This window comes from Myzus persicae, unplaced genomic scaffold (genome assembly GCF_001856785.1).
Source record: "Myzus persicae strain clone G006 unplaced genomic scaffold, MPER_G0061.0, whole genome shotgun sequence".
NCBI lineage: Eukaryota > Metazoa > Arthropoda > Insecta > Hemiptera > Aphididae > Myzus > Myzus persicae.
This window is the reverse complement of record NW_019103899.1, coordinates 51,318-123,406: the sequence shown is the minus strand read 5'-3', so window position 1 is coordinate 123,406 and position 72,089 is coordinate 51,318. Positions and strand designations below refer to the sequence as shown.

Genomic DNA, 72,089 nt, shown 5'->3' with positions numbered 1-72,089 from the left:
TGTGAAATAACAAATCCAATTACCTTGTATTGATGTGGATAATGTAGATCCTTGTTGTGGTGGTAACGTCTCTGGTGGGTGTGGATCGATGCTCGTTACTATTACTTTACGACTTATACAATACTACGTCCCTTTTTCTAAATACAGTGCGTTTACTCTTAGCCTTTGTGGTGGAATACAACCTTGTTGTTAATTTTAATAACACTTAGAAAACCTTAATGTAATGAATAGATTAGGATTAAGGAATGAGATTTCTAAGGCAGTGCAATAAATTTAAATAACAGATTTTTTTTGTGGCAGAATATGCTAATATTCATTCATACCTGGTGTTAGAATAAACGCAATAATTTAATTAACTTTGTAAGAGAAGAAAGATCAAATTAAAATGAAATTCGCGTTTTTCTTGAGACGAGTTGTGTGGACGTGATGTGCCCTGTTGATTGTGATGATGCACTGCGCCGACACAGTGCATCGTATATTGCTGCGGCTGGATCCGACGAGCATAAAGAGTAGAGCAAGAATGAGCCGTTCTTGTTGTTTGCGCGTTGTGTATATATAGGAGGTCGATTGTTTTTTCCCACTTAATTGTTGTCGTGCCACGTTACCATTGACTGGTTGCGTTCGCCACGTGAACCATGCATTCGAATGCCTTTGTTCTTGGATGTTGGTTTTTGCATTTGTCACATTATTTGCAAGGGTACGTTTTGCTAGAACATGTACTCCCGTGGTGTTGTCACTTTTCTTCTTTTACGTGACATTTTTAGTGATGATATTATAAACGAGTGTTGTATTATTATGTGTTCTGGTCGTAGGTACTTTTATTGAAGTAGAATTAAATGTCCGTCATTGTATATTTTGTGTATATTGTAATGTGCATTGATTCTTGTAAGTTGCCTTTTGATGAAGTTATATGTGGTATAGCTTATCGGCCGTATAATTGTTCATTGTACAACATTTAGCTATTTGGCATTTTATAGTTTGAGGTGATATTGTATTTTTGCTTGGGATTGTGTTGTGTACCTATTTCAGCTTATGCAGAAATTAATATTAAATTGAAGAGGTACTTGATATGATTTGATGGGCCTTTGAGTGAGCATGTGGAATGTTGATTACGTGTTGTTGTTCGATATCTTATTATTGATTAATTTTGTTTATGTGAAGACCGAAGGTGTTTACCAGAAGCGGCAATTGATATGATTTGATAGGCCTTTGAGTGAGTCATAATGTGTTGTTGTTGCTCGATATTTCATCATTGATTAATTTCATTTATGCCCAAATATGGGCTTGTTTTTTAATGAGCGTCTATCTGGGAATTTTAATGACTTCCTGTTGTTTTCACGGTTATACGATGATGTATTCGTTTAGAAATGTCGATTGCTTAATAATATTTAAAATAGTATATTTAATTACGTTTATTTTTATACACCAAAATATGTCTTCACCTAACATATTCATCCCATACGTTTATTAGAGTATAAATTATGAATTATAAATTATAAAGTAAATTATTTATATATTACAAGTATATACATACTATAATATAGTAAGTCTTAAATACATTTATTATCATACAATTTTTTTTGTTATGTGAAATATTTGTTACTTATCTTTTAAGTTGATAGTACAAAAGTACAACTCTTAACAAAAATGAAGAATGAAAGATGTACAAAAAAAATATTATGTAAGGATAAAAATTGATCAAGTAAAAAATTTTAAGATCTAAGATTATGCAATTTAAGCACAAGTTTTTTTATAAAAGCCTCTTATTAATTAGAACTTAATAAGAAACATAATTTTTGAAAAAATGTCTATACCATGGACAAATTAATACGCCTGTGGTCTATACAAATCTATTAACTATAATCAATAACTCGGTAGCAAGGTTGAAGGGAATTTCAAATAACTGTAAAAATAAAAATAAATATGTTTAAAAAAGGTGATACTGAAATGTAAATTATTTATTTATATAATAGAATGTTAATGCAATGACCAAGAAGTATGATAAGCTTAATACAGAAATAGTGTAACACTAATAAATATAATAGTTAGGTATAAAATAAATTAGTAATTTTTACAAATGTAAATACTGTAGTAACAGCTAACAAGAGTTTGGTAATAAACAGACACAATTAAATAATTTATGAGAAGTAACATATTTCCAGGTAAGCATTTGAGGTGTGGACAAAGATCATTTCAGATTCGCCAATCTAAGCATTTTATGTGATGTATGATTGTGGCTATAGGAAGTTGAGGGAGATAGAACATAAAAAGAAGTTTGATATCTTGTGTTGTGGATAGCAAATTAAAAAAAACACTCTAGTGAGAAGGGCAGGGGCAACTAATAAATTGTTGATTATTATTTTTGATTGTGTCTGACTGTTATCACAGTGTATTTTCTCGGATTTAAATTTATTATTTTAGTAAGTATTACATTAATTTTGGAAAAATAATTATTTTCATTTCATGATTTGTAAGTTAAACTACAGATGATAAAAAAATTAAATACATTTTAAATATTATAAAGATATGAAAAGAATGCATTACAAAATTTTGTATTTTCAGCACGTACCTAGTTAGTTATTTAAAAAAAGTCAAAAACTTAAAAAGTTCTGTAATTTAGTTGATTTGAATAAAACATGTTAAAAATAATTGTTTAATTAACTTGAATATGGACAGTTTGAAAACAAATACTTCTAATAAATTGTCATCTTATAGGAATTTGTATTGGTTACTTACGAAAAACATTGATTTTTGTCCGAGATCCTTAGGGTGTGACGGAAATGTTGGTAAATAGATACTGTATTCAGCAGCTGTTGATTTATTTTAGGAAGCTTCATTAAGTTGTTTAGGTCATAATTTTTAAAAATTGTGTTGGAGTTAAGTTGCCACATAAATTAGTTGTCGTAGTTACGAGTTGCTCAAAAAAAATTACTCGGGCATCCCTGGCTACCTCCGGATGTCTTAACGGACCCACAAATTGATTTCATCGATACATTTTTCAGTACATCCCATATTTTACACATATTCTACGATTCAACCTCGGATTCTACAGACCAGTTTCGTATTCAAACATTGAGTCATTGAGAACTGATTTTCTAGTTGTTATCAAAATTAGTGATGTTATCTCAATCCAAATACGCACAATCGAGGACTCGCTATTTTCAATTTTGTTACGCTAGCCGAGTGGACCGTGGTTAGTGGTTACGTGTTCATCAATTATGCGTACCGGAACTTCTCGACCAAACGTTACGAAACCGACGTTACGTTCCACCAGTCGAAAATCTCTGCCGTGTTGGTTTTTTTTTTTTTTTTCGTTTTGGCGTTATCATTGATTTTATATCTCCGCAGTTGTTGTAAACCGAAATTTATTTTTGTTTAGTAAATATAATAATATAAATAATGTAAGGTGTATATACTATTCATGTTTGACATGTATTGTAATGTTATAGTTGTATCTAATTTGTAATAACGAAATTTTACGCTAAGTGATAGGCATAAGAAAAAGTAATAAGTATGTATTTGTTTGTATTTATATTTATAATTTATCGGTAATATTAGGCTTGTGGCAATGGAGCATTTCAAATATTTCGCTATAGTGTGGTTGAATTGTTATAAATCTACACAATATCTATTACCTATTCTACTGACCTGCCTGTGAATGCCAATGCCCGAGTGCTGAGATTGTTACATGCTGTTGAAATATAAATTCAGTTTGGCCTTTTTCTTTTATTTTTTTCTATTTGTGTTGTATGAGTGTAATAGGGAATGTTTTGTTGCTGTTTGTCATTAGTTCCAAACAAATTCTATACATTGCTAGTCCATTTCATTGTTGTAAAGTATGAGTCTTAAATGGTAAAAATATATTATGGTCGAGCTATGTTATGTAGACTGTGTCATATTAGGGGTTTGATATATTGTGTGCAGACGAATGATTTTGTTTTTTTTTGTGTTTTATTAGCAGTACTTACCTACAATAATTTTATTATTAAATTGTGTTTTTTATCTTTACATTATTATTACTCATTACTATTTTTATTATTTTGTTTTTATTTTTTGTGTATGATTTAGTGAGTATTTGATTGAAATGAATCCTGATTAAACTTAGAGCTCTATCACGATCACATTATTATTATTATTTTCCACCAAAACTAGTGTCTTGAGGTTTGTGTCAAGTTTTATTCGATATTACCCAATTATATCAGATGTGTATTTATTAAAATATATTTTGTAATACTTAAAACTGTAGTAAATATTCAATATGAAAGAAATGCTTGGTGGATGCAGCGTTTGTTGTGATGATACGGGATGGACTGAAAACCCCTTGGTGTATTGTGATGGGCCTAATTGTAACGTTGCTGTACATCAAGGTAAGTTTGCTGTCATTAGCACAGTAGTTGTCACATTATTAAAAATTTAATTATTTTTTGATACCCTTAATGTCTTTTTGTATGACATTTTCAAATAACATAGATATTGTTTAATTTGTTAAAATCTTATAACAGCTTGTTATGGAATTCGGATTGTACCAAAAGGAGAATGGTTTTGCAGGAAATGTGAAGCGTTTAAAGAAAAATCTATTAAAGTGGTTCGTTGAAAAAATTAGACTCATTTTTAAACTCTCCTATTAGAATGTAAGAAAACTATGGCATTAATTTCAGAAATGTGAACTGTGTCCATCTAAAGATGGTGCTCTAAAACCTACTGAAAATGGGAACTGGGCTCATGTTGTATGTGCGTTGTATATACCAGAAGTTACATTTATGGATGTTACTACTATGGAACCAGTAAAATTGAGTGCAATACCCCGAGACCGATTTAACAGAGTAAATAATATTAATTTTCCACATTATCAATTATTTTGGTCTTAAAATAGGGCTTGAATTTATCTTTAATTAGTTCCATCTATTGAATATATTCAAAAATAATTTTTTTGATGTATTTGTAATTTTATGTTATTAGATGATAATTGATAATTAAATTATGATGGATATTTATATTTAATTATTAATACGATTAGAATATTTCTGCATGTTAATAGTAATGTCTTGTTTTTTTTTTTTATCAGCAATCAAAATTTTAATAAACTAAATTTATTTAATATGTGGGAAAAATCATTAAAACATTTTGATCTTGTATATTCATTAAATTGTATTAATTTTTATTCAATAATGGTGTATATGTCTATATTTATAAACTTCCCCTTTTTTAATTTCATAATACATTATATACCTAGTAAATATACTTTTTAAATTCCAAATTAAACATCAACAATAAATTATGATGTATACTTTGTTGTTAGAGCTTCATATTAGATATGAATATTAAAATACCAAAATTTAAAAAGTTTTGATTTTATCAGAATCAAAAATGACAACAAAATAAAATTAATTCTAGGTAACTTATTAACATTTAAAAGTCACAAGTTACTGTGTCTGATAAAAAAATAATATATATCTATTTTCATGTTGCTCGTTTGGTTCAGGTTTAAGATATCTTTGTATACTCAATGACAATTCAACATCAAAACGTTCAGTTTTGTAAGTTAAAAATGTATTAAAATACCATATTAGATTAAGTAAATAAAAATGAAAAATCGCAACAAACATGACATTTATAGTTTATATAGGTAACAAGTAAAACAATATTTATTAAAATTAGATAAAAGTAAAAAATTTGATTCAAAATCCTCAATATTTAATAAATTATATACTGCATTGTCTTAAAATGTATTTGTTCATAATATGATTTTGAAGTTAATGAAAATAATATTATTCATTTTTTAACTATAGATTTACTATTAATGAAACTAACAAACTAAAATAACTAATTTAAGTAAATTAGTGATTAGTAAATGCTTTATAGTAAAAAATAAAAATGATAGAAGATATAAATAGTAAATATAAATGCTTAAAAGCTTTATTAGATTATTGCTGTAGACAGTTTTTGCATGGCCCATAGCTTAAGATTCTTATTTATCTTATTTCTTTAGCTTATTTAATAGTTTTTTTATTAGTTTTTATTATGTTTTTAACATTCTTTATCTTCTGTTTCAAGCCCTTGTATATTAATTTGGAACATTGTGCTCACTACACGTAATATTATAATAATTAGCATGTTTGAATTTTGTTTTAAAACCACAAGTAAATATTATAATATTTTCAAGCTGTAATGTTGAAAGGTTAAACATATATAACTACATATCAGCATATAATTTTTATAAATATTTATAATATTGCGTTTGCTATTTTTGGTAATTAATTTATATTGTATTTTATTTTCAGTTGTGTTACATATGCGAAGAAAAAAATAAAGGACTAAAAGTAACAGTATCTGGTGCATGTATGTCATGTAACAAATCTGGGTGCAAATTAGGATTTCATGTAACATGTGCTCAAAGTGCTGGGTTACTGTGTGAAGAAGCTGGAAATTATTATGATAATGTTAAATATGTTGGTTATTGTAAACATCATTATTCTAAGTTGGTTAGTATTTATTATTTGTATTATACACATTTATTTAAAAATTATATATTCTTTAAGTAGTTGAAAATAATTGTCTTAAGTATTCATTACTAGGGAACGGATTTTATTGTAAGTACATTTTTTTATTAGATTGAGATATTTTTAACCTGATAAAAAAATATTAGATCATTCTAATTGAAGTAAACAAAAATTTATTTTTCATATTTTTACAATTTTTAACAATTTTTGATTTTTTATGGATTTTTGATGGTGGCAAACATTATCTGCTTTATCTAAACAGTATCCACATTTCTTATGTATTTAATATGCTGTTCATAAGTTTAATATTTAATTAAAGGCTAAAAGATTAGTAATTGTTGACAATGATCAAATACTCTACATTATTAAGATGGCATTTACATACTTGTTTACTGGCATGCCTCTATAATATAAGCTATCCATAAGTACCTATCTAGGTAACGCTTCTGTTTAATATTATGACTAGACTCTAGTTCAGGTGGATTTTGTGTTGTAACTGTTGTTTGTTTGTCACCTTACATCGAATTTGTGTCGTTTTTTTAAATAAATGTTGGTATATATCATATACAACTGTGTATACAACTGGAAATCTAAAATGTGCCCTTGTTAGATGGCTTATGCATTGTTGAAGAAGAACAAGATTTAAAATTTTTTTTTACATATTTTGATAAAAATAAGTACATAGTTTGACTTCTATTACAATAAAGTCCGTTTTCTATTCATTACGTAGTTACTGATGTTCATTTACTTTTTAGAAGAAAAGCAATAATATCAAACCTATTGCTCCTTACCGACCTCAAAATCAATCAGACAACTCGTCATCAGATCTTACACCTGAAAAACAGTCACCTCAAAACATTGATAATAATACAGATTCTCAAACTTCAAAACAAAAACGAAAGTTGACCATCATTAACAATATTGGTATGCATTGCATTTTTTTTTTCATGTGTCTTAATTAAACATATATGAAATATATTTAAATATGTCAATGAATTATTATCAAGATAAAAAAAAAGCTTAGTTAAATAGTCTTAATAAATTACCTATGTGGGTACTCTAACAGATTGACTTGCCTAGGGTTTTTTTTTACAGAGTTCCTTATTTTTACCACAAGACTCAAAAAAACAAAAAAAAACAAGTTAAGAGCCCATTTAATATGTTTCTCACAATTAGATAATTTCAACGACATCCCGTTTTGGATCTCAATAATTAGTATTTTCTTTAGGATTTAAAAAAATTGTGTTACTACTTTCAGTAGACGTTACAAGCTTGAAAATGTCATTATGAGTATTTTTTTTTTTTATCAATATTTGTTTAAATTATCAAACTTATATCATAGTAAATCTATGAAAAAGTCCTGAGGTGGTCAAGGTACCAATTTGAGTTCCTACCGGGAAAAAATTTGGGGACTCAATTTAGGATGTCACAGTAGTCAATCTTATTATGCAACTAATTTGACATATCATAGTCAACCTGTTTATGATTGTTCATTACTTCAAGATTCAATCTCTACAATATTTAAAATTAATAACATGAACCATGTTATTTTAATAATCTTAATATCTAGCTACATTATAGATTTACACATTTTCAAATTCTGATTTGTAAGAATTATTTTAACCACATTCATATTAAGTACAATTATTTAATACTAAGAATCAATTATTGTCAGAATCTCTAAAATTATACATCATTATTAGAAAATTTATTTACTCCTGTATATCATAGTTGTTATACTGGTATATGCATTTACTTCATCAACAATTAAATAATTCGATTTGTTAAAAATAATAAATATATTCACAGTTAAATATGTTACTTAGGCGATAAAATTGCTAACGAGAAAAAAATTAAGGACTCAACAATTCGGAACTCTCAAAGTGAAGATCTTAGAGTATCGGGACCACATATTGTGACTACTCATCCATCTGGAAATTTAGTTATTTCTATAGGAACAAAAGTGGAAATCACATCATCAAATAAGAAAAATTATTCTGACGATTCCGAAACTGATACTAAACATTCAGCCAAGTATCAGAAAACAAAGAATGCAATGAATATTCCTAAGTCTGAGGAAGATCAGAGTTCTAATGGCTTTAAAGTCACCGAAGAACCAAACTTGTATCGTGTGGAAAATAAGAGTACAATTATAAAATCAAGTGAGTTTAATATTTTGGAAAATATTTAAAATATATTAATGAATTGGATTTAATATCTTTTAAATTCAATAAATATTTAGTATTTTATAATGTGTATATGTTTAATTAAATTTTTTTTTTTTAGGTGGATCAGCAGTCAATTTGACCCAAATGCCAGAATCAAGTGCATTAAAAAAAGAAACCAGCGTAATTAGTTCTCCTTCTTCACATAGTAAACCAGTTCCCAAATCAGAAGCAACCGAAAAAAAAATGTAAATAACAATGATAACCTGTGTTTTAAAATAATTTTCACTCTTTTGTTCATTTAGATTTGAAAATAGCACCAATGCTGCTGCTCCTCATATGTTGGGAAATTCGTTGAATCCATCATCTAGTATGGCACAAAAAATGGCAGATACTTTAAATGAGGAAATAGAAACGCATAAAATGTTTAATAATGAATCAAATTTGTCTTCTAATGTACCTAAAAGTGTAATGTTGGGCCCTCAGTTGCAGCGACGAAATCAAAGGGCATCGCAAATTGTTCCTCAAGTTAGTTGAAATTCAAATTATATAACTCATATTATATTAACATTTGTTTTTTCATCTTAAACTATTACAGGAAACACAACAACCACAAGGGTCAGCTTCATCGTGGTCATCATTTACAAATGGTATTAATAATAATAGTCCTCAAGCTTTAGAAGATTTGCTGGAAAGACAGTGGGAACAAGGTGGAGCGTTTTTGATGGAACAAGCACAGCACTTTGATAGTATGGCGATTTGCATTATAACATATAATAATTAATTATTAAAACTGTTTTGTTAAAAAATTAGTTGCATCATTATTAACGTGCTTATATCAATTGAAGAGTGAAAATGTTAATTTGGAAGATGAACTAGCTAGTTATACAAGACGCCGTGATCACTTATTAGCCGTTAATGCGCGTCTTGCAATTCCACTCACACCTCAAAGTAATTTATATAAATCTATAACGTTATCCTTATTTTTAGCATAGATTATTTTCAGTAATACATTTGACTTACATGTATATTTTGCATTTAAGATAATAGGAACCGAGCACCAGCCCCTCCTACTACTAATAATCATACTGAAGCTCCGATTCATATTCAACCACCAAGATCAAGTTATCAGCCCAATCATGGAAACATTGACCCTTCATTGCAACATAGATATCAGAACCACATAGCTAATAGGTACTAATCACAGTTATAGATACATTGGTTGCACAGCGAGAGCTAAATGTTCTTACAAGTTAAATATATACATACACAAACAGTCGCTTCTTACTGTACTCCGTGTACGCTAAGTGCATGACTAGACATGCAGCCAAAACAACTCCCTTCACTGCACCGCTTGCCATTTTCACTGTTTTGACTTTTGAAAACGGGTAGTTCCAACTGTAAACAGTCCTGCCTATGTTCGCGCACTTATTTCTCTAATAATAGAACTCACTTCAAAGCGTTGTCAATTACGGTCACCAAATAGTTTAGGTTAGACCAGTAGTCCTCCAATAGCTTTCCGTTGTTGCAATCATAGTACTATGTCTGTACCAATAGTATTCGTTTAGTATATTAATATAATTTATGGTAATTATTTAACTGTAATTGATTTGGCTGAAATATATAAATAAATACAAGTATACTAGACATCAAATCTAACATGTTAACAGAATATATTTTAATTTTTCCTAAATTTATTTTACAGACATCCAGCTAATCATTTGTCAAATAATATGCCTTCCCATGTAGTCATCCGTGGAGGTGTTGTTCAAGAGCCAAGGTCTGACAACAGAAGACAAGTCAACCATAATATGGGTGCTTTAAACTCCAACACAATGTACCAAGCTGCTCCACAACAACCTCCTAACATAGCTGTAAGTTTACAAATTAGTTAAAACCAAATATTTAAACTTTTAAAGATATATGTTCTTAATCATAGCTAAAATTATTTTGTAGTTGCCACGTCATCAGATGGGTATGGATGGTCATCCAAAACATAGTTGAGAACAAGCTAATTGTTCGTGCACACAATGTACTTCACTTCTAGCTGATTACGTCTGGAAACGTCTTACTTGAAATTTAACTAAATATGTCTATTCTTCAGAAAAAATGTCTTTATTATTCTTAATGTATGTTTAAAACAGTTTTAAAATTCAGTTTAAGAATAATTGGGGAGGATGTATTTTTTTAATTTTAAATGGAAAATATCAATTGTCATCTTAAATAAGAAAAAATGAAAATGTTCACTTTTCACTCAACACAATGTATGTTAATTTAATACATATACTTAAGTCTTGAAATATTTACTATCAATATTATCAATTTGTAATGTGGTTAATAAGTTAAATTTATTTAAAATTTAAAATTTAGAGGCATTTAATATCTACCTTAAATACATATTATGTATTTTACAGATACTTTTGTCCAATAAATAAAATGGAATATACTATTATTCAATAATAACTATTTTAAAATGACCCATCTTTTAATTCTCATGATAAGTTAGTAAAAAAAATGATTTTGATTTCCTAGTTAATCAATTTTTTTAATTCAATTAATAGTTTTTATATTTAAAATCAAATTTTCATTTTTGTATCTTGTTTTTAAATTTGTTTCTTATTTTTCAACCTAATTAGTTAATATAATAATAAATTGTTAGGTAATATACAATGTTTCATTTGTTGTTGATTTTTATTTGTGCTGTAATGGTTGTACTTAAATTATGGCAATAAAATTTTTTTTTTAATGTGTTGCGTTGCGATCTCTTTTTATATTTTTTGATTATAACTCGTGGATGGAGACATTACAATTTTTCAATAATATTGTTTATTTTTAATTTCTAAATAATATAGTGTAGATGTTATATTATTATATATAAGACCATAAATTGTAATTAAACTTTTCATTTATTTGTATCTACACATTTGTTATAATAATTAGTTATTAATTAACCAAACTAATGATTCAACTAAAAAGAGTAAATACTATTTGTATCAAATAAATGTTAACAATTTGACCATTTTTGATGTATGAATTTCATACATGAAATAAATTTTATTTAGATTTTACATTCATTGAATTGTAACTTTTTTTAAATTAAGATGTTATGAAATGTATGAAGATTTTGATTATATTTTACATTTATTATTACATTTAAAAGTTTTTTTTAGAGCCCATGAACCTAATTCTCTGATTGGACAAGTGTTCCAATAGGTTTAATTTAAGTGTTAAATAAAACTTCCGTACTTAGTCTAGGTGTTATAATATACTTTGCTGTACTTAGCCATTTTTAATGCACATTTTATGTTACATTGTTTTTGTTATAATATGTTGTACACCTATTTAGATATTTAGATGTTAAAGACATTTTGATTTTTTGTTTTGTTTTTTTCTTTTCATATAATATGTAACTTATGCATTTGCTGTTTCACAATCTATTACACTAACAAATTAATATAATCTTGTTTTTGGCGATTAAAAATATTATAATAGTATAAAAACAGTAATTAAATCAACTGTGTATTATTCTATTATTCAATTTCTTGTTAAACTGTTGTTGGGGTATTGTATCATTAAGTTGATGGATTTTGACTTTTCTAAACCATATAAATTTTGTACTTTCTACTGTATTAAAATTTTCTATTATCAAAAAACAGGCCCCTGAACTCAATACAACAAAATCATTGTTATGATAATATGGGTGTAGTAAATGAATGTAAATTGTATTCATATTTAATATTGAAGGTATTTGTTCATACAAATTATAAATTTGTTCATGCTCAGTACTATGAACATACTAATATAGATCATAGGCATTATACATAATATTTAAGATTTTTTGTTACCGGGATTCAGTTTTTCAAGGATTTTGCACTACATACTTAATCATACTATTACAATTGCAAATATGAGATTTGAATATAATTTTTTCATATCATTTTCCTCAATGTGTGTTGAAGGTCATATGTTGCCTTGCATTCAACCTTGTACTTATTAGATATTAACTAGTAAGTAACAAATACTAATGTTTATTTATTTTTGATATCTGTTATGTCGAGTATGGTAGGCTATGAGGCAATAAATATATTCCATATTTCCAATGTTCTAATAATAATACTGCAGAACAAGCAAAAGTTAAGTTTAAACTTTAAAGTATACATAGCCAAGTAGGGATACCTCTTATATGTTTTTCATGCATATAAAATATGTTTACTATAACTATTATAGGTCATTTTTTCACTTGTATTGATCTTCTGATCCTGAATGACTGAATGCAGTAATAACTCACATACAGAGCATCTTCACATGTTTCCATGAGTAGGCTTGAAGAAGTCACCTTTATTTTACACCGGTCTATCTCAATAGTAAGGGATGGTTAACGTTAGGGCTGACATAGTTGATTCTGAGCAGAGTAATAAAAAAAAGCTGTAGCTATTAATTTTACAATTTTTTTCGTATGATAAAAACCTTGAAAAATTGATAAGGTTTTGAATAAATTACAATTGGTGTAATTTAAAAAAAACGTACTCGGTTTTTTTGGGTTCATACTAATTGCGTCCCGAATTTTTTTAAGTTTCATAGGTACCAATTGAGTCTCGTATATTATAAAAACTAAACAATATTTCCCTTCCCGTTTTTATATAAACTTAGGACTGTCTGTAGAAATAGTTATTACTACAGATAGGTTAAAAATATTGTTTGCGCTTATTGTATTATTTTTTGTAATTTTAACAAAATATTATAATAATAATAAAAATTTAAAAGAAAACTTTTTTATTAATTCAAACCTACTAATTTTTTTTATTGAAAATCTGCCAGGGCTTGTTTTAAAAATTGTTCTTTATTAATTATCAAGGTTGTGAGGTTGTTTAAGTTAATGCTACGTTGTTTTATATAAATAACAGTTTATATAAGATATAACCTCTTCAGAGTATCGATAAATTGAAAAATGTTTGGATGTGCATATTATAAAACATAGCGTTGAGCTTAGAATGAAAAGCTACACAACTATTTATAGTTCTCACAGTAGTTGCCGAGTATTCTGACCATGTTATGAAGGCTATACTAAGACAATAAGGCATAACTAGATTCCGGTAGCATACAGCGTTATTTTTTAAGCATGCTCGCCCCATTTTTATGTTTAAATTATTAATATATTCCAATTCTGATTTTTGGAATTTTTAAGTGTAGTTAAATACGATATTTTCGTGTACTTCGATTTTTCACAACATTTAAGGATTATCCTATGGCAATACCAACTTTTGTTTTTCAAAATACAACCTATATGTTTTAGAGCAAAATGTGATTTAGATCATTTTTCTGAACATTTTGACGTATTGTAATCGAAATTTGAACTAAAACTTGCTTAGTTATCCTTCTTTACATACTAATAAGGAATAAGGATCTAGACTATTAATAAATCTTGACTATTATATTAAAATGGTTTGTAAAATGGATATGAGCTCGATAATTGTAATTCGGTATGCAATATAAGATATTTGTCAATAATTACTACCTAACCGAATTATAATCGAGCTCGTAAAAATTCACAAAGTATTTAGTTTTTAATATATTACTATCCGTATTCCTTAGTATGTAAAGAAGAATAACTAAAGAAGTTTTCGTTCAAATTTCGATTACAATACCCCAACATTTTCAGAAAAATTATCAGAATCATATTTTGCTTTAAAACACATAGGTTTTTATTTGAAAAACAAAAGTTGGTATCGCCACAGGATAATCCTTAAATGTTGTGAAAAATCTAAGTACACGAAAATATCGTACTTAACTATACTTAAAAATTCCAAAAATCAGAATTTGAATATATGCATAATTTAAGCATAACAATGGGATGATGGGGTATTGGTACCTACTTCATAATTTGAAAATAACTGAAAGTAAAATTTATTTTGTAAACCATCAAATATAATATTTTTATGATACAATGGTGCATATAGGTATACGGTATACTACATTACACATATACTTACACTAACATCGGTATACACGAGATACATTATAACTTACAACTGTAACAGAGGTAATATCTGGTATAGGCATATTAAATGAAAGACTAATATAATAAGACTAATATAAAGTATATATTTTAAAAGTAGTTACCATTTATTTTGATGTGTACAAAAATATGTTTATAATAATATAATATAATATGCTCCAAAAATCGTTAATTTTAAATCTATACAGTATGCTATAATAACATCTTGGCGTGATTAGGATCAGAATTATTACCTAGGTACGCATAAATGATTTGTTTTCTAGTATTCATAGGATTTGTTACAAAAAAAAACGACGAAAATCAATTAATTTTCTACTTATTATAATTTAAGGCTATACGATACAACATAACACGATAACTACAGTAAAGCGTAAAATAGTTATTCCCACGCGGATGTGAAATAAAATTTGATCGATTATTATAATATAACATATTAATAAGTACTGATTTTTAGTCATATGGGTATAATATCTCTACAACTACCATTGGCTATAATCAATGCTACTAGCTACTTACCTAATTATGTAATATATTTAAGAAGACGCCACAACCAGGTGTGTTGTCTCCGTCTTACACACGTACAACATGGTAAATTTTATGATCACAATAATACATTATACTTCTTAAATTCTAAAATTACAGTGAATATTTACCAGTTATAAAATTTAAAAGTAAGATTATTATCTAGGGAATCTCGGAGACTTTCATTGATATTTTGAAAGAAGCTATGATCTTTTTGAAACTGTACTTTTTGGTTTTTGTAAATTTTAAAATTATCATTAGTTACTTAAAAAATATAATATCAACATTATCCTCCGGAATGCCCTCGATAATAGTCTGCCCTTTAAATTGTATCATGGGTCATATCATTCACTCTAATTTTAAAATAACAGAGTAAAATTAATTATTGTTTACGTGAAATGTGCCATGTTGTACGTTTGTAAGACAAAGACAAAACATGTGGATGTGGCTTCCTCTTCATAGGTACATTCGATATTCCAATATTTTACTTAATAGTTACATTATGATGTATTACAATCAGTGGGGTGGACAGGATTTCCTTTTAGGGGCTGATAATTTATTATGTAGAGGGATGTAAAATGGGATTACTATTCCAATTATAGGATACCCCTCGCATTAGTTTGCTGATGATGTGTGGATCGATGACATTTTAAAGTTTTGAAACAACCCTCGTAAAAATGATAATTTTAATACTCGATGATTGCTTCTAACGCGTTTACAGAACACTGGAGGCATTTTTAAATTTTTCAAAAATTCTAGGAGGGACGCAGCCCCTTCAGTAACTGAATCTACGAGAATACGAAGTATGAAAACAAATCAAGTAGTACAATTATCGTATAATGTATACACTATAGGCTATATGTTGATATAACACTAATTACATAATATGTTCAGAGGTTCGCCCGTATGTAACAATACGTAATCTAAATTTACACAATATTTATATATTATATTATAAGTAAATTATAAATGTATAGGTATAAGTTATATACTGTAATTCGTGAAAGATAATTAATAATAATAGTTATTATAGTAATGATAATATAAAATATAGATCAGTGTACAGTATGGTATTACAAGTGTTGCGGGTGATCGTCCGAAACCGGAAACGGCCGCCAGGGCAGTCGCAGCAATTGCTGCAGAGGCTGAAACAGTAGGTGGGTGTCCAGTGCGGGATGCCTTGGACGACGTCTTGCTGACGAACGGTTCCACGTTTGTCTTGTTGTAGTTGGCATAGTACCAGTCGCTCGCGGAACTCGTCTTGAACGGCGTCGACTGGAACGCGTCCGTTGACCTGGTAGGCGGTGGCAGTTGGTACGCCTGCTGATGGTTGTTGGTGCCACTCTTCGGGTACTTAGGGTCTTCTGCCACTGCTGTATGGGGCCTCTGGTGCTGGGGCTGTTGTTGTGGTTGCTGTAGCTGTTGCTGTTGTAGCGGTTGCTGTTGCTGCGGCTGGCCCTGTTGACCGGGCGGGCTCAACGTCACTTTCATGATGGACGGCTTGCCGGTTACTACTACGCCGCCACCGTCTTTGTGCGACGCCGGAACCTGGCCACCAGTCCCATCTTTGTGCACCGGAACCTGACCACTGGTTCCATCTTTGTGCACCAACACCTGACCACTGGTTTCATCTTTGTGCACTGGCAGCTGACCACCGGGTGCTAAGAAACCCGTCAGAGACGACGGCGTGGACACGTTGACCGCTTCGGAGGCCGCTCCGGTCGTACCGGGCGCCGTCGTCGACGCTGCTGCGGTGGCCGGCTGCGTGACGGCAGAAAATTGGCGCTGTTGTTGGGTCGCCGAGCTCGTCGTCGCTGGTCCCACTGCGAACACACAACTTTACGGGTGTAGGTACATTAAAAAGTAATTGTCACAAGGGCACGCCTAACTTAATCTGCTGTGGGATAGGTAACGGGGGAGATATGTATTGAGAATAAAACGATTGCGATGAAAATAAAAAATTCTATAAAGTGTGCTGCTTTAAAATATATATGATACATGTTTACACTACCTGTGAAGTAAGTCGCAAAAGTCAGTTTAGTCTCAGTTTCACTATCTGCTGATTAATATAATATAGTACTGGTTTTTCAAACGTAATCTGTCCATCTAAATGTATACTCTTAATCTCAATTTTTATTTACTATTGTTGGAAAAACCGCATTTAAATTGTATAATGAAGTCTGGTCTCCCCACAGAGTTGCTTTTAGCGATAGATTCTGGACTATTTGGACAAACTGTCAAGTTTAAAGCTACTTGATAACTCAAATATTTTATTTAACTTCAGTATGAACATTATTGATACTCGGGTAAATTATTTGGGAGGGTAAAGTTTACTTTTGTCACAACTGTTGCCGAATTTGTAAGTAGGTAAATCTTCATAATATTCATTTATTTTATAACATAAACAAAAATAATTTTGTTATTCTCGTAAAAAATAATCTATATTAGAGTAATGGTGTGCGCTGGATCACAAACCACGTTATACAGCGGTAAACATATTTTTATTTATTTATCATGTATTTTAGGTGACAAAATCAGACAAAGGGAGGATATGACCCCCTCACCCCTCCTCTGTGAAGACGCCACTGGTGCACAGATGTTAACTTATGATACTGATTGGCCTTTTATATCCATATAAAATGTTTTATTAAAAATATACATGATTTTAGTATTTGAAAATTAAAACTAAATCTGCAATTTTATTTATATCTTATATAAACATGGAAATTATTCACGAAACATTTTATGTTGATCCTATCTCTAAATACTCATAAAAATTAAAATTTTGATCGTATTTATAGAATGAATATATCATTTTCGATATAATATATACACAGATAGCTGTGACCGATTATATACGCTCTTAATAATAGTTGTGTTCTTATGCGTTTTCTTTTGGAAATAGTCTGCGTTTTTTGTGTTCTAAACTCTAACATACAAATAAAAGTTCTCGTGAAGTTTAGGGTCGTTTTTGAGTTGGACCCCTTAATACTTCCTCCCTTGAAGCTTTTTTTTTTTCGTTCTACGTGTAGACGAACATAATATTAAGGTGAAACATTTTATATTAAACCTTTGGGGTAAATATAAAATTACATTCTTCGGTTCGATGCAAGATGATTAACCCCCTCCCCCGTCATGGGCATAACACAGACTTATAGGTACACAATAATGTCATTACAATTATATATTAAAACTTGTACTACATGTTGTTACCTGTTGACAGCTGAACAAGTGAAATTTCAGATTGGTTAGCCGAATCATCGCTTTGTAAGGTGGTAGCTGACGCCAACGTTTGTTGTTGGTTGTTGGTTATACTTGGTTTGGCAGTTGGTCTAATGATCGAATTTATAGTGGCTGACTCGAATAAGGAATCACGAGTCGTGATGTTTATGAACTTAGAATAACTTAAGTCACTGCTGGAAAATCTATCATAACGGAATGGTGATTCTGTGGTACTACTGAGTTGATACCGAGGTGGACTGCCAGAACCTGTTATTTTATTGGATACATTATTGTTTCTGTAAATATTTTCTACGTCATCTTCGTTTTCCACATCTTCTCCGAAGAAATTATTATCAGGAGTAGTCATCATTGGTCGGTAACCACCAGTGCCAGGTGATATTGGTGTAAAACTATCTTGGTCTACTGTTGATGTCCTTTTTGGCAATGAATTTCGTCTGCCGTCCTTGAGTCTTTTACCTGTGCCTTTGGCTTGGCCCCATATATTATTCAAATTCAGTGGTGGTATTGGTACGCCGAAAAACGTGTACGCAGTCCCACCGGCATTGCTCTGCACCGAGTGGTCATCGGTGAAAGAAGAAGAAGTATTAGGCCGAGAACTGGCATACAATGTTGGTGTATCGCCAGGTACGTAGTGTGATAAAATTGCAGGAGATATTGTCGACAATGTTTTCTCAGTTGAAAAACCTCTTTGAAGTTCAGTTTTATCATTTAGATCGACAACGTCATCGTAAAAATAATCAGTTTCTTCTGGAAGTGGTTTATTTTTATCTGATTCTTCGCTGTTTGTCCACGTTGTAACCTTATTTGATGTCACTGTGTTTGCTAAAATAATATTTAAATATTAGTTATAACCCATGTTTGTAAATTTGCAATTGATGACACGTTTTGTTTGCTACTCTTACCATTACTAACAGGAACAGATTCAATTTCACAGCCTGGAATGTTTTCCTCTATACTGTTTGATTCTTTTTCGTCGCAGTGTTTGGATGTAAAGGGCATTTCTCTAAGCAAAGTACCGTCGGTGCACCTTGGCCCAAAACTGTCTGCTGTTGTTCTCAGCCATGATTGCAACCACTTCATGTTACAAGCACAGTGTACTGGATTACCTATGTATACATAATATAGAATTATCAAATAAAATTAACATTTTATTCGGCCAGCTTATAATATTAATTTATTAATAAATTCATATTGTTGTTTCAAAAACTATAGCATTATTTGTATTTGTTTTTGTATATGAACAATATAAGTATTATAGAACAATTATTATATAAATATATAACTGCAGTAAAATCAATTATATAATATGTATAAAAAATAAAATTTACCATCGACATCCAAACGGGATATTGTAGGTTTGATGCTGTTAAACGTGGATTCTGAGAGTGAAGTCATCTTATTGTCCCTTAAGCTTAATACTCTTAAGCGGCTCATTCCTTCAAATGGGCTTCCCACAATATTACACAATCTGTTGTTATCAAGCTAGAAAATTAAAAAATGTCAGTATAATATTTTCATAAACATATTTTACAACAATAATTATTATATGAATATTTTATATAGCTTACTTTTAACATGATTAATGAGTGCATATTTTGTATGCTTCTAGTAGTTATTTGTTTTAACTTGTTATGGCTTAAATCAAGGACTTCCAAGTTTCTTAGATTATTTAAACCGGATTTTTCCATCCCATTCAAATAGTTGTGGCTCAAGTTCATCATAATTAAATTTGGTATACCAACAAATGCATCACTAGCTATCTCATTGAGTTGGTTTTGTTGGAGCTCGACAATTTGTAACATTGGTAGATTCACCATAGCTGCACTTGGTAAGGAAACCAATTTGTTTCTAGCCATTTTTACAACCATAAGATTTGGCAAGCTTTGAATGCCATACGAAGGTAATGTATTAAGATTATTTCCTTCCATTTCTAAAATAGTCAAATTTGGTAGATGTTGGAAGGCCCCTTCATTTAATATGTTTAAGTTGTTTTCTGATAAGTACAACTCTTTCAAGTATGGCATTGATGAGACCATTCCACTTTTCATTTGTTTAATTTCATTATTTCTTAAATCTAGAATTTTTAATTTTGGATTCGCTGCTAATGATGACGGAAACTCCGACAAAGAATTATGAGAAATAGATAGTTCCTCGAGTTCCCTAGATAAATACACAAATTAATATGCATTAATAAATAATTATTTAAAAATAATGCTCAAATAGTTGAATAGTTTTATTTTTAACTTACTTATTTACAGAAAAATATGATTCATGAATTTCAGTTAGTCTATTATGACTTACATCCAGTTTTTTCAATTTTTCATTATTAGCCAACAAAGAAGGTTCTAAAATCTCTAATCTGTTACCTTTCAAATTTAATTCGTTCTAAAAAACAATATAAATTAGGTATGTTTTGTGTTAAATCGTATTTATTTAAACTCACAAGAAGAGGCAACTCCTTAAAAGTATTTGGATGTATACTTAGTAATTTATTGTCATTTAATGTCAGAATTTCTAATTGGTTTAACCCACTGAATGCTCCATTATCCAGCTGTTGCATTGAATTGCCACCCAAATAGAGCCAACGCAATAAATTTAAAGCAGTCAACGAATTTGATGGTACTCTATGAATTCCATTATCTAAACAAATAAATTCGATTTATAATCAATTGTTTAAAATATAACACACTATTTTAGTATCAAAACCTATGATAAAATCAGTTAATTAAAACCCTAACCTATAATAAACAAATGATTTAATACATTACCTGAAACATCAAGAAGCTTCAAGGCCGGTAGATGTAAATCTGTTGAGCTATCACTTGGCAAGCTCATTATTTTGTTATGAGACAAGTATAAGTATTCGATGGCTCTTGGCATACCACCAACAAACTGAAAATTATATTTATTTTTCATTTTGAATATATTCATGGCAATAAGAATTAGAAAAATATTTTATAATAAAATTGCTATTTTTTTATGAAAAAATTGTGTGTTTATTACATTTTCATATATTTTTTTATTTTCTATCTCTATACGTTTAAATACAGATATAATACAAATAATTTTATAAATGTGTACATTTTACTGCTGAGTGCTGGGGTTCTTAGACTGTTTAGTAAAACAACATGTATTACTACGTCTGTGGTTAAGAATCAACACAAGTATTGAGAGAAATATTTGTTTAAACTTGTGACGAGATAAATTTAATCAGAATAGTAGAATATTAACAGTATCATGTTAGTTTCTTCAGTAGAGGAAACTAAATTTACATAATCATTAAATTTGTATTTTCTAAACTAATATTTAATAAAAATAAAATACATACTTGGTTAAGTTTATTGTAACTGGCGTCGAATTCATACAAATGGTATAAATGTGATAGTGTTAGAGAGTTTATGGAATCTATGTTGTTATGAGATATATTGATGTGTTCTAAATTTGGAGTATCGATAAAAGTGGTCGGATCCAACGATGAAACAATATTGTTACTAATATCAAATCGTCTTAATGATGGTAATGTAGCTAGCATACGTCGCTCTAGTTTGTCAAATTTATTAAACGATATATCAAGCCCTTTTAACATGGGTAAATTCCATAAAGGAATTGCTAGATAATTGGACAGTGAATTATTGGACAATCTCAATTCTCTCAACATTGGCATAGCGGTGAATGTTTCTCTGCCAACCCTTTGTAGTTTATTATGTTCCAAATACAACATTTCTAGTCTTGAATGTCCCTGTACAGATCCATAAATGATGTCCTGTAACTGATTTCTGCTGACATCCAAAAAACGAAGTTTAGGAAACATGTCTAAAATTAGTCTTATTGTCATCGCGTTGTCTATAGAATTTTCAGATAACCATAATTCTTCAAGGTTGTTATCACGGACAGCAGTGAATGACTCCGGATGAATGTGACGTACTTGATTTTTGCTTATATCGATTGACTTCAGATTGGGCATTCGATGAAACGCACCCCTGCGTATGTCACTTATCTTATTCGTGGAGAGGTAAACGTGACGTAATGACGGTATATCTACAAATGTGGCTTCATTAATGAATTCTAATTCATTTCTATCTAGCCTGATTGTAGTCAATGAGGTCAAGTCTCTAATTGCTCCTCCGATATTAGACGCATCAGCTAACTTGTTGCCGACCAATGATAGTTCAACAAGTGATGGCAAGCGAGCGAAAGCTCTAGGGTGCATCCACGTGATTCCGCAATCAGTGAAATTTAACAAAAATAGTCGAGGCAAATCCTGTATTGTGCCTACGTCCAATTTTTGCATTTTCGGAGAACCAGTGATATGCAACTGCTCTAGAAATGGTAACCCCAAAAAATTTCCTGTCCCCATGTTTATCAGTGAAGATGCTTCGATTTGAACATACCTCAATCTAGCTAGGCCAGATATTATTGGTAGTCTCGTTAATGATCCTGCAATAAGCGATAGCGCTTCTAGTCTAGGTAACACCATTAAACTTTCCTCTGGAAAACTTCTAAGCTCTGCTTCTACAATGAACAATTCTAGTATGCTAGTTTCTTGATCAGACAACCAGTTAGATGCAACTTTTTGAATTCCATTTTCACGTAACATTAATCGTATAATTTTTAAAGTTGAAAAAGCATTGGCAGGCATTGACGAAATAGCGTTATTCTCCAATATTAGTTCGTCAATTGGATCAGTTACGGATGACGCTAGCTGCTTCAACTCATCTAATATGGTCTTAGAATCTCCATGACTACACCTGAAATTATATAAAATTTCAAGTAATTATTCATGACTAGTGAAAAAAAAATGCTTAAATTAAAATAACCAACTACAAGTATGTGGATAAACTTAAGTGGGAAAATAATATTTTTTCTCTAATGATTATTTATTTCTTACATTTATATTAAGATAAAAGAGAGAGGATTTTATAAAAGTGTTGTTCACACTATCACACTTAATGCATATCTTCTGGAGAAATTAAGTTTCCTTTCACTATAGTAGTATAATTATTAACCATGTATGATATAATTTGAATTCCAAATTATATAACAACATAAGACAATAATTTATTTATATTGCACTAGATTTGATTTAATATTGTATACTGTATAGTATATTTTAAAGTGCAAAATAAAGAACAATGGTGCATTATATTGCAAATATTTTTAATTTCACGAATTAGTTTTAATCTTTTTATCTTATAAATCTATAGTAAATTATACTTTTTAAACAGATATAATATTTTTAATAAGCGTTTGATCAAAATTCAAGGCACTCAAGACCATTTTTTTTTGTGAAAAATTATTTTAAAATTATCAAAAATAAAAAAAATGTATTATTAGTTATTGGTAGTAAAATAACTTATAAAATCGTGTAAAATATAAACATTTTAAAATGTACAAATAGGAATTAATGCATAATTATTGCCTTTCAGATGTTATATTACCTACCTATTTGAAAACTTTTATATTAAGTAGTTCCTAATTAGTAAACCTATTTTGGTAGGTATCTTTTTCTTGATTTTTTTTATCTAGCAGGTACGTAGAAAATATAATATATTTTTTATTATTTGAATAAATCATTCATTTTAATTTATTAATATTAGTTTGTTTAGTGTATTATATAAATAACCTATTCAATTATATGTACCTACAATAACAGAAAAAAGGGTCGTTGATATTCTATTTACCAGAGAGTATCATTATATTTATACGGATAGGGAAAATATAACTATCTAGTATCTATAATTTATATAAAGTGGTTAAACTATTCAATAATGTGTACCTTTTTTTCTATTGATCAAAGTTTGTATTTTCACCCGTACTTACACATTTATAAATTGATTACATTGGAGGGGGGGGGATGTACCTATATCTAAAACTAAAATCTTAACATTTGGTACAATAATTTATTGTAATGATATTAATATTATACATTTTGACAAGTAAGTAGATAAAAATAATCTCGAACTATTAAGTATTTACAGTTATTCATAATTTATACTAAACGGTGTATAAATATTAAATAATAATTTTAATTAGTACGTAAATAGATACCTAATTTAAGGTGTTGTGAAACTGAATATATTTGAATCTCATTCTTATTACTTACATTTGTATAATATTCCATTAATATAATTAAATATTCATAATATATCATTATCGTTAATACCTATGTTTAATAATTAAGTTACGTATGTTCCTACATACGAACTAAAACTAGGTATTCATCAAATTCTCAGCTCATTCAAATAGAAAGAAAAACTCTAGATAAAAGTATAAATAGTGTTATAATTTATAAATGTTAGGCATAAATAAATTGAAAGTCGATTTACTTGTGAATATGGTACACGTCTTATTTATAACAACATAATCGTGAAAAATATATTCTTACTGGCAGACGATGAAATCTATCTTATTACGTCTACCTATTGTGTGGGTAATAAAATAATGGCGTGTCAAGACAATCACAAGGAAAAAAATATACCCACTTATAGATAGGTATAGATATACAGTGAGGCTAATACAGTATAATAGATTGTAAAAACGTTTCTAAAAACTACGACGTCAGTAGGTACCTATACGTGCAAATAATAGTATGCCGAAGATTAGTTTTGCTACAACCACGTGTGGGAGAAGTGTGAAAAAGTCTTTAAAAAAATGAATTTACATTCCTTTTTTCATTGAATATAGGTACTCCATTTTGTTTATCTGATGTTGCCTAATTTATTATAGCTCAATGCCAGAGTAATGCTAGTAATACACATGGCGCAGTATAGGTATTTAGTTAATGGTAGGTATATAGTAAATACCTACCTACCTATCAATAATGGATAATGATAAAATAAATATACACTAAGCTCATCGCTTTTAAATAATAAATAATGAATTTTCCCATTGGGAAATATTTATTACTAGGCTTTAAAATTTAACTCTCAGACTTAATACTATGCAATACCCATATATATTATATACATAATATTAGGTACATATATAGACAATAAAATATACCTATTACTTATTACTTATTAGGTACTAGAACATTTTAAGAATACAATTATAACATAACATCTATGACAATATATTCATAAAGGTACGCATTAATCTATTTTAGAAGATAGATAGTTTACAATTGAAAAATAATTGAATTATTAATACTTTGCACAATACATTATCAAACCAATACCTGAGACCTACCAAACATTTATTTTAACATTATCTTAAGCATATTTTATTGATACACATTGGCCTGTGCATTAAAGAATTTATTTATCATTGCAATATATTTGATATAATAACGCAATAATAAAAATATTTAAAATTTAATAAGGAATGATTAAATATTCTCAGTTCTGAATATATGACGAGAAGAGTATAATTGATGAGATTTTAACACTAGAAATAATTGTTGATTTCCCTGGTAAAATTTAAAATATGTAAAATGCAACTTAATCGATGTGCAAACAATGATTATTCTGAGCATAAAGCTTTTTAGTAAATTATTTCGCAATTTCCAATATCTAAGACTATTGTCTACAATCCATCTATACTTAGTTAGATATTTTAAATTCAAAATACTATGTTATCCTTTAGATAAATAATTAAATTATGATAATAGTTGTACCTATATGTATTTAATTATGAACGACAATAATAGTAATTTATTATGGTGATGTAATTAGCTTCTTTTGAAATTACTTATGCGATATATCTATATAATTTATTTTCTATTTTCTTTAACCTACATTAGGAGAAATATAATATATGCTCTATATAAATATTGTCGTAACTATAAGGGTCTATAGGAAGCTCAGTACCCCCCCCCCCCCCCCCAACACATAAACCTTTTTTATGTTTGGCACCAACTGGTTAAAATCCATATCATTGCATACAAAAAAACTGTCATGTGTTCAAATAGTTCAATGTGTAAAATATTAAATAATTATGTACACGCAATATACCTAATACATTAATAGCGTGGAGATACCTTTTAAGAATTTATTGAAAATATAACCATGTCCACCTTAACTTGAAAATTCTTTAAATGCTTGTATACATATTTGATAAAAATATCAAGTAGGTACCTGTTTACGATTATTCGTTTTCAATAACAAAGTCAATTTTATTCAAAATTACATTTGAAAATTATTATGTTATTTAAATATACCTACTTCAGTTTATGAAGTGTTAAAATAATAGGTACCCTGTGTATGAAATAGGTACCTACATTATAATTATAATGTTCTCTTGTAAGCTGAAAATGTATTATTCTAGGTAATACATAAAATAGAATAAAATAATGACAATATGCGTAGTATATAGGTACCTACTATAGTTATATTGTTTCTGTGAAAATACGCTATACTTATACAGCATTCAGGAGTTAGCCGTATAAGGCGGTTATAGCGTATGGGCAGGGTTGGAAGTTGTTTGTACCAAAATGTTTGGTGCCCCTTATTGAACAATTAAGTGATGTACCTACTGCTAATATTATTAAGTACTTGTGGCCTTTAGATTTTACTGAGAAAATATAAGTAGAGGGTATTTTATCCACAGTTGAGATCTAATTATAAATGTACTGCTGCCCGTACGAAAACTTAGTCCTGCTAGGAACCACGCTTGCTGAGTGCCCTGAATATGGATCTGAATTCAGAATTTCTCCAATTTTTTTTCAATTTAATTTTAACATTTAAAACCTCCAATCCATTTTAAGATCTTGAAATCTCAGAAATTTTAATATCTATTTATTATTATGTAACATTTATCGAATTAAACAAATAAAAAAAGTGGAATGCCGTTCTAAAATGAATTTATTAGTTAACCATGAATTTTAATTAGTTTTTTCTTTTCAGAAGTTTGAGGTGTTAAAGTTACCTATACGATAATAAATCGTAATAATGGGCGTTGAAAGTTTAATGTATCATAGATCATAACTACTAAACACTTTACATGTTGCCTATACTGAACTCCTTAAAAAACGGACTTTTTTGACTTCACTTTGTGTCAAGTGTCGTCAGTTTCTTTTAATATTATAGTCATTAGGTATGGATGGTATGGTATATACGTTCATCGTTCACTTATAGGTAAGAATACGGTACCGAGGTTGAAGAAAGGCAGGTAGGGGAAGTTTGATAAAAATATAAATGTCCTTAGAATGAAGAGACTAGTTTGCGATATGAGTGGCTTAGTTTGATTTATAATTTATTCAGTTGTGTTTTACTTTTTGATTTTTTCAAGTACATAATAAAAGAAATAATTTGATTTCAAAAAGGTTATAATTATGTTTGGTTGTTATTATTATTTATTTGAGAGAACCTAGAACATTTAATTTTATAAATAATCTAGAACTATCAAATCAATCAATCAGCGGTAAGTAATACTAAACAAACATTTTATGCAACAGTAAAATAAAAATGTGTTTGTTAATTTTAAATTATTTATCATTAGATCGATTAATTAAAATTAACTCTGCCATCTGTACGATTACGTTTTAACCAACTATCTTCGTTTCTAATTCATAAATCATTTTTATATTTACCACCTTATATGAATGAAAATATGTCACAAACTATAGGTATACTTTATCACTAGGTAATCGGATGTTGAAACTAAAAACAGAAAAATTAAAATATTCCAGTCCCTCCTCTCGACAAATTCCTGCGGAACCCCCTGTACCGCGAAACACATACCTTGTACCTTATAAATGGTTCGGACCACTGACCAGAATTTATTCAGAGTTGCGAACACTCACCAAATCTGTATTTCGTTGTCTCGGCTGGAACACTTGCACCGCCGGACGGCATCACTGGGCTGTGGGCAAGTAGCCGCAGCGGCACTCGGCGTCCTCGCAGTCACAGCTATGGCGATGATGACCCATAGCAGTGCCAGCAGACCGTCGGTGGACCGCATTGCGTCGTCATGACCTTAACCGGCCACGGTCTTCTCCTTTAATCCAAATAAAATTATAAGATTAATTTTACAAACAAAAAAAATTCTGATAAAAACTAATTTTTAAATAATTTTATTTGGTACCTATGTATATGACGTAAGATAGTACCGTAAATATGATTTTTTTCTGGGGGGGGGGGGGGGTGGTTAAGCCTTAAAGTCCCCCTGGTGTTCATATTTTATGTTTGTTTACATTTATTGCAATCGAATTCAAACGTGTCTTATCATGCTTACCAGAAGAAAGTTTAAATATGTCATATTTAAATTATAATCAGACTGAATATATTTAGAATAGCATCCAAATAGTAATATTATATAATAAAATATTGATAATAGGTTAATGTACTATTAAGACTTGTCAGTAAGTACTGTTAAAATGTCAATCTTCTATTGGTTCATTCATGTATTTTAATGACATCATTTGATAACATTTTTAATTTAGTTTTGTTTCACTTTATAAATTTAATTAATAGTAAATAATGAAAAAAATTTCAGTGTGTACCAATTTTAAATTCTCGAGGGAAGGAGGATAATAATTATGATGTACTTAATTAAAATAGACAAAAACGCTTATAGATTATTTCAAAACTCCAATATATTATAGGATTCATTTATTATAACAGTCCAATACTGGAATAAAATATAATTAATGAAAATTGATAAATTATACAATATACCTACACATAAAACAAAAAGTGTGTCGTTATTGTTGCTCACAATTTAGGCTCTATGACAAAATCATGACTAGAAAATTCATAAGCTTTTAGAGGGTTAGACCAACAAATAATCAAAATAGCACGAAATTCTAAACATTAAATCTTTAAAAAAATACTATCACATCAAGCTTAATGATGTCTATGTAAACCACCTATATAATAGATTATTATGCCTTTGTTTGATAGTAATAATAGTATAATGCTCTTCTTAACCTTTTTATATCCACGTACCACATACATAGTTTGAAAACTTGACTAAATAACTTCTTTTTGCTCATCAAAAACGTAAACATTATTTTACATGTATGCAATTGCATTTTATTATTTAACTACAAAATTATGATAATTTAAGCATTTAATGGAATTCTAATTCTTGAGAATATACTCAAAGCTAGAGTATTTAGGTAATGTTCTTTTTCTTCAATAATTCATTGCATATGCATTATTTAAATAATTATATGTTTTATATAGTATACAGTATTACAGTATACCTATCAGTATTACTATATTATAGATCACTAGAATTATACTTAATTCAATATATTTTCTTAGTAAACCAGAAAAAAAAAATTAAAATATAACTTCTTGTTCAATTAAGCAATGCCGTTTTAATAAAATTATAAAATTATATATAAAATAAAAAATGTATAATTAATTACTAATAGTACTATACCAATAGTACTAAACTTCAAACATAATCACATAACTAATATGACACTAAAAAGAAAAAAAACGAAAATTACCTACCCGGTAATAATCTGCAAGAGAATATTCTCGTTTTTTTATTTCTTTTAATTATTCTTTTATGAATATTCTCTTGTCATATCACTAATTACAGGTAGGTATTGAGTTACACAATATAAGAAGTATATTCAATTATTCAGGTAATTCGAACACAAATAAAACTAATTTTTATATGAGCAAAAAATAAACGAGAAAGACTAATGTAAAATAAAATATAGACAACGCAAATATAATACCTCTCGTTTATCAACAATAATAATAGTATCTAAATACTTAATTTCAATCATTTTCATAGATCTTAAAAATTACGAGTTTGGAAAGCTGTGCTAAATGAACTAGCTTAATTTCTAAAAATACTCCATTTAGTAGATCAAATTGATGGGTATTTATAATATTCTAATAATTTCCCTTCGTCCGGATAGGGTAAAATATTAAAATAGGTAGATATACCTATTTGTTTGTACGTATATGTTATATTTTTCTAGTGTTAGCTGTATTGGTATTATATTGTCGCAACACATTCGTTTACATTTTTTCAAACATTTTTTTTTTGTATTCATATCTGGATAGACGAGAATATTACTTTGTTTACAATAATTTATACTATACGTTGTATTAAGCAAAGCACCACTTTAATCTGCTCTACACTCGACTCAATATAAGAGTATGGACTGGTCAGATTATATTATATGTACTTACGGACTTACGGTATTATATTCTCCAGTGGTTCGATGTACCTATTATGGTAAAATTATAATTTATTATGCAGTGGGTTGTGGGTATTATGTGAGTATACAATATTGCAATGTACAGTATTTTATAACGCTATTTGACCGTTTTCTCGGTCGTTTGCGACTAGCGTTTTAATAAATTGTATATATTATAAGTGTAAAACGAATATGATTTGAATTTATTAGGTACTGCAATACTGCATATAACATGAGTATAAACTATACTTATAATATATTAATGTGATTATATTATACAGATAAACGTACAATATACACAATACAAATAATAAACAATAAACGTACTTATTATACATATTGTATTAGGTACCTACAAGAATACAGTATTGTCGCAATAGTCACATATTACACAATTATTACAGTATAATTAGTTATTTATCGGTATGTGCGAATATTTTAAATTTTAATGAAACGCAAGATTAGATCGGTTTCCTTCCTCAGTTTCACGTGTTATATATGTTAAACTGCTTAGTATTTACATATATAGGTATATATACCATAAATCGCGTATCACACTTTCACGATTGTGACTCTCGTTTTGAGTTCACGCCAGATTAGATAATACAGATATCATCGAACCCATTTACACCAAAATAGTGTTTTGAACACAACCATATTTATCTGTGTGTTTTTAATTTGTAATAATGAGCAGTAATAATGCTAATCCGACAATGAGGTACTCGGGGTTTTAAAAATATATTCCTAATGTTTAGCATTTGAATCAATTTTATAATTATTAAAATAACTGTTTTTTAGAGAATAAAATATTGTCATGACTAGTAAAAAAAGACCCTATAGTTGAGGAAAATACATAACTTTTTGTTTTTAATATTTTAGAGTCTGGATAGAACGAGGAGTATGTATTTATTTAACTATGATGTCTTATTATTTATTTATTTATTTGCACATTAAGGGTGAGCTCTGGTAGCATACTAACATGCCTAATTTAATCCTACCTAACATAGAATAAAAAACTGAGAAATTCTCTCTGCTGTATTTTAGACACTTATTATAATATGGCAGGTTTCCAGTGTAAATCATCGTTGAGTAGGTCACTGTAATGTGTGTGTTAAATTTGAATCTAAATGATTCGATCAATGGATAGGAAACACTATTGTGTGTCGAGACTGTCTGTCATCATATTTATTTCTAAAAATATTTTATTATATTATATTTATATTGTTAATAAATATAGAAATTTATTTTACTATTAGAGTAATACAGTAGGTGAAATTAATTTTTTCTAAAAACCAACCACATATTGCACATGGCAATAAAATATTAACCATTTTATAACATTACTAGTTAACTGCAGTTAATACATTTTAGGTAAGTCAATAAAACTGTCTTACTGTAATGCCGCGTGAATATAGGTTCGTCGTATAAATAGCTTAAAATTAATCAAAATATTTTGAAAATGCCATTGTGTATTGTGCCAAAATAATAATAACGCAGGTAGTGACGAAGATATTGAAGTCTTTATGAATAATATTTTTTGAATTACAACATATAAATAAAAGTAAAACTATAACCAAATAAAATAGACGATAGATAACATGTAAACTACATTATTTAGAATTTGACAATAAGGATGCATATTATGTTTCTTTTACATTGTTATTAGTATTAAATTATTTAAAATGTAAATATATAATATAACCAATTTTAAAATAAATGAGACACAAAAAATTAAGTTCGTGCGTAAGATAGTATTTCAATTTGTATGAGACCTATTTCACATTTAATGAGAAGCCCGTAGTCAGTAGTTAGTAGACATAAAGGTACGATGACAATAATATAGTGGAGTGATGAACGTTTTTGAAAGAAAAATAATTGCTTTGAAGATAAAATATATACAGATGTTCATAAACATATTATGTTTAGTTAGATAGATGTTCAAATATTGAAATATCATACTTAACCTAGATTGTGATGATGAATATAAGATATATTGATAGATTTTATTTTATATAAATATATAGGATATTATGGTCTATATGGCTAAAATGGAAAACTTTAATTTACAGTATTCGTTTTAAATACCTGTAAGGCTAATTTGGGTCGAATATTCAATAGTTTATCTAGAAATGCTATAATCATTGGTAGATATAGGTACTAGACACTAGACGACTAGACTACACTATTATACTTGATAATGGTTGATATTTTTGTGGATTTGGTCATAACTCATAATGGTAATAATTTCCAAATAATTTCCAACACAACACGTCGATTTTCACCTCGATTTTTTCTATATTATAACATTTTAAATATTATTATTCCTAAAGCATATTTAATATTATTACACAGAGCTAATTTAATTATATGCTGATTGACTTATGTTGAAATATTGTATTTCGTTTTAAACGTAGGTGCAGCACTATATAGGTAAATTTCATATTATATAGAGCCACTACATCTGTATAAATTTTGGTAGGCTAACCGGGCTGGCGGGCTGTATAAGTATGTACACACGCCGAATAAAACGGTAAATTAATTATTAACTATTTTTCTTTCTTTCTGTATTTATCAAACCCATTGGGATCTTCACACTCCTCTCTTAGCCAGCCATACAATCCGTAGGTTTTCCATTTTCGTCTCTCCTGCCATAACTACATGCTCATGTCGTTACAACTTGTTTTCATTCATTTTCCCTTCCACAACTATACTCCACCTCTTATTATAATGTAACTAAATAAATTATTACATGTATGATTTTATTATTGTACATACGATTATAGGTATAATACTGTAATCCTTTATACTATAACATGACCATATACTACAGCAGTAACTCTACACACCTATTATACCAAAATCACTCGTCTAAAAATTTTTAATTTTCACTTCTCCATGTGGTTTTGGACTCTATCAATAGACTACCGTTTTATTAATTTATTATAAATACATAATATACGAAACAGTTATTTACCTACCTGTTTCATTAACACATTTTAAGTATGTCGGTAATCGCGATTCACGGCCTTACCTACCTACCCCACTTAGCCACATAAACCACTTAGGTATACTTACTGGGAAATGGCAGTAAATAATTTATGATAAAACTAGATGTGTCCTGCCAGGCGTTTCAAGGGCCAAAGATTTTTATTTAAAAAAAATATATTTAAATGTATGCAACGTTTCTTTTAATTATAAAAGTAATACAATACGTAACCAATGGCAACCATTTCGATAAACAACAAAAATATCTATTTTTCGTAAGCTAAAAGAAATCACGTGTGAGCTTTCATTAAGTTTCCTATAAGAGTTAAAAATATAAACTATAAATACTCTACAAATCTCACACCTACAAGTTGCATACAAAATTCATTAATTTAAAGGTCCAATACAATTTAACTGACAAATTATGGGTCACTAAATCATGTTTAAAAGGACCATTAGCTCACTATTGATTCGTTAAATGTTTAGTGATTGTTCTGCCAACTATCTACCATCAAAGAATCTATTGATATAACTTTTATTGAAAACAGTCCAGTAATTTTTGAGTATATTCATTTAGGATGAACCGACATCTATTTTTAGCTCTATGCAATACTGTTTACGATATAATGATGCACTCTAAATGTATCAAGTACCCCAGACTAATAATATTTTTAAATTTCAACAAAATAAATAAAACTGTTAATAATTTGAACTTAAAATGTGTATAAAAATAACAGTGTTCATATATTTTTTAGATTTTTTGGTTACTGAAGTATGAACTATTTTTGAGAATCCTTGGTTTAAATTTTCAATTCTTAGCTTTGAAAATTGAACAATTAATAATTTTTTAACTACAAAATAATTTAAAAGTTTTTGAGATTTTGATAAATGTTGTCAAAATTTGAACTTTAAATACTTATAAAAAAAAATAGTGCCTATGTATGTTTAATATTTGTCAACTACTATTATAACAACTACATAAGGAATATATATTGTATTACATTTTCAAGCTTTTTGACCCAACAAATACAATTTTATTGACATTTATGTCATAAAAAATTTAAAAAAATTCAAATTACAAATGTCTTTAAATAACTTAAAACAAGTAAAAATATTTTGGGAATTTCGAAGATTTCAAATACCCATGGTTATTACTTATTACTATTATTAGTTATTAGTTTTTACATTTACCGTGTATGAACATTTATTAATTTACGGGTGAATACTGAATATCCAATGTCTAACTTCAAACGCTCGTAAAAAATTAATTTGACTTTCCGCTAAACTTTTGTTTTTGTTAATTGTAGGAAAACTTAAGAGGAATCCAGGGTTAAATTTTCAAAGCACATTTAGAAATAGAAAATGTACATGAATTTCTAACTCGAAATAATTTGTCTAATTTCGTGGTTTTGAAGAATTTTGTCAAAATGTTATCTTTAGACGTTTATAAAAACTTACTGTAGATTTACGCTCAACTTTTTTTTAATTTCTACCAACAACAACTTATGAGGAACGTTTTATTACATTTACAAGTTTTTGGCATAGCGGACATTTTTTTATCGATGGTAATTTTTAAGAAAACTAAGAAAATTTGAAATTGTCCATAACTGAGTGGTGCATAGAAATTAGAAATTGCCGAATTCTTAATATAAACATTCAGTGAAAATTGCATGTATCTACGGTTATTTTTTTTTAAGTTACAATGAAAACAAATTAGATTTTTTTGAAATCTGTTTTGACGGAAAAATCTAAGTTTTTCCTTAATTTTTTTGTTTTTTTTTTCCAAATGCTTTTGAAAACTACAATTGTATTTGTATTTTGAATTTTTTCTCTTAAACCCTTAAAGTACCAACTAGATTTACTTGCCTACCAGAAAAGATGCTGTCGAAGAAAATTGAAACATTTTTAGTGTCCCAAAAGGTGATAACAACCACAAAAAAAGGGCACATATCATTGTAAAATCAATACATCCCTCGCTCTGATCAGAATCTGATAGTCGTAGTTATTTGAAATTTTCAATAAATTTTTATTTTTTAAACATCCATACGTTATAAAATTATCTAAATATTTTCACTTTTTTTTTTAATTATTCATAAATATTTTTACTGTAAAAAATTTTTTTTATAAATTTATTAAGAAGGTTTTTGGTTAATAGGTTTCTCACAAGTCATAAGTTTATTTAATAATAGTTCAAAAATATGTAAGATACATAATATATAGAGCACTATTTTTTCATAAGTATTTAAAATAAAAATGTTGACAAAATGTTGAATAATCATAAATTTGTGGATAAAAATATAAAATCGTATTTTTTAATTCAATGTTTATAGCTTAGGATTTAAATCTTTAAACTTGGTTTTCTCTTAAGTCCGTTAAGTCTATATATTTATCTATAAGTAGAAACATTAAAATATGTACATAACATTTTTATTTACAGTCATAAAAATGATAATATGTTAATTATGTTATGTTATAATGTAGATAATATTGGATAGGTATTAAACAAAAATAACAAAATATTATGCACCTAGTGATTGTAAATTGTAATGATATAATAATTACAATATAATTTTAAAAATATTATTTTTACCTAGTTGAATATTTTTGACATTATGCATTGGTATTATTATTTAGTGGGCACTTACTCAATTATTCTTTCAGAATATTTAGATTCAATCTAAGATCATTTATACGATAAACCTATGTACATATTACACCACTATACGGTGCGTCGATAATTATTTAGTAACAAGTTAATAACAACTATATTAGTAAATAGTAATATAATAATAATAATAATTAGGTATTACAAAATCTATATTATATTATATGCAATTTGTTATTATTGAAAATTCGTTCTACCATATAAATAAACTATACTAACAGACATAAATATAAAACAAGATATTCTTAACAATTAGACTGACGAGTGTCGGCTGTTTTTTTGTGTGTGTAGACCGTTCTATAGTAGAAAAAATGCGTTGATCTTAAACTTCGAGAGTAATTTCTATAATAGCCAATTGGGTCTAGTTGGTACTTTTTCTGAAAAATGAATACTGCCTAACTTAATGTGGACATTTCTAGTTGAAATTTCGTCGAATATAATAAACGAATATTTAGAATATTGTTATTTAAATGTAAAATAACGATTTTATTTGTATGCGAGTATAGTTCGCTTTTATTAATAACATACCTGCTTACTGCTATAAGAGTTTACATTATAGTTTTATAACATTACAATATTTATTTAACAAATAGTTTACAAGAACGTAATAAAATCAGCATTTTTGCTCCCTTTCTTAGTAAGGGCGCCTCCTAACAATTTAAGTACCTTTAACGTTAATCAATCATAATGAATGATTAGAACTCTGGTATTTGTTTTATTTTTATTTTTGTTTAATTGTATATATTTTATATATAATAATTATGACAATAATAACAATTTACAAAAAACCAAATGTATAATAATGGCAAACGCCTATGCCTTTAGCCATTAGGCATAGCCGCATATATTATATGTAATATGCATAATAAATTACTGAGCGCATAATAAAATGATAAAATGTTGCTATAGAAAGTTTTAATTTAACATTTTAAACATTTTATATGTCTATGTGTGTAATTTAGTTAATATTTATTAATGTGCATAGCTTATGAACTACACAAATCGCGTTAAATAGAGGTATTTATGTAAAAAAAATCACATATGTACAATAAGCGTATTAGCTATAATTTCGAATTTTACATTTTAATTGTACACTCAAATTGACATGGTAACATTATAGAATGCTGCAAGTGTACCTACCTAGTTAAATGGATGAAGAAAAATAATGTTTTTAGGACATGCTGAATATTATAATGAAAATGATATCTGTAAGTATAAAATGTGTATAAGTATAGGTACAATACATGATAATTAATAACTTCATATATCATAGATGCTATTAATACGCACAACCATATATTATTGAGAAATAAAATACATCGCAATTGATAAAAATTGAAAATGAACTATTTTTACCTGCGGGAGTTTTTATTATAATATTATTATGAATCTTGCAATTCATTGGTAATCAAATCGTATTATAAGGTACCTACCTGCATAGGTACCCACCTGTATTAATCTAAAATCTAAATATGACTTCTGCAATGCGTAATTTTTGCATCACGTTTAATTTTATTAAACATGTCGTAAATATAATATTGCGATATGTTATCTAATTCGAATGTTCTACACTGTGGATAAAATTGCTACAGAATAATTAACGAAAATATAACGTAAAAGAGTTTCGAGTTGTTGCAGTATATCGAGATATCTACCTACCGTATTATAATATGGAATAACAAAAGCTTTTTTCAAAATACCGCTGACATACATAATTAACACCGTTATCATTATCATCGACAAGGGAAAGTGTTAACGAGTGTTTTGAGCCGAAGTTCCTGCTATTCCTGCCCATTTCATTGTCGGCATTAATCAGTCCTCAGCCTCTAGTCGTATAATAATAATTGTTTTTGTGCATATTGCTTGCGTTTTAGAAATCGTTGGCGATAAAAAATAAATAAAAACAACAGACTCATCTGTTTTTCATTATGTTCTTATCATAATAATAATAATATTTGTAATTATTATTATTATTTAAATATTATATACATAGTGCTACAACTTATAAGTTATAATCTTCGAGACTAAATACGTTAGACTTGTGCAGTTGTTTTATGAAAAACACTTTATGAGTTAATCAGGAATATTGTAGGAATTTAATCGCATTACGAGATTGCTTACACGATTTTGACGTAACCTTAACCGCTGAAAATCAAATTTCTCATATACCTTCTTCTAACACTATGCGTTTGATTACGTGTGTTTTTGTTGATATTTTAAAATATATTTTATGCTTTGATTGCTTACTCGAATAATACACTGTGGTTGATAATGGCTATTACTATATAGTTAGATGCGTTTTCGTCATTGTGTTAAATATATAGCGTTACTCTACGCGTCAGACGCTGAAATCGATTTTAATTAAAAAAATGTAGGTACCTATATTATATTGTACCATCTGCAACAACGTAGGGAAAATAAACTTGTACACAATTGCATTATTTAGTAGCATTAAATTAGACTGCCAGCAAAAACAATATAATATACAAATTACATTCATACTGTTTAGATATTATAGTTATTATATGATAAATACATATAACCTACCTATATTGAGTTTAAAATATAAATATCGAGACCTAGTGCTTATTGCGTTGATACGAATTATACACACAGTTGGTGTTTAGGGGTAACTTAATTGAAGTTACAACTCACAAGTTACTGTAACGACATTACTTTTTAAGTAAATTGGTAGTAATTGAATTAAATTTTATAGTAACTACCTAATGTAAACGTTATTTATAAAATATTGAAATAGTTCCTATCATAATATTCAACTTATAGCATTAAATTTATATGGACAATAATCAATATATCTGAGAACTAGTAACTATTATAACCATTGAGTATATTATATTGCACCTCCACAATATAACATCACTATTCACTAAAATACAATACTTATGAATTGAAAAGAATCTGGGAGTTCTACTGCAGGTCTAAGCTTACAAGTTACACTAAAATTTAATACTTATAAGTTACAGATAGATACAAATATTTTTAAGATTTATTTATAGTATTTTTAGATAATAAAAACAAATTAAAAATTCTTAACCCAACAATATAAAACAAACACTTACACAAACGTTTTTATTTATGTTTTATACTACATATACAGGTACACAGCCATATAAGTGGCTGCATGGTTATATACCTAGGTACTGTTGTATCATGCATAACTAGTATATAATATATAAACATTAACATTACTAATATTAAGACTATTAGCTAACTAGTTAGGTTAAGTGAACATTTATCATTTATGTAATTTGTAACAAAATTAAGTATTTAGTCTCAGTATAAATGCCTATGTTTTAGTAGATGTAGCAAAATAGAAACTCATATTATATTGTTGTTTTTTTTTTGGAAGACGAAACTTCGTGGTTTAGAAGCATATCGCTTCTATAATTCTATCCATTTCAAAGATTCTATTATTCTGTTTTGAAAACATTAAAGCGGATCACTTGCGTGCATACATATATATACATCATCATACCTAACTGCCACTCGCGTTTTATTGATAAACGACGAACTCGATGAACCGTGAGTATAACCTATATATCATAAATATATTATAATACGTACATACCTATAAAACTAGAAAACAGCAGACGGAGAGAATGCAATCATACATTTAGGTGGCTACATAGGTACCTATCGTCCTATTATATATATATTATGTATTTATTTAAATTATATTCTAATATATATTGTTATATTATATTTATAAATTCGTAAGTAAGCAAATGTAATAAGTACCAATAACTATAGTAAATCAGGGTTCGCAATTTAGCTTATTTCTTAATAGACGAAGGAATTGTGCATACCTAGGGACCCCTCATAATCACAAAAACTATACAGCAAGAGAATATTTTTACAATAATATTGTACAAACGTACAAGATGATTCTGTTATCGATCAACTGCAGTCATTATACCGGTATAAGTTCATATGTTTATATGTTAACGACTTACCATTTTACATAATTTGAAGTAAAATGTTTTAAGAAAAAAAATTACAAATTAAACTATAGTTTATCATAATCAATTATTAAAATATTTACTTTTTTAAATGACAACAAACATTTTATACTTCATAATAAATTAAAATATTTTTCTAAGGATTTCTTCGTTGCATAAAAATCGAATTACAAACCAGCCAAGCATGTTTCTAGAAATTTTTTTTTTTGGAAAGAATTCAAATAAAATTTTCGTAGGTACCTATACATAATATAATTAAGTACCCAATATATTTATATAGGTATCATAATATAAATATTATGTAAGTATTTATAAAATATAACAAGTCTAAAGAGGGAGATCCTTCCTGGATACGTTTATGAAATCAGTAGTTATTAATTATTATTAGTAACAATTTTCTTTGGAGGTGTTTTAATATTTAATACTTAAATATCACTTGGGGCTGTTTTTATATAAGATTTCCAAGAAGAAAAATTCGATACGTATCAATACTGAATTAGAGTCCCTCCTCTTTACTATTCAATTATTAACCAATTATAAACATTAATATTCAAAATTCGTTGTATCCAAAAACATCTATTTTTTTTATTGATACTATATAATTTTACCAAAATTATATAAAATTATAAAATACAAATGCATATAATGCATAATACATCATATATTATATATAAAAGACAATAATTAAGTAATATAATAGTGATGAAGGGAGTACCTAGCTTGGCCACACCATTTTGGAGAAGGTACCTAAAAAGTGCATCAAATACCAATATTTTGCGGAGAAAATGTAAAACAATTTTCTTCTAGCACTCATACATGAACCCCAATACCTAGTATAATATTAGGTTCTAAGTATAACTACCGACGACGCATCATAGGACAGACAAACATAGCTATACATACCTATTACCTATAATACCTATATACGCTGCATGTTATAATGTATAGTAATAATATTCTTGTACGGTCTGCAGCGGACAACCACAGCATTAATTCCCGAATTCCGAATAAACAACAATTAAACAACAGTTACTGGGTCACTGTTTACAGTGTTTTATTATCCATATTAAGATGGAGAAAAAGTACCGCAATAATAATATCGGACCTAAGTTCCGGGCAAGTTCAGTGAATGGAACCCGCGCAGAATATGAGATCCGAACGCAATAGCGTTACTGCTGCAGTGCGCATAATGTTAATATTATAATGTGTGTAATAATAATATACCTACCTACATTATAATGTGTTGACGAAGGTTTTCCTACGAAACAGTGGAAAGAGACTAATATTTGGAAACGCCATTGCAACATGCGTGATGTGTGCGAGTGTGCCCACACCATACCTACATCTTATTACGCGTATTATGTTCAATTAGACAGGTATTGAACATTTATAAAAATATATTTCGTGCACGTTAACACAATAATACATCATTATATTACAGGATGCTCCACCATAAACCATGTCCACACCCATTTTGTCCTTTAATAATGTTTTAATTATTTAAGTTCTGAATTTTATAGAATTTTTGAGTAGAAGTAGGTGCCGCCGTTACTTTTATCGATTAGCAACTTTTGATATTAATTTTTTTACTAGAATTTGTCTATAAATACCTAACTCAGTTAATAATTTGGAGACCCACATGTCTATAATATGATGGTTGTGTTGTAAATCTCTTACGTGTAATGTGTATATAAATCTTCGAATTCGATTTCCCACGCAATAGCATAAAATTCTTTCCCTCACACGAATGGAGCGAAATCTGACGACGAACGTACCAATATGAATTTAAAATTTAAGAGAATCAATTTAATATTTATAAATGTATTAATTTTACAATTTTTTTTTTGCAAGTGTGCATCTGTCATTTTTTGGGAGCAGTAAAAATATTTCAATTTTCAACATTGAAATGATTTTTTGGTAACCAATTTTATGCAATTGGTACTATTGAAGTAAAACGTAAAATATTCTGGAAGAACAAAAAAAAAATTGAGAAAAAGGAATATTTAAGCAAACAGTTTTTTGCCAAAATCAATTTCATTTTTTTCTTGTGATTCAAAAATAAATATCTGCTGTGATTTGAAATCGTCACCTAATATTTATATTTTATTTATTTATTTATCACTTTTTTAATAATATATTACATATATTAATAATATGATATAATTTTAAAAATATTTTGCCTCTTTTTGTGCTTTTTATACATAAGCATTATACATTTTTGACTTTTTTAGTTTTCAATTTATATATGATAACTTTTTTTTTTTTGTTACAAAAGCTTAAAAATGTTTTGTACAAGGTTCTTCATAGTTGTTTACATACCAACTAAAAAATGTCAAAGATACAGTCGCAATATTTTTTAGTAAGCGTTCAAAGTTATAATTGTTTTGAAATTCATCAAAACCGTGAGCATTTGCAATTTATTCTGTAGTTAAAGATTCATAACATTTTTAATATTCGTACCTTAGTATAAGATTCTATATAAGTTTCCCTTTTAGAAATATAAAAATTTAGCACGACCCCGTAAGTATTTTTATATGAGCGTCAGACGTTTAAATTTTGATGACATTATAAATATTTACGCTTAAATTAACAAACTTATCAAATGATTTGTTTTTGCAATATAACTTAAAAAGTATTAATTGCAAACATTTTAAAAATTCTACTGTTTCTTAAATTGTCTTTTTCTATACTCAATGATATTTTTAAAATATTTGAACATATTAAAGTTATTATTCACACATATTTGACATTTTCGAATTTTTTAATAGTTGATAGTAACGTTGATAGGAAACTATGTCAAAAAGCTAGAAAATTAAATAAAAAATCTTACGTAAGTATTACTTAATTTATTACAGCTATACAAAAAATATTAAAAATATACTAATAGTCATTATCTATTTTTATAAGCAATTGAATTTCGAATTTTTGATGAAATTAGATATCTAAACAAAAAATAACGATTTTATTTATTTTGTTTTAATTCCAAAAATATTATTCGTGGGGATTTGAACCATTAAGTATAACACTATATTTTATATTTTATGATTTACATTGCCCTTTAAAAAATATTTATGTGTTGCTTATTTATTCCATGGACGTGAACTATAGGAAGATACGCAGAGCCTCGGTATTGACTAAAAAGTTAATAAAGATGCATTAATTGTGATATAAATATAAATAAATTATTTATTAATATAATCAATACGATTTTTGTAGAAAAAATGTATTCATCCTACTGTATTCCTTATAGTAAAATAAAAAATGACAATAGTCGCAATATAAATAGTATATAATTAAAACATTTACTTAGTATTTACTATTTTAGTAATATTGCAGGTTGGCCGACGGTCTTCATTCACAATAGTTTTTCCGTTTTTCATGTACAAAAATGAATCGTTGAATTCATGTGAATTTTTCATTCGTCACAGTCACCTACTCAATATGAAGTACGTAGGTACACTCGAAACCTAGGTACATACTATATATCAGAGCAGTACACTTTTTTCTCCTATTATATATGGTGGTGGTTACCGAGAATAAAATTATGACATTTTTAATCCAGACAATTTAGGTATCTTTATTGTCATTGTAATAACGGCGGGTAGATACCATAAATTGTTACTTGATACTATTAAATTTGGTAGAACGAAGGATCTAATATTTCTGATAATCTGATGTGTACACGGTATATCTTTACTGCAGCTACTACTATACAAATATAAAATATAGGTACCTATAGACATATGGAAAAAGTATGTTTTTAGCCAGACGTGTTGTGTTCGTTATTAATTTATTATGCAAAACCAAACCTATAAGGAACATATTAACTAGAAATGTTTGACTCTTACATTACAAAATACGTTAATATGAGTACAAATTATAAGGGTAAACTTTTTAGTTTTTATACATTTAACTTAACTTGAGTTATTATTATTTTCTTGAATGATGGTAATTTAACTTAGTTATTGTTATTATATTAATTTATGTTTTGAAATAAAAATGTTTTTTAAGTTATTTTTTTTTTTTAACTAAGTTTGGTTAGCTTTTTTTGGAATAATACAACTTAAACCAGTTTAAAAGATATGATTAATTAGCTCAGCTTTGCTTAAGGACAATAATATTTCCAAATAGATACTTTGATTTTTTATTTAATCGTACTTATGAAGAGTATTCTGCGACGATTTTAATTTTTTACAAATTAGGACCACCAATGTTTACTATTCTATTTCAAGGTGGTGATTTTTCTTAAATATTGATTTGACTCATGTACCTGTCATAAAAAAAATTATCAAACTTACAATTTACAGTAAAAAAGGGTGGTTATTATTTAAAATAGTTGTTTGTATCGTCAATAGATTAATTTTAAATTCTAAAAAAATCTAAGGATAGGCACCTAGTACCTATGCTTAGGTAATCCAATAATCAGAATTTGAATAAATGCATTATTAATAAAGAATAAAATGGTGACGATCATGCTTGATAAACCATCATGAACTTATATGAGTATATGACTATATATAATATATATATACATATAAATGAGTATAAGACATACGGTAGAGTACAGACCCACATATATGCCTATGTGTTAAGTGAAGTATAACATTAGATATATTATTGTTGCCTACTTATTGATAATTATATGGACATTAAAATTTAAATTCATAATTCAAATTACTATACGAAATAACGGCGTCGAATTCGGCTCTGAACCGATGACAATAATAATAAATTCACGGTCAATTTGAAATTTATGTCATCGATGTTTAAATGCGCATTGTAATGTATGTATGAACGATTTTTTGGTTCCTGCGTGCTGTTTGAACGACAGTTTGGCCGTGTCGGAAACCCGAACGGTCGTCCTAAATACATACCAACCCAATGTGTACTGCAGGATGATGGACCGAAAGTAATAATTTTGCCATTCTCCTCGAATTAACGTCAATATACACTGACGAATGAACACTGTACATGAGATACATTATAAATGCGTTAAATTAACTATTTTTACTGTACTCAGACAGCCGAACAACGGAGAAAACCATCGAGCGTCTAGCACCATTTGTTAACATTTACGTTCTGTATTTTTAAGGATGATATAAATTTTAAATTAACTGCAATCTGCACAAGCTAATCAAACTTAAGTGCGAATTTTGTATTGAATTAAAAAAATTTCACTCGGACGCAGACTGCAGGTTAGTTAGGTTAATTGTAGGTTAGCTAATATTATATAGAATTGGAGATTATTATCAGATGTTAGATGAGAAAGAGGGAAAAATATAAATTAGTCAAATTTGCTATCAAAAACACTTTTAAAATTGAACATCAAAGAATTTTTACTGCTCTAGAAAGCGATGACCTCTACAGACACGAAAAAAAAAAAATAAAAAACACTCATCATTGTAAAACTAAAACATTCGCGAACCGATTCCACCTACTATTTTTAGAATTAGTACCTTATTGTTTTCAACTCCAAAAAATACATGTTTAAAAAAAAATTGAAAAATTGAATGGAAACTCAATGATAGGCACTAAATCAATATTATTTGGCCAAAATGAAACAATAATCCAAAAAGTATTTCAAATGTTGAAAGTTAAATTTAAAAATACAAATATTGACCGACTTAAATGTAAATATCCCCGTAAATTGCACTGATCAAGCTTAATAATGATTAACAGAAAAAAGCAAAACAACTTTTAATACGAAATTAAATTGTCATGTTACATACATATTAAAAACTGCCTAAGTATAATGTTCTGATTGTAGGTAAGCATATAATTTTTATTGAAGTATAAATAAGATTTATATGTTCGTATGTTTATACGATTAAAATATAATAAATATCTCATAAAATCGTGTAAACAAAAAATTTGATTGCCAATTTTAATGAAAGTTAAATACCATTTAAACAAAGTTTAAAATTATGATAAATATTTAAAAAAAAAAATTATTAATCAAAATAATTCAAAAGAAATGCTTGTAGGTACCTGGTACCTACTTATCTATAAGTTGTTACTAATTAGTAGTATTTCAATTAATTTTGTACTTAAGTGATTAAAAAATAAAACATATTTTTAAAATTATTTAAAATTGTATTATTCAAGGGTATTGTACAAATGTTACATGTCATCTATACTAGTATGAATTGCAAAATTAAGCAATTAATATTTAAGACTTAAAAATGTATATTAACCAACTATAAGTTACCATGAACAATGATTTTAATAAAAGTGACGCAAAATAAATATTATTTCATTTGTACATGTTTTTTAGAGCAAAGCGGCTGGAGCCGGTGGTATGGATGTGCATTCATTGAGAGAATAATCTATACATTTAATGTAGGTATATCTTTTTAAGATAATTGATAAAATATGAAAACGAATATAATATCTACATTTGGAAAAAAAATTTTAAATATTTATTTATTATATTAATAAATCATTATTTACAAGCAAACAGTTTGAAAAAATGCTTACAATACATGGTCCATAATAATATAATATACTGTTATAGTATTATAATATATGAACAGTTTAATTCTCCCTATTTGAATTATTTGAATCATCTGTAAACTCTTTAGGGCAGGGATCACCAAATGGCGGCCCTGTGGATGAATTTTAACCGGCCCGCAGAGAAGGAAAAAAGAAGCCGATAATTTCATATCTTTGTGCATTAGTTTCGGCCAATCGGCATATTGTAATAAATATTATGTACTTTGCATTTTTATGGCCTCCGAGAATTTTCAGAATTTTTAATGTGGCCCGAGGAAAGTATTAATTGGTGACCCCTGCTTTAGGGTGTAGTATCAGTACTACGACTACCTGAATCGGCCCATAGGTATAATATTATGTAAGCTCTCCCGATTCTGTAATAATTTCGTATTGCACTGTGGTTGTATCCTTAAAATTTATAAAATAATATGAACATACACATTTAAAAAAACAAAATTATATGAACTGTAATAAATATTAAAAAATTATAATTCATTCAGTCCTTCAGGGAAACATAATTTTGAGCTGACAGAGTTTACCATTTGGAGAGCTTACTAGTCTTAGAAATGAGGAATGTTTATGACTGCTTTAATAGTATCCATCATAATCTTTTCTATTTAAATTTTTAGATAGATACTTGTATATTATAATATTGATTGGTGTAGTATTAGGGCACATTATTCTATATTTTTCATTTGAAATATTGTCGCAGGCAATGAACTTTACGAATTCATATAAGAATTCGTATCGAATGAAAGAATATATTACTATTTACTATTTGCTAATTTTACGAATTAGTACAAACAATCATAACAAATAATAGAATACATTACTGTACGAACAATAGCCTTAACCACACACAATTCATAAATTGTAATCCTATATAATTGTAAACAAGGAACTGTTGACCAGGTCAGGCAGGTCACGAATTAGTTAAATATCAATTAGATATTAGTATTCAGAAGGACATCTGTAGTGCATTCGACCCGTCCAAATCAAAAGAGTCGACGTGATATTTTATAAAGAAGCCCAGAGGATAGTAGAAGGACAGCTGTACCATAGGCATTCACGCCTGAGCACTTTCGCGGCACTGATATAGTGATATCAACACGACATGTAAACTTATAATTTTGCTTAATTGAATAGCAACAAAGCAATAACTATCATTTTGTTCACTGTTGGAAATTGTTTATCAGCCATTTATTAAAAACCCCTAACATCTGGATCGCCGAAGGCTCGCTTACAACAATATTTTAAATATGACTGCAGGTTACAGATACCTTACCGTTTTATTGGTACTATTGCATTGATTATATGCTTGAGTGAAAAACCAATTTTATCAAGAGTGCATTCCATTGCGAAAGCACAAATGTAAAATTCTCTTTTTTCTTCGGGAGAGGCACTAGGTAATTTATATTAAACATATGTATGCACCATTGAATACAAATCTGTAAGCCAACACAACTGATACTATTGTTAACCTCCACATGGTTACATCTCTTTTCTGATCTTTCTGTTATTTAAATGTAAGGTCCTTCATCATTCAGAAGCTTCTAAGCGAGTTAGAACCCATTGTTTATCTCTCAGTTATATACCGGCCCAAAAGTGAATATGTTTAGTAAATAGGAATAGGAATGAAGTACCTATAACCATATTATGTTTAATATCAATGGGCCAGAGACGGTCTCGCTAACTAAGATGACATTATAATTGTCATTTGTACAACTAAGTCATAACGTGATTATAGAGTTAGGTAATTTCTAACAGTATAAATAGTAATTTAGATTTTAACGATCTATAACTAAGCTAGTGAAATGATTTAAAGAGATAAAAAAAAGGTATATAGGTAATATTACATATAAGAATTTTATAATTATTTTAACAGAAAATAAAATCTAAATCAACTATTATACAATCAGAAAAACATTCTTTCATTGTTCGCTGTTAAGGAAACTGTTAACTTCGCACACGCGATTGTATTTGTGACACCAGTCGAAACGAAACTTTCTTTATTTTATTATAACTCATAGTATATAATACCTATGCTGCATTGTTCTCCGAATAATTTAAAGCTCACATAAAAAACTAACCAACTTATAATATAATTACTGTATCAAATCAAACAGGTATAGCTGACAAACGTAAATGTTTCCATGGAAGTAACTATTAAAATAATTATAGATCTATTTAAATTAAACTGAAATATAATTAATTAACATCAACATATTTTAATATAATTGATAGTCATTGTTATCTATACTTTAAAAAAAAAAAAATTGCTTGCATTCCAGATTATATTTTGTATTTTGTATACTTTTTTAAAAACCAAATTTGTGGTTATAACTTATTACTTATAAGCCATATATTATAGGCTTTAGCAAGTACAAAATGTTTGAATACACATACTTTATAATGTATTCAAACACTTTATTAAAATAATAGGTTTTTATAAAAATTATAAAACAAATTACAAAATACTGTTTATCATGATCGTTATTTTTTACTTAATGAAACTAAAAAGCTGTAGAAATAATATTTCGGTAATAATAAGAGGATTAAATAAGTGTTTGACGGAAAAGAGGGGGATAATTTATTAATTTTTTTTTTTATTTTACTTTAAACTACTTTTGAAAATAACAATAAATACATATGAATGAACTGTATTTCATATTATAATGTGGATAATGTAGAACCTAACTCAAATTAAACAATCAAACCTTTAATATTTACAACAGTTAATTAATTAACGATTAATTCAAATGATAGTTATATTATAGACTAAGATTGTTACAATAAATTATACTCATTTTCACTGAAATATATTAAAACATAAAAAAAATATATTGTTGTATAAATTGTGGTTGTATCAATAATTACAATCAAAATATTAAATTATTTATATCCATCATATTGTTTATTTATTCCACCTACAGATTAACTGCTATGTGTAGGTAGTCAGTAAGTAATCACTATCATATTTGAATGAAAACACTTAAGATTTAAGTTTTCCAGGATCCTCAACCAATTAATTTATATTTCTAATGAAAATAATTAAAAATTTTAAGTAAATATTCTATACTTTTTTGTATACTGTAAAACGTTTTGTATAGAGTGAAAACTAAAAATTAGTTTCTCTAAATAAACGCTTTTGTTTTTAAGATTTTTTTAATACTTAACTACGACTACACTTCTTAGTTCTAAGTACTTTGAAGTTAAAAAATTGTATTTACTATGGGTACAAAATTATTGAAAATCATGACTTTATATCTTACATATGGCCATAAAGGTGTCAATTATGTATTCTTAAGGATTGGCACTTATAAAAATAAGTACTTACCTAATGTCCTAATGTATCTTTGTAATTTATTTGACATATTTCCGATATTACCAAAGTAAAAAAAATATAGAAAATAATATATTTTATAAGAAACGGAAATTGACCATACTTTACTATTGATACGTTTTCATATTTACATATTGTATATGTTTTTACTGTTTTGTACCACAATTAATAAACATTGTGTTTGTACCAAAAATTACTAAAATGTTTTCAAAAGTGTTGGTGGTTAAGTGAGCGTGTTTAAGTACAGAGGTATAGTATGCCACATGGCACATGACTACCTAAATGTAGTTGCCACGTTCACTATTTCGGTAGGTAGGTATCATGCAAAATATACACACCGCGCAAAAATAAAAGCAATATTATTAAATGGTTAAAAAATAAATATCGTAAGTATATGTTTGATAAACGTACTAATGGTTTCATTTAAAAAATAAATGTTTATATAATAATACTTGAGACTTAACTATAATAGGGTCCCGTTTTATTTTTAAATAAACATATACTATCTCAATAGGTTAGCATAATAGCTAATATGTGACATAATAGTACATAATAGCTTTTAACATTGCAGGATGTTGTTTAATTGTTATGTGTTATGACTTTCTAACGTAAAATAAAAATAATAATAACTATAAAAATCCAACGATAAACTATGATCAAAAATTCATTTATTGAATTTCAACCACTAGATACTGAGGTAATGTATCTGTGATTTCTATCAGAGCCAGATTTAACTATAAGTAATTTCATTGAGTTCAGATTTTCTACACGTGCTTATATGAAAAATAGAAATATTGGTTGCAGTAAACTGTGAAAAAGATGAACCTTCGTTATCCTTTAAAGGTTAGGCTATACCTTCATATTCCGTTCTTTAATTCCTAATTAATTTATAAATATTTAACTAAGATACCAACCGTAAAACCTCAAAAATTAATTATGTGAATGAACATTCAAAATACAACAATCAAAATTTTCAGAAAATTCCAATGAAAAAAAAAATTTAATTACACTTTTTCAAACTAACATATTATCTACTATCTAGTTACACCTAATATAGTGGGTACAGGTGTTTCATATGTCCTCTGAGCCGATATATGTACCGAATTTATAACTGAAATAAATTCACTATAAACGTATAATTACGGTATAAGCAATTACAGGTCGTTTTGGACAGCCTCAATGAGCGGGAATATAAAATGTTTTAATAATTACTTTTTGTTTATAACTTTTATTAGCTCTAGTCCGTTTATCGTTTATCGTATTACCTATTTATACTGTGCAATGACTCAATGTGTAAATGCGTTGATTCGTTTAGTATGTTTAATTTAAACATTTCAATTGTCATTAGATATACAGCTTTTCTTCTTTCGCAAGTACTTATTATAGTTATAATATTTGTAGATAATATAGTATACCTACTATGCCTAGGTAAGTTCTTACTAAAAATTATGAGTGACAATACGCAGTAAGTTTGGAGCCATAACCTTTGAGAATATTCATAGATGAACTTAATATAGCATAAGAATTATTATTTAAATGTGTTGTAGGTAGGTATTATATGACGATATGGTACACATGCAATGTCGCAATATTAAACAATACATCGGTGACTAGGTACGCACAATTATACAATGTACAATATACACGCGTACAATGCATGTGTATACCACCCTTTCAACAGTTAATTAAGATAGTAGGTACCTATATAGGTAGCCATCATAAAATCGTTTGAAAAATAAATTATGTACACGGTATGCCTACATAATGGGTATGTTCCTATAAATAGGTACCAATACCACTACTTAATACTTATATCTAACCACTAAGTAATCGAAAAAATGTATAAGTAAATAAAATTGTATTTTGGTTTACCTGATACTGCATGATGGTCGTCATACGATTTTATCATCTACTTTGCCATGCGATATGACGGATCTACGCAGACAAACAGAAGCTGATATTTGTAGCGAGCCACGAGTCGTGCGTTCCACAGAATATTGAATAGCTGATCTATTTATTATTTTAATAATAAAACGTAGGTAGATTTGAAGCGCGTGGGTACGTGTGTGTTTGAGAGCGGTAATCGGACGTTTTGAAAATGGAAAAAAAAACTGCCGAGCTCGTTTTTGGTAGGTACAACTGCGCGTGTCAGGAGTCTTATACAAACACAAGTCAAACACAGGCACGCGACTGATTTTAATATCGTTAACTATAATGTAGGAGTCCATCTTTCCACCATGCTTCACTGGACCATGAAAGATTTCCCTACTACGCGACGGGCTGCTCTAGTTTTCAGTAGCATTACTCCGAGTGATAACCGGATTTCAGCTGATATAAGTATAATGAGGAAGACTACGTGAAAATGTCTCCGAATAATAATAATAATAACAATTACGATGACAAAAACAATAACACATGCATTGCATATTATATTATACAGCTATATAATATAATACATTATGATATTATATTATTATATAGGACAATAAAAACGCACAACACAATGGTTGCATGCCTATTGCGAGTACCTATTCTAATATTTATTATAATATAATATTATTATTATTATTATATATATTGTCAGAGCATTGTTTTTTTACTTACAATTGCACGGGATGAATTCGATAACATTATAATATCATATTATTATATCAACGAGCGTCGAGCTACAGCGGACGCGTATACCTACCTACGCCTCATGTGTGGAACGATTAAATGAACGATAATTAGTGAAGGAAATGCCGCGGATGGACTATTTGGAAATTTACAATCTGTGCAGACTTCATTAATGGTACATATTAATGACATAATGTCCGGAAAACATACGAGTAGTAAAATGTTATCATACATAACGCTCACTGACTCACAGTACCTACACATAACATGAATAATGTAAAACATATGTATTTAATGATAATTTAAAATTAAAAAATAAGTACGTATATTAATGAGGCTGTAAACCACCAAACATCATACATTTTTTTCAAAACTATAACTATAACAGCCAGATCAATTAAAATGGGTACTACCGGTCGTTTAATTTAAAAAATGTATGATATGTAGTTGTTTAATATTTGAATCAGTAAAGGCATATTTTTAGATTCTGAGCTGTTTTACAGTGATTATAATATTATGTATGTGTGGTATGTTCTGTTTTTCATGCATGCGTCTTGCACTCTTACGACACTTTTAAGAGAATAAAAATATCTTTAGACCGGTGGTTTCTGCAAGGTTATCTGTTTGATATTTTGGTGCGTATAAAAGTAGGATATTTCCAGTAATTTTCTTAATAATTGTGGATATTTCCCAAAAATGATAGAAAACGGGAATATTAAGCCCACATTTGATACGCGTATTTGTATTATCATATTGTACTACCTTCAATACAATTATCTAAACATTTAGATTAATTTTAAGTTATCGCCTATGTATACCACAAACCTATTCTAGCTATTCATACCATTACATGATAAGTTGGTTTTGGCTCAAAAATTAATAACATTAATATAAATACCTATGCATGTTATTTAAATACTCAATTAATAATATAATTATACGATTTTTCTGCATACATTTATTCAACCTACCACCGTATTACTAATGTTTAAGATAAATTACTACAAATAGGTACTATAATATAATAAAATATCCTTGGTAATATTGTTCGACAGACCGTTTCTACTTAAAATCGTTTCTCAGATACGTACCTATGCTATGACGTATAATTCAATCATTTGAGTTCAGATTTAATAGATAATCTATTACAGTGCTATACTCAAAAAAGAGTTATACTAAACAGCTGAGTACAATGGTAACCTATAATTGTCTGCTTTTTTTGATTTATTTTCATACAATTTTTATTCGTAGGTGGTATGTCAAAAAAACTTGAAAATTTAAAACAAGGTTCCACGTATGTTTTTTGCTGGCAACTAAAAATTATCAATGATACATAAACTCAATGTATTGTTTTTGAAGTTAACATGTTAACGAATTCGGATATTTAAACAAAAAATTATAATTTTTTTTTTTTAGTTGTATAATTATTGTAATTCAAAAACTATTCATTAAACATAAAACATAACTTAAAATAACATAACATAACTCGACATTTTTTGACATTACGTAGGATTGTCAAATATTATAGTACATAGGGAAATTAAAAAAAAAAATATTTTTACGCTATATTTATAAGGAGGTAATTAGCCTACATGTACCTACCATAGATCCATTCTAGTATATTCCACGGTATGTCGGTTCTGAGTTTCTGACTTACAAGTTATCAATTTATGACAATAGTACATTTTGTAATATAATATATTTATATGCAGTGTTTTTGGGGAAAAATAGTTCAACCTCACATATTATTGGTAATAGACAATATACTGCATAACATAAATTAATTATAAAGTATCCTTAGGAGTTGAGAATGACACATCTTATCCGGTCAAAATCGTTTTTGATATAAAATAATTGCTTACTGAATTCAAATTGAACACGATATCTATTGCAGTGACCTGCTCAATGACAACCGAAACATACTATTTAGCAGAGTGTCGTCCTCTGTTATTTTATATTGAAAATAGTTTTTAAAACAAGTTGACCGCCATGAGATCTAATAGGAGATCTCACTAAACTTTGTCCAAACCGCCAAGGGGTTTTCCATAGTTTTACAATACTATTGAATATTGAAAAGTTTATATTTTCATACACATTATTACTACAAATAATTTTCTAACGACCTGCTTCAAAACAAACGTGGTTAAGAATTCAAATTTTAATTTTTTAAATCACACAAATAGAAATACCTATAAGTGTTTATCAGCCTTATTTAATTCTTAAATTGGTTTTGAATATTTGGAACAACTTCTTTAAATTCATATAGGACATGTAAAATGTACATCACAGTATGATGTATCTGATGCGTGATAATCGTTGGGTGGTACATGATTATTTAAGCACTACTCATACAACAAAAAGCCTTGCCCACAAGAGCCAAATGAATAGCCTACTCTTAACCCCTTAAAATTATACGTTTGAACGGGTATCAATTATATTAGGACGAAAATTGGATTCGAACAATGAGTGTTTATCTCGGTATATTCAATAATATTTATAAAATAAAAAGACTAAAAATTATAGGTACCTAACTGCACCTAGACGGTTAAATCTATAAATTACTTATAACTGACTGTTAGACTGCCAGTGTATATACTTGACAAGGCAACAAACAAATAGATACTGCATTTATGGAAAGCTACTATTTTTAATTCTCATAATTTATGTATAATATATATTCTATAATTTAATACACAATAACATTATAAGTATCAGATCACAAGCTCTGCCAAGTACGATTAGAATGATTAATTGAATATTATAATATAGGTGTTAATGATATTTAGTATTTTATTTTATACCAAAAAAAAAGTGGATAAGTGGATGTCGCTCAATTGTACAGTACCTAACCAGCGGGCCACTGTAACGGATGGTATTAAATTTTAATGCGATGGTATAAATTCATAAAATTAGTTATAATATTGCTTAGTATTCTCGGTACCTTTACGAAATTGCATATTATTTTAGATTATTCGAAATTCAATTATTGTTACCATGTCAGAATAGATGTAGATTTCGTAATCATATTTTAAACTGTGAATGTAATATGTTCTATTGAGTGGGGATAAATGTATGATGGGGGAAAGTAGGTAACTGCTCTTCAAGTATCAAGACAAAGTATTGTGTTAAATTTGAATTCAATTATAAATCATTGCATACCTACGAAAAACGACTCTGATTGAAGATGCCCTTGATAATTAGGTAAGCATAATATATTATGATATATATTTTATATTGGAATAAAGATTTAATACGGTAGGTTGAATCAATTGTTTCCCAAAACATTGTATTTAATGTCATTGTGTGTATAAAAAATTAACGAAAAACACAGATTTTTAAGCAAAATCGATTTAAAAATAAGTAAATAAAAACTAAAAAAATTTAAGATGGATACTCGGAATTTTCACTGAAAGTTAACATTTTATAATATACACCATAAAATATAAGGAATTTGAAATGTTCGATTATTATTAGTTCTTTTTTCATTAATGGGATTAAAAAATTAACGCCCCCTTCAAAAAACTTAAAAATATAATACAACGTTCTTTGTAAGTTGTTGTGAGTGGAAATTAAAAAAAAATTGAGGTTAAATTCACAATAAAAATATGAACTGAATTTTGAATTTTGAACAAATTCGTACAAATAACGATAATTTTCAAATTATTTTGAGTTGAAAATATATAAAAAAATGTTCTTTCTATCTAATATTTTAAAAAGATTCTTCTAAAAATTGTCAACAGTTAAAAAAAAAAAAAATACCAAATAGAAAGTCGAATTCAATTTTTATGAGCCTTTAAAGTTCAAATGTTTCTCATAATTGAATACTCCTCGATTTCTCATGGAGTGATTTTTTTATTTCGTTGTAGTTCAAAAACGAATAACGGTAGATAATTGAAATTTACATCCTATGTTTATTGAATCATTTTGTATACCGATTCATTGGGTCAAAGCGCTTAAAAAATGAATGAAAGGCTTCTGACATATTGGCATATTGCTACAATAGCATAATATCAGTTGAAACAAATATATATAGTCACTGTTTTTTCATTGCATTACATTTATTTGTCAATTTTAAAGTTCAAATGTTGACAGCTTTTATTTAATTGTACCTAATTATCATCATAGGAGGTACTTTCAACGCCTACTATAAAGCAGTGTAATTTCCTACTTTCCCCTTTTTGATTTTATGATGTAGAGGAGGCTTTATAAGAATGTAAACTACCTTGATTACGCCCATATAAGCGTAAATCCATTAAAATTACCTACTACTTATAAGTTATTAGTCGTTATGGACCGATCTTGTAATTCATTTTTTAAAAAGTAACTTTATTTTTAATGTCCTTTTTGAAATTAAAAAGTAACGTAAAGCGATAAACATAAAGTCGGGTAACATTTTGTAGGTATATAATATATGGCAGGTGTAACCAAATTTCGGGTCCACAGGGCACAGACAAATTTTTTCCGGCCCTCAGTCAAAAAAAAAAAGTGAACCATCATGGCTGGCAGATGTGAATAATCGAAATTATTATGTATGGAAATTATGTATTAAAATTGAAAATATGGTTAGTTAAAAGAAATAAACATAGCATAATCTACAAGAACGAAATATTCAAATTTTTTTAAGAATAATTATTATTTATTTTAAAGGCACATTAGATGGCTGCGTATAGGTTTGTTCAAAAATGTCCACTTCACCTTACATTTTTTTTAGTTTTGGGAAATATAAAAATTTTCGAGCTCTTCAAAAATATTAATTGGTGACGCCTAGTATTAAGTACTTATCTATATATTACAAGTTACAATGTTCGATGAGATAATAAATAATATTGTAAAATATACAAATATTTATCCTGTAAGTAGATTTAGGCAGGCTACATATTATATGAGTACAGTTTATTAATAACAATAACTTAACTCCTGTTGCTGTAAATACGTCTTACACTCGTGCATATAGGTACGTATCTTCAGCACTATATCTTTGTCAATAGTTGAAAAAATTCAACTTTCAATTAAAAACTATTACGTACTTTTTTTGTTCTGCAATTTTTTACAGCAAAAATAAAATTTCGTGCACCTCTCAAAGACCTGAAAAAACACGATTTCTCATGCTCGTGCTGCAATGACGTTAACTCAATACTGCCATTAACCAATTATTGTAAAATTGAAATTTAACTTATACAGTTTTATGTACTTTATTTTGTAGAATTTTGAACGTCCCCCCCCCCCAAAAAAAAAAGTACGAGTAAACTCGATTTTGCTATGCACCTGCTGGAAAAATTTTGTATACAAAATAAGTACAACTTTAATTAATTTTGTAAAATATATTTTAAACTTTTATAAATGAAATATTAAAAATGTGTACCATCGCTTTCAAAAATTGTAGTTATTAAAATTATAATTAAAATCAAAATTGTATTAAGGACATTATTAAAGTGTATAAATTATAACTTCGACATTATTTTATGTTGGGTTTGGCTGACTGATACAGTGATACTGTCTTTCATATCATCGTAATTCGTAAACTTCCCAATAGTTGTATGTTATAGACAGTGAAACAATGATATTTAGAGATCAGATTGTCCTGAAAAAGAATAGTAAGTTAAATAGTTTTTTGATTTTTATATACCTATCTTATTTGTATATTATGTTAGTATCAGTCAGCCAAAACCAAAACAAAATAATGTCGAAGTTATAATTTAAATGCTCTATTAAGCTTTCTGCCATTCCATACTTCGAAGTCGTATTAAATTTTACAAATGTTACTGTTGTCGTATGTGTAAACATTTAAAAAATACTATTTAATACTATTTCTAGTCTTAACTATTACATAATTGTATATAAAAATGCTTTGCATTACAGATATGTACTATATTATTATTTGTATAGACTTATTTTTATTTTTTACAAACCTAATAATTATAGTGGTATATAGTATATTTTATATTTTATAAAAGAAAAAAATTTATTATTTGAAAACTTTAAATATTTGGTTGGTATTCAAAAAGGCTTGGAACAATGATCACTTTCCATTTCGGTACAGGCGTACAGGCACAGCAGTAATTATCATTTTATTTCCGAGATTATTACCAAAAGTATAAGAAACGTATTTATTTTTAGAAAATGATGATTTACTTGCTACTGCAAGGTAAAGAAAAGTATATTATTAGTTAATATTACTGTATTTTACTTTTAATTATTTTATCACCTACATTTCTTGATCTCTGATTCTAAAGACATGACGTCTGAAGATATTTCATGAAATTAATAATTGAACCAGAAGTAGTAGGTATTTGTAAAAAATTTACATTCTAAACGGAAGTATGAAATAAGATAAAAATCTATGTGTCAGTCGTAGTCCTCGGTAGTATAGTGGTAAGTATCCCCGCCTGTCACGCGGGAGACCGGGGTTCGATTCCCCGCCGGGGAGGAAATTTTTTTTGTTCTGAAGTAGTTTTTTTTTTCAATTTTTAATTTCAGTATCTTTTCTCGTGGGAAAGTGAATATTGTCGGTACTATTTTGGATGTTTATTATATTATTTATTCGTTTATGGTCATCGGTGTATACGACAGATCTTAGGACAATACTTATTGTCCTGTGACGAAACTTCTTTTTTTCAAATGACAACAAATATTTTTAGTGTCAAATTGACTGTCACTTATTGAGCTGATTTTGTAGAAATTAAATTCAAATAATAATTGAAAATATGATCCTTAATATTATATTCAAAACTTTCAATACCTTAAAATTTAAATAAACATTGTTAAATTAAAATGAGAGCTCGCGTGGTAGGCCCAACCATACTAGATAATTATTATAAATAAACCTAAATATTGAAGTTCATGTACATTTATTAGGGACAGTTACTAAGTAAGTATAGCGATTAGCGATTATAAAATTCATTGTTTTGCATGTACCGTAAATCACCATTAGGTGTAAGACAAGAGTTGAGCTTTGTATCATGAAGAGTAGTTTGTTTTTGTGGTGGTAAGTCACAACTACATTGACGTCATTTATATTTTAAATAAACATAATATGTACTCCATAAAAGATAAGTTTAATATTTTAATATTTTTTTTTTATATTCGAACCATTGAACTATGTACCCTAAAAGTGTAACTCACCTAAATGATGACCAGGGGTGGACTGGGCCGGCGGGAAACCGGGAACTTTCCCGGTGGGCTGCTGTTCAAAAATAATTTGTTATTATTACATTACTTATTACTTAAAATAAAATAGCCAATAGGTATAAATTCAAATGATGAATATTTTATATTTTCATATTATCATTACGCGCGTGTATGAAAAATTGTTTACATTTGGTGCTTAAAAATAGATTTTAGGTTTTGGTTCGGCTGATACTCCATCAGGAGTTTGCGTATGATCAATAATTTGAATAATATATTATTTTAGTAATGCAAGAAAATCTTTGCAATCAACCGCAAATAAGCATTAAAAATGTAAATACCTATCTATTACCTAAAATTATTATTTTTCCCTAGTATTTTTTTTAAATAATAGGTATGCAATATGAATTTAATTTATTTCCAAAGGAAAAATGAGTTAAATCTAGTTATAACTAGAGTTAGGATGTTGATGACCTAAAAAACACACAAAAATGCCCTAAAAAAAATGCAAAAAAACCCTAAAAAAAGTGCAAAATTGCTCTGAAAACTTCAAAAAATGACCTTAAAAATTATCTAAAATACTAATTAAGTAAGTGAAAAAACTTATTTATAAATAATAATTTTTATTAGAGATATGGGTATAATAATGGGTGTAATAGTAATTTAAAATATGAATTATAAATATATTAAGCATTTAAATAATTCAATATATAACACTCAAAGAGTAAATCTTATCGGAACGCGATAAATGTAATCACAACAAAAACCCCACAATAATAATATTAAAATTATTTTTTACTAATAGTCCAAATCCAAAGTTAGATTTTAAATAAATTAAATTTGTTTCCAAACTTGGGTGTAACATTTGCCCTAAAATCTATAATTTGTAAAAAATGCCCTAAAAGATGAAAAAATGACTTAAAAATGTTGAAAAATGACGTTAAAAAACAAAAAAAATGCAAAATAAAATTAGAATATTCTGCATCAAGGGAGCATGAAACAATTTTTTAGCTAGGATAGCATTGTACAGAATAAAAGGAAAAAAAATGCAAAAGTCATCAACATCCTAACTCTAGTTATAACTTATAAAAGTTAGTATACTACAATATAAGTGTCATAATATTTTATATTTTTACATAAGGTATTAAATATTATTATGTTATGATTAAATGACTTTTACCAATATATTATTTATTTGTGAAGTACTCCATTAATATTAAACAAAATTAAAATTACATATTGAAACCATTTGGTAAGTTTAGTTTAACAAATCTTAAGTTTCACACGAGTTCCGAACCCAACAGTCCCAAAAACCCCTGGCTAATAACCTCTTAGTTGATGCCATAAACAATTAATGAAAAAAAAAATCTTAAGTTATTTTCTGGGAAAATTGAAAATGTATAGAAGCTGCATTCCTCATTGAATAAAACGTTGGTATATTTAAGTTTTTATATTTTTGTGATGACGAGAAATGGCAAGGGCCGGGTCAAAATATAGATTTCCCGGGCCTAAATGTTGCCCCAGTCCGCCCCTGATGATGACCAATTTAAAATAAATATTAAACGTCTTCAGATTGTTGATTACTGTACGCTCCATTGTCGTGTTTTCAAATTTTTTTTGAACCATATAAAATTTTAGAGGTGCCCCTGTAAAGACACCGAGTTGCACACTTTGATAACCGCTGGCTTATAGACTCAAAAACTTCTCGACCAATTTAGATGAAAGTTCCCTAGATTGTTTTTAGAGGTGTAGACTAACACTATACAAGGTTTATATCTAATACTTTGAAAAATTAAAAATATATAGTTTATAAAATCATTTTAGTAAATATAAATTCTATTAAAAAGTAAATTAAAATTGAAAACAAAAAGTACAGCAATAGATAAATTATACACATAATACTACAAGTATGTAATTCTAAAAGTATTAATTTCCAATCACATTAACTGTTGCTAGGAAATATTGAAAACGTGTTATTGATGAGTGCATTCAATATTTATTTCAATCCCAAAGTCCGCGGTAGGTTATACCTAATTCGTGTATTATACAAATAGGGCAAAATAAATAAGTAACACAGTTATAGACATTTGAGATGGATTTCACACTATTGGTAGATGTGTTAGCCGGTGTTACCGGAGGATTTGCGTCCGTGTTCGTGGGCCAACCACTGGACACAGTCAAGGTGAAAATGCAACTGTTTCCCCAGATGTACGACGGTATGATCTCATGTTTATCAAATACTGTCCGTCAACAAGGATTTCGTGGTCTGTACGCGGGTATACTACCGGCACTAGCCTCAAATGGTGCCGATGACGCGGTTATGTTCGGCACTTACGGCCAGTGCCAGAAAATAGTTGCAAAATCAGTCGGGGTTAGCAATACGACTGATTTAAATTATATTGAAAACGCAGCCGCGGGAAGTATTGCGTCAGTGAGTAAAATGGTATTAAATATGGTTAATTAGGTTATTGGAAAAAGAGGTTATTTGAAATTCACAATAATTATAACATGTATTTATAATTGACCAACATATACATTATGGTGAGAAAAATATAACTTAATAAGTATAACAATAGTGTATTATAACTTTTCCGACGCATCTTAGTTGGGTCTCAAGTACAAGGGGCTAATCTATAGTACTATAATACTACTTGGGTCCCGGATTTTTTCAGGTATTAAATTAGTTGGACCCTATATAGTTTTAGGTATTACACTAGTTGTGGTTCGAAGTTTGAGGTCAAGGTAGTAGAAAGACGCAGACTGCTGTGTAAGATTGACACTGTCCTTGAAGGAAGAGGAAGAAATGATTAAGCAGCCTACTTGACTCAAGGTAACACCCTCCCGCGTAGTCGACTTACAGCAAAAGCTTCTATCAACAAATTAATTGACATGATATTAAAGTTGTGAGGGGGATAAGGTGGCATTTTCTGTCCATCCTTTATTGGCTAATGCAGTTAAAAAAATTAAATGGACAGTATCAGGTCTCCCGAAGTCTACACATCTACATTAGCGACCGCTATGAAAAGTAGTCTCTGGCTTCCCTAGAGTTTCGTAAATAGTTGTATACTTGCATGTCATTAATTGTAATTAATTAATAATGGTGATATTGCCGAAGTAATTTGTAAGAAATTCAGGCAGCGTCGTCGATACTACAGGATATAAAAAGGTATTACACTAGTTGGGTCCCTAATAATGGTCTACTTAGACCAAAACGTTTAGTTCAAAATGTTTTTTTTAGTTTCTTTGTTGTAGTTTCTTGCCAATCAAAATAGAAATTAGTAAAATTTAACAAATTATGAATAATATAAATATACCAACTAGTAAATTTTATTTCCGAGACCCAACCTTGATGTAGCTAATTTTTCAGTCAATATTTACAACCACATAATTCATATTTTTTTCAAGTTTTTTTCGGCTACGGTACTTTGCCCAACCGAATTGGTAAAAATACGTATGCAAGGAATATGCAATGAAGAACGACTGCAAGGTGAATCAGCAGATCGAGTTTTTAAAAATATTTGGAAATCTGAAGGTTTTAAAGGTGTGTATCGAGGACTGGGATGTACAATAGTCAGAGAGTTTATAGGGTGTTCAGTTTTCTTCGGTGTGTACGAACGAGCACGTGAACTATTAAAACCAGTCGCTAAACGAAAAGAAGACTGTGGTGCTATAGCTACAATGGTAGCGGGATCTTTAGCCGGGATATGCACATCGTTGATCGTATACCCAATAGATGTCATAAAGTCCCGTGTGCAAATGACAGTAAAAGAGAGTGAATTTCAGATGTTTCGAAATGTCATTCTAAGTAATAGTTCACGGGAATTGTACTCTGGTCTATTGCCAACAATGGTGAAAACCGTACCAGTCACCGGGGTTTTGCTGCTCACCGTGGAGTTTTCAAAACCATTTTACCGAAAATATTTATCGGAAATGTCGAGTTTCCAATCAGATGTTTCCTATGAACAGTTTTTATCAGTTTGTGATTTTTTATCTGGATGGACAGCTGGTTTGTTATAAAGTAGTTTGAAAATAATCATTAATCATACAAAAAATACGTATTCTTACCATTGATTAATACTAGTTAATACTTATTTAATTTGTATAATTAATAGTATTACGAATGCATAATAATATATATTATATTATATTCTTATTATCAGGTATTGTTTCTACATTAATTGGACATCCAATAGACACCGTAAAAGTAGTACAACAAGTGACTAATAATAATGTAAAAACAACCATTAAAGATATTTATATTCAAGATAAGGCAAGTGAAAAAAAAATAATTAGAATATTAGTAAAACAAAGTTTAATTTTTAATCAATTTTATACTTAAAAAATACAAAATAATATTACTTTATAAATGACATTAAATCGTCTATATTAAACAGTTCAAAGGATATTTTAGAGGAATGATGTTTCCAATTTTAAGCGTGGGTGTTGCGAATTCGGTATTTTTTAGAACTTATGGTAACGTTATGAGATTAATCCAAGTACAACGTGATGACAATCAAACAAATAAGAATATTAATGTCAGGTTTTGCAGCGATGCTGAAAATTTGCACAAGTATTGGCATTTGGATGTATTTATATCAGGCTGTATTGCTGGTTTTTCTTATGCGTTGATAAACACACCAATTGAAGTTATCAAAACATTGTTACAAGCAAGAAGTAAACATTCTAATACGATTCACTTCCTTAATACACATAAATAAACTGGTTTCAGATATAACTTTAAAGCAAGAAAATATGAAAAATTCAAAAAAAAGTGATCCATCAAAAACAACCAGTGCATTTAAATTAATGATAGAACTTTATAAAGTCAAGGGTATACGTTCACTATATCGAGGAGGAATATTATTGTTTATTAGGTTTTTATATTAAAATACAAAAAAAAATATTCATTGAAAAGTATCATATTTTTTTAGAGATGTTCAAAGTATGGGAATTTATGTGCTCTCATATGAACATTTATGTAGCATTATGATGCAATTATCGTATTCTGAAACCAAAATTGAGTCGATGCCAATACATGTGCAAATTATGTCTGGAGGCGTAGCAGGTAAACAATAACTAAAAATTGAATAAACCATAGTACGTACTGAGTAACAGAAATATTTAATTTATTGAATCTCATTTATGAAGAAAAAATAATATATTATTATTATTTTTTTTGTATGATTTCAATTAGGCTTACTAAGTTGGATTTTGGTGTTGCCATTTGATGTGATCAAATCTAAAATCATTACGGACAGCCTCAAGCAGCCGGTATACAAGAGTGCGTGGGACTGTGCAAAAAAGACGTACAATAATGGTGGCGGAATAAGTTTTTTCCGAGGATTTTGGTCACTTTGCTTACGGGCCTTTCCCGTTAATGGGATAGCGTTTGTCACTTATGAGACGATGATTAACAATTGCAGTAATGGAAAAACAGACCAACTCATGAAGACTACTGTTGAATCTAAGTGGATGTGATTTTATGAACAAAACACAATACCTATTAGAAAATATATGATTAAACACAAATTTACGTAGAGAACAAATATTAGATTAATGGGCACATTAATCAAATGCCTATTTGATTAATGTCATCTAAACTTACCTCTTGTCCTTGTTGGGTTGTGGTTTCGCCAAGTGGTAGTCCGCGGGGGATAAGAATATCGTTGTCACCGCAAGATCCGTCAGTCTGGCACCCCAAAATTAAAATTTCAAAGTTTGATCGCATTTAAAAACTATCAACTAATTCGTAATAGTTCTAAACTTCAAAATCAGAATTTTTAACCTAAGTCTTAACGCCCCAATTATTTTTTTATTAAAAGAAATGCTCCCTGAAATTAAAATTTTGAAGTCAACCCATATCAAAATATTAGTGACCATCGCGATTCATAGAATATGAAATAAAAATTTCATTCATAAAATCATTATACACGAAAAACAATCTGAGCTAAGACTGAGTGAAGGTCAGCCTTAAATATTATTAAGTAGGTATGTTATATGATATTATTGTGATTAAAGTAATTTAATTTTGCTATTAGCCATTATTATTACAGTATAGGTTAAATTCATTGTTGTCAAAAAATTACATTTGAAAATGACATTGTAAGTATAGAACAAAATAATATACCCACTCAAAAAGTTTCAAGCACCCACGAATAATATTTTTTAATTATGAAAAAATCATTATTTTTGCTCTTTAATACGTAAATTCGTCCAAATTTGAACTTAAAATAACCATACAAAAAAACAGTTTTTATATAATTTGTAGATTATTTTATTGGAGAACCTATTACTTGTAGTTATGTGTACCTTGTAAAGTATATCAATTCTTAGCTATAAAAGTTGAGTAAATTTTAAAATGTTGTCAAAATTTGAACTTTATAAAAGCTATTAAAAAAATTTGTGCCGATGTATATTTAATAGTTTTTAACTGCTGTTGTAACAATATATCAGAAACTTATTATTAAATTTTCAAACTTTTCGACTCAATTAAATCAATTTTATTGACATTTATAGAAAAAAAAAACTAAAATAATGTATAACAATAAATGTCAGTGAACAGCTCAAAGCAAGTAAAAATATTTTGAAAACTTAATCTCAAGTATGAAAAATGATAAAATAAAATGTTTATGTAAATTGCAAGTATCTACGGACACAATCAATACAATTTTAAAGACATTTATAGAAAAAAAAGAAAATTGAAAATTAACGTCAACAGCTTAAGACGAGTCAAAATATTTTGAACATTTTATCAAGCATATGAAGAACTGAAGTAAACATACGTTTGGTGTTAATTTAAAGTGTCTACAATTCGTTTTTGAATTACGACAAAATAAGAAAATCGTTTAATGAGAAATCTAGTGAATATTCAATGTTGCAAAAATTTAATTTGACTTTCCAGAAGTTTTTTTTTTTCTTGATAATGATAGAAAAAAGACAAACATGAGAAATCCTGAATTTAAGTCTCAAATCTTAAATATAGGAAGAAAAATTCATTTGAATTTTTAATTCAAATTAATCTGCACATTTACGTGGTTTTTAGGTATTTTGTCAAAATTCAAAATTCAGACTCGTAAACAATTATTGTGGATTTACCCTCGACTTTTCTTTTAATTTCCACGCACAAAAATTTACGTGGAACCTTGAATTACATTTTCAAGATCTTTGACAGAGGGAAAGTTTTTTTATAGACATTAATTTAAAAAACAACTTATAACAATCAAATATTTTATACGCCTATAAATAGCTCAACATAAGTCAAAATCGTATGGTGTATAGAAAATGCTAATTTAAACATTTAATGAACATTTCATGTATGTGCCATGTTACCATCAGAGTTGGTCATCGCTCTCTAGCCATAGATAAAAGAATACAATGGCTTTGGCAGTGGCGAACTGGCTTTTTCTCGACTGGGTCACTCCCGTAGAGCGCATTGCCCCTTCCATATCGGCCCGAAACGAGTGTATATTATAATAATATTATACGTAATATGTATCTGTGCGTTGTTAAGGAGCTCTGTTACGGATATTGATAAGGTTCAACATTTGGGCAATTTATAATCAAATTTCTGAGGGAACTGTGCGTGTTAGTTGTAAATGATTATTAGTGTGAGTGAAATTAAATATGGATACCACTCTTGTACGCACATGCACAAGTCAATAACTCGATAGCAAAATGAAATTCTCTACCTATAAGTATACGAATTTTAAGACAACTTACATAATGTTTTGACACAATTTAAGTTAGTTAACATTGTTTGATTTTGATTCTGAAAAAATTATTTTAATTCGACAGAAAAATGTCTGTAAATTGTACCAAATCCTTTCCGGTTTTTAATTTTAATTATGACTTGACAAATTGTTCAATTACAGTTCACAATAATATAAGATATAACTTTTACTAAGCGTTCAATAAGGTTTGTAGATAAATTTTTGTAGAATTCCATTTTTTTTTTTAGAATAAAAATTGGACAACGTAAACTAACCTTGATTATGTCAAAACTAGAGGTCTTTCGAGCTAAAATTGACTGCAGTAGCGAGGCCCCTTAAGACTACTCTTAGTGACCATTGTTTAAGAGGAATTGTTTTAAGGAATTCATAATCTCGTCGCTGCCGATTGTAGTTGTAAATAATGACTAGTGACAAGTGTGGATTCTTTACCAACTGGTTGAAGACAAACGAAGAGACTGTGTTCTATAGCACATATTTAGAAACATGCATACATAATCGTAGACACGGTCAAAAAAATATTTGTACTCGAGTATACGACCATGAATAACGGCAGTAAGCTGGGTAAATAGTAAAATTTTAATTTAAAAATATATTTTAATTCGTGACCTGAGTTATATTCTATGTATTGTAAGATATAGATTTTCGATATTTTGAAAAGTTTATGTAGTTTATAGTACTATGGTTCTAAATTAATTTACTTAATTTCTCAAAATGAATGCATACTTAAAAGCGTCAATGAAAAAAAATCAAACAGTTTTTCTTACAAAACATAGGAAAGATGGTAATGAATTCAAATACGTTTTAAAATTAAAATTAGACTACTAAAATATGATTATTTTTCACGAGCTCATATAGGTCTAAATGCCTGAAAAATCCAATCACTTATAAATTAAAATTGAACCATTTATAAGGTAATTCCATTATGACAATGAGAAAATACAAATATCTATACATGTTAATTGTTGGTATACAATGTAAGAGTAGAATATTTAAAGCTATTTAAACCATTGTATACAGACATACAGTATGATTAACATGTTTATTATTTGTCATTTAACAATATATTCAATAGAACAATTTTTTTTTCATTAATGGTCATGAATAAAAATTCGGCTTCAGCGATTGGGTCAATACTTAACAACGTTACATGTTATTATGACATAATATATAATACTACATTTCAAAAACTAAAATAATTAGCATTTATTGTTTATAATACAGTTTTACGCAATAGAAACGGATTTAGAGTATAGTTACATAATTACAATAAGGTTAGTTTTTTCTGTGTCATGATAATTTATACTATTTATTATATTTATAATGTTATAACAACTATAAACTATAATTCAAATTATTGAAATCTGTGAGTTTGCATTAGTGTTTACAGTGAGCAATTGGCTAAATGACCCGCCTCATGATCAATCCAGGACTGAGAGTCTTGAAAAACAATGCCGCATTCCCTGCACATATATACTCCATTTTTGATTACGCATCTAGAACAAATATTTTGAAGTATTATTAAAAAATATTTCAATCACATGTCATCAATGTCGTAACTTGAGGAGGGGAAGTTTAAATTATTAAGAAATGTTTATATTATTGATTACCTTTAAAATTAATTCCACCATAACCCCAAAATGTATTAACTACGTTTTAATGACAAGTACACATTTTAAGAAAATCATAATTTAAGAAAAATAATTAGAAAATTTAAACAAATATTGAAATTATTACAATATTATGATATGAATAAAAAACTACAATTTACAATAGTCAACATTAAGTTCAAATTGTGTGTGTCTATTTTCACAAAAATGTCCATTCATTCAGTTTGCCAAACTTGGTCATTCAAAACAACATTTACAATAAGTCCTACGTCGTAGCTCTAGGCACAAAACCTTCTCTTTTCATTGTCGCCGTTGTAATTGTGTCCAATAAATTAAATTGCATACCCTGTGCACTTTAGGCGCACAAAGATAAATATTTCGTTACTCTGATTATTAAGTTGCCTATCCGGCACACACCGGGCGCAACTTCATAAATCATAATAAATCAAATTACATAATATTATTGAGTAGTCTGGTCAACAAATTTATGTTTGTACATTGATCATCATCATACATATAAATTGTATCTAAGAAGTATCTATATATTATAAGAAAGCATTGTTTATAAGTTATAAGTTATAACTAATCACAATATCACTAACTTGTCTAAAATTATATCAATCACGAATATTTTTAAAAACTATTTACTAGTTATAAATTTAAAAAAAAAATAAGCTACGGAATAGAAAATAAGCCAAGTACAAGGTTATGAGTCTTTTAACTTCAACAATTTGTGAGTAACCTAAGTTAGTTATGGTCACATAGAATATAGATAAAAATATTATTATTTATTACATCAGCATAATAGCCAATAGGTACTTACTCTGACATTGATATTGAGCATCCACGGTTCCGGTGACTTATTGCCGCCGATAGGGCATTCAATATTGCATTGCATCTATAGCACTTCCAATATCCACCCATTAATGAATCAAAGAATCGAATTGTCGAACGAGGGCAAAGGCTCCTGGGATGCTGCTGCCTATTTGTCGCCATTTGTTTCCGTCAAACTATATTGACAAAAACATATTAATATGAAATGAACATTGATAACAATTATTATTAAAATGTCATTCTATTCGCAAATAACATTGTTTTCAAAAAAAATGTAGGCATTAATTAACGTTATTATTAACCTTTAATAATCTAGAAGAATTCATAGGTAAAATCAACGGACAGTTAGTGATATCGAATATCGGAACGTACCAACAAAAATAACATTCAATAATGTATACCAAAGTTTACTATTTAGTATACCACTCGTAAATAATAAATACACTGATAAGGCATAAAGTATTCATTATGTGTTAGTTTTGTGGTCCAGCATAGATGAAATATTGAGGCTGGTAGTTTTTATTTTGGTATTGTACCTATGATTATACCTATATGTACACATAGTAGATAGATACTCGATATAGGCATACTTATTTGGCTTCAATATCGTAATAATTTAACAATCACTGATGAGACGTTATGTCATATTCACGTCTATGGCTTCACTGTGCCTTATAGATTATGATAATTGTATAAATTGTCAATCATCATAAGCCGGTAGATTAGGTATATAAACTTAAAATATACTTTTATGTATCAATATTCAAAAAATGTTAACATAATATTATAAACTGTTGTAATTTCAATATCACTAAAAATCGAGCCAAAAATGAGTCACTGATATCAGAATAACAAACAAACAGTTTACGTCAAAATGTGTTATTGGCTAACAGCGCGATTTATCTCGAAAGACTATTAAATTACTCAAAATATGATCTTAAATTAGATTGAAGCTAGATCTGAGTTAATAAATGAAAATTTTCGATTTTTTTTTTAAATACATAATATTAACTTTTCTTCTATACCTTCATTAACAATTTATTAATGAAACAAAAAATTACTCTTCAAGAAAAAAACTGAATATAGCAATTACATGTTTTGCATGCAACCTGTCTTAAGAGATATAAATCAAAAATAATACTGATAAAAAAAATATAATATAATTAAAGTTTGGTTGCACTTACCGAATATGTTCGAGAAGTAAGTAAACGTTCGATCGTAGACTAAGAAAAAATATTTTAATTGTACACCACAGAACTGATATTAACGAGTGCGTACCACGGAATAAGAAGAGTAGCAGGTTAGGACCAATACTAGAATGTTTTTACTTTTTTTGGAAAAGATAACTGGAAAGGAATTTTTATTTCAGCCTATAAACGTGTTTTCTACTGTACACGACAACATCACTGTCGGTATGTAATGTGTTTATAACGTATTATATAGGTATATAATAATGTGTATATATGCACCCAGCACCTGGTAGACGCCAGCCTTACTCGAACGAGAAGGCGTTGTTGAACGTAAATATATAACATATACATATATATATATATATTTTTTTTTTTATACACACATATGATTATATATTATTGTATATATTACATACACCTTTTTAATCTTGGGTTATCTCTGTGCTATATACCCAATACCCATGTACAATATAATATACCTATACCGGGTGATTCATTTATCATTGAACACTTATTGTTTCAAGAAGTACAAATGTTTTTGAAATAAAAAATGTTACATTGGTTTGAACTATACTCATCCTTAATTCAGTTTTATTTTTATGGATCGAAATAATACACTATCATACATTCATACTTTATAAAACATACTGCTTTCAGAGATGAAATTAAAACTGTACGTTGTAATTCAAAAAAGCAAAAAGCTTAAAAATTATAAAGAAAAAATTATAGTTTTTTTAATAAAAACATTGTTTTGCAACTACTTAACACTACATAAAAAATATTTTTAAAACATTAATACTTTTTTGATTAATGAGCGTTCTATGTTACATTAATCACCTGCAGGTATATGTGTACCACTACCCGCATAATATAGGTATTAACTTTGTATCATTATTTTTATTATTTTTATTTGAATTCTATACACAATATGTTTATAGTTTCCCAATTTAGGTATATCAACCGGGAGCAT

The 72,089-nt window shown here is 28.3% G+C and overlaps 4 protein-coding genes, 1 long non-coding RNA gene and 1 other non-coding gene across 15 annotated transcripts in view; 4 read left to right on the top strand and 2 right to left on the bottom strand.

The window, feature by feature from the left end:
- Positions 1 to 3,114, bottom strand: part of LOC111036084 — a 5,528-nt gene extending 2,414 nt beyond the window's left edge. For all 3 annotated transcript variants that reach the window (XR_002604713.1, XR_002604715.1, XR_002604714.1), the window contains exons 1-2: positions 2,737 to 3,114; positions 24 to 1,903 (exon numbers count right to left, since the gene is read on the bottom strand). This is a non-coding gene — a long non-coding RNA (uncharacterized LOC111036084). The remainder of the gene's footprint in view (positions 1 to 23; positions 1,904 to 2,736) is intronic.
- Positions 3,115 to 3,318: 204 nt separating this feature from the next.
- Positions 3,319 to 10,932, top strand: LOC111036083 (uncharacterized protein F54F2.2-like). Of its 2 annotated transcripts, XM_022317979.1 has the most exons (15): positions 3,319 to 3,511; positions 4,069 to 4,161; positions 4,247 to 4,367; positions 4,503 to 4,585; positions 4,659 to 4,823; positions 6,282 to 6,482; positions 7,256 to 7,424; positions 8,327 to 8,662; positions 8,787 to 8,913; positions 8,971 to 9,193; positions 9,264 to 9,414; positions 9,479 to 9,616; positions 9,709 to 9,859; positions 10,371 to 10,539; positions 10,622 to 10,932. In XM_022317979.1, exons 3-15 carry the CDS (start codon positions 4,259 to 4,261, stop codon positions 10,667 to 10,669), a joined length of 2,070 nt encoding a protein of 689 aa, XP_022173671.1. In that variant the 5' UTR covers positions 3,319 to 3,511; positions 4,069 to 4,161; positions 4,247 to 4,258; the 3' UTR covers positions 10,670 to 10,932. The 2 variants fall into 2 exon arrangements, with proteins under 2 accessions (XP_022173671.1, XP_022173672.1); XM_022317980.1 differs by lacking the exon at positions 4,069 to 4,161.
- A 3,636-nt stretch (positions 10,933 to 14,568) lies between these two features.
- On the bottom strand, positions 14,569 to 52,217 carry LOC111036085 (protein artichoke-like). 7 transcript variants are annotated; one of them, XM_022317987.1, is made up of 11 exons: positions 24,773 to 24,954; positions 24,610 to 24,703; positions 21,775 to 23,194; positions 21,215 to 21,338; positions 20,890 to 21,086; positions 20,695 to 20,831; positions 20,015 to 20,606; positions 19,775 to 19,928; positions 19,349 to 19,552; positions 18,417 to 19,268; positions 14,569 to 17,026 (listed from the first exon to the last, which is right to left on the bottom strand). In XM_022317987.1, exons 3-11 carry the CDS (start codon positions 23,083 to 23,085, stop codon positions 16,215 to 16,217), a joined length of 4,383 nt encoding a protein of 1,460 aa, XP_022173679.1. In that variant the 5' UTR covers positions 23,086 to 23,194; positions 24,610 to 24,703; positions 24,773 to 24,954; the 3' UTR covers positions 14,569 to 16,214. The 7 variants fall into 7 exon arrangements, with proteins under 7 accessions (XP_022173679.1, XP_022173674.1, XP_022173677.1 ...); XM_022317981.1 differs by lacking the exons at positions 24,610 to 24,703; positions 24,773 to 24,954 and adding exons at positions 28,189 to 28,382; positions 51,890 to 52,216 and having other exon boundaries at positions 16,215 to 17,026; XM_022317988.1 differs by lacking the exons at positions 24,610 to 24,703; positions 24,773 to 24,954 and adding exons at positions 28,189 to 28,382; positions 51,890 to 52,217 and having other exon boundaries at positions 16,765 to 17,040.
- Positions 52,218 to 58,988: 6,771 nt separating this feature from the next.
- Trnad-guc lies at positions 58,989 to 59,060 on the top strand. Its single transcript has one exon. It is a non-coding gene; the product is annotated as a tRNA-Asp (tRNA).
- A 2,790-nt stretch (positions 59,061 to 61,850) lies between these two features.
- Positions 61,851 to 62,222, top strand: LOC111036076 (mitochondrial ornithine transporter 1-like). Its single transcript, XM_022317970.1, has one exon. The coding sequence runs from the start codon at positions 61,851 to 61,853 to the stop codon at positions 62,220 to 62,222; it is 372 nt and encodes a 123-aa protein (XP_022173662.1).
- Positions 62,223 to 63,211: 989 nt separating this feature from the next.
- On the top strand, positions 63,212 to 65,236 carry LOC111036091 (solute carrier family 25 member 45-like). Its single transcript, XM_022317994.1, has 6 exons — positions 63,212 to 63,764; positions 63,919 to 64,028; positions 64,153 to 64,432; positions 64,488 to 64,632; positions 64,690 to 64,823; positions 64,953 to 65,236. The coding sequence occupies exons 1-6, from the start codon at positions 63,212 to 63,214 to the stop codon at positions 65,234 to 65,236; spliced, it is 1,506 nt and encodes a 501-aa protein (XP_022173686.1).
- The last annotated feature ends 6,853 nt before the right edge of the window (positions 65,237 to 72,089 follow it).

Coding starts and splice junctions, on each gene's coding strand:
- LOC111036083 (XM_022317980.1), top strand. CDS start 4,259: ATGAAAGAAATGCTTGGTGGATGCAGCGTTTGTTGTGATGATACGGGA. Junction 4,824..6,281: donor CCCGAGACCGATTTAACAGA/GTAAATAATATT, acceptor TTTTATTTTCAG/TTGTGTTACATATGCGAAGA. Junction 8,663..8,786: donor GAGTACAATTATAAAATCAA/GTGAGTTTAATA, acceptor TTTTTTTTTTAG/GTGGATCAGCAGTCAATTTG.
- LOC111036085 (XM_022317981.1), bottom strand. CDS start 28,346: ATGCGGTCCACCGACGGTCTGCTGGCACTGCTATGGGTCATCATCGCC. Junction 23,195..28,188: donor GACAACGAAATACAGATTTG/GTGAGTGTTCGC, acceptor ATATAATTTCAG/GTGTAGTCATGGAGATTCTA. Junction 19,269..19,348: donor ATCTGTTCCTGTTAGTAATG/GTAAGAGTAGCA, acceptor ATATTATTTTAG/CAAACACAGTGACATCAAAT.
- LOC111036076 (XM_022317970.1), top strand. CDS start 61,851: ATGGATTTCACACTATTGGTAGATGTGTTAGCCGGTGTTACCGGAGGA.
- LOC111036091 (XM_022317994.1), top strand. CDS start 63,212: ATGCAAGGAATATGCAATGAAGAACGACTGCAAGGTGAATCAGCAGAT. Junction 64,029..64,152: donor ATATTTATATTCAAGATAAG/GCAAGTGAAAAA, acceptor TATATTAAACAG/TTCAAAGGATATTTTAGAGG. Junction 64,633..64,689: donor GGAATATTATTGTTTATTAG/GTTTTTATATTA, acceptor ATATTTTTTTAG/AGATGTTCAAAGTATGGGAA.